Source organism: Mus musculus, chromosome 18, assembly GCF_000001635.26.
Source record: "Mus musculus strain C57BL/6J chromosome 18, GRCm38.p6 C57BL/6J".
In the NCBI taxonomy this organism is placed as follows: domain Eukaryota; kingdom Metazoa; phylum Chordata; class Mammalia; order Rodentia; family Muridae; genus Mus; species Mus musculus.
The window spans coordinates 35,884,623-35,954,512 of NC_000084.6; the positions used below are offsets into that span (position 1 = coordinate 35,884,623).

The window sequence follows — 69,890 nt, forward strand, 5'->3', positions numbered from 1 at the left end:
GTTTTACCCTCATGTATATCCATGCACCAAGTAAACGGTTGATGCCTAAGGCCCGAAGAGGATATTAGGTCCCTTGGAAATAGAATTATAGATGGTTGTGAGCTGCCAGGTGGGTGCTGGGAATCAAGCCTGGGTCTTCTGGAAAAATAGTGCTTTCAACTGCTGACCCATCATCCCTCCCGCCATCTCTCCAGTCCTAAGAGCATCTTCTTGTCTGTAGCAGTATATTCCCCAGGCTGAAACATTCCATCTTACAAGGAAATTCATTAAGAGAGGAAGTAAGCAACTCAACATAGCCCAGGAAGTTACTGAAACTGACCAGATTCACTAGACTCCCTCCCTCTCCAAGAATATTTAAATGGTAAAACTTGCTTATTGTCACTCAGAGGAGCCCAGCCACCTAGAAGAAATAGAGACATCCATCTCCCAAGAAGAGGTCTGAACCAACTGAGCAACCAGGAAAGGACTCTCTCCAACCTGTTGAGTTGCTGCTGAGTTGAGGTTTTTTGTTATTGTTTTTTCTTTGTTTGTTTTTCGAGACAGGGTCTCTGTGTAGCCCTGAACTTATTTCTCGGACCAGGCAGGTGGGGCAGGCCTCAAACTCAAGAGATTTGCCTTCCTCTGCCTCTAGAGAGCTGGGATTCAAGGCATGTGCCACTAAATTGCCTACAGATTGTTTTTTATTCTGTTTTTGTTTTGTTTTGTTTTGTTTTTTTCGAGACAGGGTTTCTCTGTATAGCCCTGGCTGTCCTGGAGCTCACTTTGTAGACCAGGCTGGCCTCGAACTCAGAAATCTGCCTGCCTCTGCCTCCCGAGTGCTGGGATTAAAGGCGTGTGTCACCACGCCCGGCTTGCCTACAGATTGTATAATGTGCTCCAAGCCCATGCCTTCATAATGTCTTACCCATGCTGCAGAGGCCTTTGGTGATCCAGCTGTGTTTTGAGTCATTTCCAGTCCTGTCAGTAACTCCAATAAAATTAATTGTTGCGAGCTGGGCGTGGTGGCACACGCCTTTAATCCCAGCACTTGGGAGGCAGAGGCAGGTGGATCTCTGAGTTCGAGGCCAGCCTGGTCTACAGAGTGAGTTCCAGGACAGCCAGGGTTACACAGAGAAACCCTGTCTCGAAAAACAAAAACAAAACAAAAAATTAATTGTTGCACCAAATTGGATCTTTGTGGTATCCATACTTTGGTCTGTTGTCAGTTTCTTGTGAGGGGTGAGGAGGTATGTGTGTGTGTGTGTGTGTGTGTGTGAGTGAGTGTGTGAGTGTGTGTGTTGTGTTGCTAAGGCTCCTCAGGAAAAGGCTTATTAAACACCTCTCGAACGTTGCATCATATTTATTATACCCAACAGTGAAGCGCTTGATGGCCATCCATTTCTTTTTTTCTTTTTCCCCTCTGAGACAGGGTCTTATGTAGCTCTGTCGGGCTCTGTAGCTAAGGATGACCTTGAACTTGATCCTCCTGTCTTTAGCTCCTGTGTGCTGGGATTAGAGTGCTGGGTGTGTTACATCTCGTTTATACAGGTCTTTATGCATCCGAGGCTAGTGTTCTATTAACTGAACAACGTGCCAGATTTCCCTTTCTTTTTAAACCCTTGAGGAAACCGATTAAAATACTAGCTTAGTCACGTACCAGGAAGGGAACCCTAGTATAGCTGTATCCTCACCCTCCAATCTAAGAAGATTTTCCATCTTCCCCAGGGCCAGCCTACATCCTGTCCTGTCCAATTAGCCTTACCTAGAATCCAACTCACCTGTCAAATGATCACAAAGCCACCAACCTCTTTCTCCTCAGACCTCTCTACCCCATCATCTCCATTTCCTCTCTGCCAAAAATGTTTACTTTTTTTTTTCCCTGATAAATACAGGTGCCCAAAGGACCTTTTAAAAATCTAAGCCAGTGCTAGGTGTGGTGGCACAGGCCTTTAATTCCAGGATTTGGGAGGCAGAAGCAGGAGGATCTCTGAATTTGTAAAGAAGATCTGTAAAGAATCGGGCTGGAAAGAGGTTAAGAGCACCAACTGCTCTTCCAGGCATCCTGAGTTCAACTCCCAGCAACCACATGTTGGCTCACAATCATCTGTAATGGGCACCCAGTGCTGTCTTCTGCTGTGTCTGAAGACAGTGAGTATACACACATATATGAAATAAATATGGCCTTAATGAGTGGGACTGGAGCGAGCGGGGCTGGGGGGCGCTGAGGGGGCAATTTGTCAAGAAACCACTTCGGGTCTATGGCCACACTTCTTTTCCAGCCTTGGGGCCGTTGCTTTAAATGAGCCTCCATCCAGAATGCTATACCTTCTCCTTTGCTAGATGGCTTTTCCCAGGTCTTTCAGGCCTCAGGTCGGATGTCAGGTCCTCTGAGAGGCCGTCCCTGACTACAACTGCTGTGCGTACCCTCCCTGAAGTCAGTCTACAGTCATCTTGGCTCTTCAGCGATTGTGTTCAATGTTAAGTATTTGATTATGGTGTCTCCTTGAATTAGAACGGAAATTTTGTGAAGCTGTACAAGACTGTTCCCTTAGTGCCCATGGAGTTTAAACAGTGTCAAGCATTTAGTAGGTACTCAATAAACATGAGATGCTGTGTGCTTAGTGTGTGACATGGATCAAGAAATTCCAACTGCAGCGGGCAGTGGTGGTGCACACCTTTAATCCCAACCCTCCGGAAGCAGAAGCAGGCAGATCTCTGTGAGATGGAGGCCAGCCTAATCTACAGAGCGAGTTCTAAGACAGCCAAGGCTACACAAAGAAACCCTATCTCGAATAATCAACCAACCAATCAAAAAGTCCCAACCACTTCGGTAAATCTGTGCCTCAGTTTCTTTTCGTTGTTGGCCTTCGACTCCTTCGCCCAGCAACACAGAGAACCTCTGCATGAGATCAGAGATGGCAAAATGTTCCTTCCGGGGGAGAGAGGGCACAATGCCCAACTGGAGATGAGGTCAGTTGAGGAGGCAAGAGGAGCCGCAAAGATCATCTCGGCCAGAGAGCACTGACCTGGCCCGACCCAGGATCCCAGATCGGCAGGAGAGAGCGTGCAACCCTGCCTCGGGTGGGAAGCTTCTCCCAGCCGGGCCTCCTCTCCCCTCTCCTCCCCCGGGAGGCAGGTGGAGCTGCGTCCTCATCTTTGTTCCCATCTGGAGCGCGTTTGGCGCGGCGTGGCGGGGGCGGGGCTGCGCCCCCGCGGTGCCCAGAGAGACGGGCCCGCCTGCTTATCTGATCTGCAGCTAATTGAAACTCCCTGCTCGCGAAGGTCAGCTCGGTCCCCTGACAGCTGCCGAGCCGAGCCAGGCCGGATGGAAAACCCGGGCTGTGCAGGGCCGACGGGGCGCAGGGGGAGGGGTTGTGGGGGGGCTGCCTCTGCGGCAAAGTAGACAAAGGCGGCCCCTCCCTCCTCGTGCGCGCTGCTGGGGGTCGCCAGAGGTAGCGGCCTTCGTCCTCACCCTGCTGGGCGCTCCAGCCAGAGTCACATGGCCTAGGGCTTCAGAGGAGGGGGCGCCCTTAATCCTTACGCGCCCGCCCAACCCGCTCCCACGCCGGGGCCCGTCTGGGGTCTCTGGGAGAGTCACCCCCAACTTCCTGCCCCCACCCCGCCTCCACGCCCCGGCTCTGAGACTTCCTGCCTCCCCGGCTGCGGGCAGCTTAAACTGTGGGAAGCTGGTGGGACCGGGGTGACCCGGTCCCCTCCCCCAGTGCGCTCGACCGGGCGCAGGGGTCCGGGAGGAAGTGTGCGCGGTGGGGGGCACCGCCCGGCTCCCGGCCGTCATCCGGTGGGGCAGGTGCGGCCCCAGTGCTGCAACGGAGGGCAGGCCGGCCTGTTGAAATTGGTGCTGGAGCGAGTGGGCGGGAAGAGACGCCACGGGGGGCGCGTTTCCAGGGTTCCGGGTGCGGATGTGGTGAGCGTCCACGGCTCGGCCTGGCTTGCGACGCCCAAGGCAGGCCTGGGCTCTATGCTGCCGGCACGAGTCCTCTCACCTGCCGCCTTTGCGCCTAGGAAAGGGGTGTAGGAGAACTCTCAGAATTCCCTCTGAGCCTTCAAAGCTGAGTGCGCTGTCCTAATCAGGACCTTTGCCTTAGCTTTTCCGAACTGGAAAACGAAAACCAAAACAAACAAAAAAAAAACGACCCCAAGGACACATTTTTCGGGACCACTTGGCAAACACTGTGTTAAGCAATTAAACGTACTTCGAAAGTACTTAAACCTTACAGGACCATTTTGCTGATGAGCAAGCAGAGGCACAGAAAGGCTGGGACCCTAAGTCAGATAGGCAGGCCTAGGCTCTGACTCCAGAACTGGCCTTTTTAGTTACAGGAGGTCTCTTCTTGGCAGGGCCTGTGGAGTTGTGGACCAAATATAGGTCGATTCCCCAGGGCATCCGTTAAGTGCGGAGAGCCCCTCGGCAAGAGCGGCACATGTTCCCTAGCTTGGTTATAGGCACGTGTTACATGGCGCAGTCCCGCGTGCCAAAGCGGGGAGTGGGCGGCGGGGGGGTGGGAGGGGACAGCATAGCTGAGCGCACTGGCGCCCAGGTGCGACATTCCCGGTTGGGACGCGGCAGAGCCCTGTGGAGGGGCCTGAGCTGTAGGCAGGGCGGAGCGGGGGCGGAGAGCTCGGAGCTGAGTCCACGCGGGCCACGGCGCCTGGGAGGCCGCAATCCCGGCGCCTGCAGCCGGCGAGGCGCGGGGTGACGCGCGGGGGCCCAGCTACCGTGACCTCCTCCGCGGTTGCCATGGTGACCGTGCACTATAAATAAAAAAAAAAAAAAAAAGAGGAGGAATTTCAAACCCGTTTTCTACGGAGCTTGGCGGGAGGGGTGGGGGAGGTCTCTTTGAATCGAGTTTCCCATTTCACCTTCCCAGGCGGCAGGAGCGCTTCCCCCGCAGCCCAGCCGGGAAATTGCCGCCCCTCACGCCGCGTGGCGCCCCCGGAGGAAGCTAATTAGCGCAGCCCGGGGAGCTGGAGACAGGGGACCTAGCCCCTTGGGGGGGGAGCAGGGCCCGCCTTTTGTGGGGAGGGGAAAGCGCCTACAAATTGCCCCCCTTCCATCTCTCTAAGGCGCGCGCTCAGCCCAGCGCGGACCGGGGCACAGGGCGCAGGCGGGAGGTCGCATCTGCAGCTTTGGCGCAATGAATCAGGCACGGCCGCCGCCGCCGAGCGCGTCTGGCATCCGGAGTCTCCCGGGATCGAAAATAATTTGGGCAAAGCGGTGGGAGGTGTGTGCGCGCGCGTTCCGAGGGGAGGGCGGGGAAGCAGGCCGGGCGGGGTGTGCGGGGCGGGGGGAGGTGCCATCCGACAGCCCCGCTGTGGTGAGAACGGAGTTGACACTTCTTTCCTTTCCACTTACTGCGGCAAGTACCGTGAGGAAGCTTAACCCTGTCGCTGCTTGGAGCACGAGACGCACTGTAAGCGCCCTCCTGAGAGCGGTGAGGGCTAGGGTCAGGTGTGCAGAGCCCTTTGGCATGGGTCACTGTGGCCTGCTAGGTCTCAGCCTCTCCCCGCTGGCGCTCCCACCTGGACATTCCTCAACGCTTAATTATTCCTTTCCCAGATCCGGCTAGTGTCAACACCCGCGACCTCAGTTTCCCCACTTTTCCAAGTCAGTGGTTTGGAGGGGGCAGCTTTCTTGTCAGGAACCTTCATTTGAGGACACTCTGCCTTGGGCTTTTGGTAGTTTAGAAACTGCAATCAGAACCAACTTTGCCAGTCTCCCTCCAGCACTCTGGTGTCCCTCATCAAAATGGCCGGGTTCCTGTTTTTACCTCTGATGGCTGTAATGTCACGGCTGCCGCATTAAGCACGCTCGGTGGGATCTTGGTTTGGAGCAAAGAGCTGGCACCCAGCCCTGGCAAGCTGCTGGCTGCAGGCCTGGCCCAGGTCAGCCTTTGTCTTCACACCTTCCTACCTGTCAGCCTGCCCCTGTCCACTCTCCAGAAACCCTTCAGGTTGCTTCCACTCAAGTTTAGCTCAAGGGAGTGAGTCTTTTCATACCCCTGTGCCTTTGTCTCAGGGAAGTGGGAGTGGAGGTGAGAAACGCTTGTCCTTTCCGTTCCATCCCTATCCTAATTGGTAATGTGTCTGGAACTCAGATCTTTTTTCCCTTTAGGACTACCTATTTAATGGTAGCTAAATCTCAGAGCACCTTCTGCTCTAAGACTCCCAAATCCCAGGTGCAGGGTGTCTTTAATCTCAAAATTCAGGAGGCAGAGGCAGGTGAATCTCTGAGTTCGAAGCCAGCCAGGTCTACAGCGTGAGTTCCAGGACAACCAGGGTTACACAGAGAAACCCTGACTCCGATCCCCCCCACCCCACCCCCAAGCCCCTGCAAGAGTCTCAGGCCCACCACACACCAGGAGGGCTCCTGGGACTGTTTCCACATTCCCTGAGCTTCCACCCAGAGTTCTCAGACCACTAGGCTTGCCAGCCTACAGCTATGGGTCGGCTCTCTGGTGGCCCTAGCACCAACTTGAGAGGCATGCAGAGAGTACTCAGGAGATCAAAGTTTCCTGGACCAAGCACACCCTGCACAACAACTGAGCAAACAGACTGTCCATGATGTCTCCTTACGCTAGGGACTCAATGACTAAAAGTATGGGCTCAGGAGACACTGAAGAAGATGGCTAAGCAGTATGGAACCTTTTTGGCCTCTGAGGCTCTAATCAAGCTGATCCCATGAAAACCGAGCTGGGGCCTAACTATAATTCCCTTCTCTGTTGACACACAACAAAAACAGGGAGGCCAAAGTTGATGAAGTCCACACTCAAGCTTCAGGTGGGCCAAATGCAGTTGTTGCCTTTCATCGTGTGAGGCAAACATGATGAGTTAGTCTCCACCATCCACCTGGCTGTTGCCTACTTGGTGTCCTTGCTCAGGAACTGGCAGGATGTCTGGGCTTTGTACATCAAGAGCCCCCGGGCCAAGCCTTAGCACCTGTGGTAAGATATATTAATAAATCCTAGTGTTACCAAAAGGGAAAAAAAGGTGTATGTGTGCTCTCAGGGTCAGTGATAGATGGCTTAGTATGAAAAATGCTTATTGGACAAGAATGAGGGCTTTAGGTTGGATCCTAGCACTCATATAAAAAGCCAGGCTTAGGACAAGTAGTGGCTCACATGAACCTTTCCCAAACTTGGAAGTCTGGGGCATATTTCTGTAAACTCAAGGCCAGTCTGGTCTATATAGTGAGTTCTAAGCCAGCTAGGGCAACACAGTATGACTGTGTCTCAAGGAAAGGGGGGGGGGGAAGCAAGGCTTGGTTGAGAGCTGTAGTGGAAGACAATGAGATGGACCTCTGGCTTCCACAGGCATGTGTGTGTGTGTGTGTGTGTGTGTGTGTATGTTTGCGCACACACAAGCAAGTATGCATGCACACACCACAATAAATGGGGTTTGGTGGCATGTGACCTAAACTATCTCTGCCTTGAATTTTTTCTGTTGAAAAAATATAATGGCACCAGTGTTCACTAACCTCATGGGAAAATATTTCATGGTTTCAGTGGGGGCAGAACATGGAGGGTCAGGAAACTTCATTGCTGCCCACAGAACTAGAACTCGAGTTCGTGTTTCAGACACTCGGCAGGGTAGAGTGGCGTGGAAAAGGGGTAAGCCAGTCCTCTGGGGGCAGCTTTATTCCTGGTGTCCATACCCCAAATCCTAGTTCCCAGGTATCTCTCACGCTTGAGTTGGTTATTACCCTTCCTAACTCCAGCGTGGAGCTGCAGGGCCCCTGGACTGCTGACCTGGTTAGTTCTTCGGGGCTTTCCTTCCTACATCCTTGCTGTCTTTGCTGCTTTGTTGAGCGTAAGGCTCGATGCTAGTAGGAATGAAGTCCTCTTCTAATTCCTTTGCTCCCCGATCAATGATCAAGAAAGACCGTGTTGATGGTGAGCATGTGGGGCAAGGACACCCAAATTAGACCGTCTGCTGGAAATGTGGTTTCTGCTGTCCTCCCTTGGAAGAGCGGCTTGAACTTTGCTGGGTGGGGACTTAGGACCAATGTGTGGCTAGAAAACCGACCTGAGTACAGGGGACCCCTGGTTTCTGAAAGGTCACTCAGGGAATATTGTCAGAATGCAGGAGGGTCTTCCCTAAAACGGTGGCTTTTACTGGTGAGGTACATGGAGGCAGAGCTTTGGGCACAAGGATGTTCAAGTTGCATTTGGAAAAGGTGGCAGTCTATTTGAGTCTGATGGTTGTCTGACATGACCTCTCAGCTCCTCCTTGGGCAGTAAGCAGCAGAGGGCACCGGCTAAGCTCTGGCTCCTACACAATTACCCACACTTCGTCACATTCATCTAGGTTCATGTGGGCCCATACATTCCCATGCTCCAACATGCAAGTCATGTTAAAACTTGCTATAACATAATGTGTGTATACCTCTACATACATTCTTGTGTATATTACACACAAGTACGCATGTAAGCACTCAGATGCACACATCCAATCTATCCAGGTACATCAAAGATGACTCATGCAGACAAATGCATGTTAGCACTGTGTACATACTCAGTAACACATAAGCACACACACGTGTGTATAGATAAGCAGCCGTAGGCATTCACCCCTTTATACACAGCTGATAATACGTGTAGGCTGTCTCCTATGAGATAGAGTTATCCTTATTTATTGTCAGAACAGAGGTTTGAGCTGGGTATGGTGGTACTCTTCTGTAATCCTCAAAGTTGGAAGGTGGAGGCAGTGACAATTCCTGTTTAGGCCTGTGTGAACTGAGGGTGGGAGAGACAACTTTTGGGTGATGATGATGGTCATGGTGATGGCGACATTTACTAAGTGTTTTCTGGGTCTGTTGTACAGTAAGGAATGCAAACTTTTTTTTACTTTTTTTTCTTTTTTTGGTTCTTGAGACAGGGTTTCTCTGTATAGCCCTGGCTGTCCTGGAACTCACTCTGTAGACCAGGCTGGCCTCGAACTCAGAAATCCACCTGCCTCTGCCTCCCAAGTGCTGGGATTAAAGGCAGGGTGCCACCACTGCCTGGCAGGAATGCAAACTTTTCTGTGGAGTATGTGTTGGTCTGGGTGTGGGGCATACTAACTATCTGTACCCTTTGGCTTTTTGAGAAAGGTCTTATCATGTATCCCAAGTTGGCCCGAAGTTAGACGGCATCCTCCTGCATCAGCCACCTAAGTGCTAATATTACAGATAGGCATGCACTATTAGGTAAGTTGTCCCATTATCCGTTTTCTTTGGGGGAGGGGCGGGGATTTTCCAGACAGGGTTTCTCTGTGTAGCTCTGGCTGTCCTGGAACTCACTCTGTAGACCAGGCTGGCCTCGAACTCAGAAATCCACCTGCCTCTGCCTCCCAAGTGCTGGGATGAGAATCATGTGCCTGATTCTTAGGTGTATTTCCAGCCTTTAAGTCTAACCCAGTTCAACACTGGGAGTTCCAGGCTAAGTAGTAAGACCTTGTTTAAAATATATTAATTAGTTGATTAAGACAATTTTAATTGTATGCATATGGGGTGTGTGTGGCATGTATGTGTATGTGCATGTGCATGTATATGTGCTTGTGCCCTTGGAGGCCAGAAGAGAATGCTGAATCCCCTGACCTGGAGTTACAGGCGGTTGTAAGCTGCCTGACATAAGGTCTGGGAACTGAACTCAGGTTCTCTGCAACAGCAGTACATGCTCTCCATCACTGAGCCATCTTCTAGGGTCCCTAAAAATAGAGCGCCGGGCATGGTAGTGCACGCCTTTAATCCCAGAACTTGGGAAGCAGAGGCAGGCGGATTTCTGAGTTCAAGGCCAGCCTGGTCTACAAAGTGAGTTCTCTCCATGAGGGGGGAGAGCAGCCACCCTAGGGATCCTAAAGGCACTGGATGTGGCAGAGTGGAGCTATGGCTGAAGTGCTATCTTTAAGGCATTGCAGCCTCAAACTAAGACTGAGCTCAACCCTGGGATATGGGGCCAGATGACCAGCATTCCAGGCCTGGCACTTTCCAAAACTGTGTCACATCTGTCAAGTTCACCCAGTACCAGGGGAGCAAGGGCTACAATTTTTCAGGTAGAGAAACTGAGTCAATGTTTATGTGGCTGGTGTCTTTTGCCTGGCTGTTTTGAGGGGCCTTGGGGACAGGATCTCAAAACGCTGGGGACAGTGTTGTGCCAAAAGGCAGTCTATGTGAATTTTTTGGATGCTGCTGCAGAGTAGAGGCTTAGTCTGGACTGGGGAAGCCCTAGGGGTGCAGGGAGAGAGTGATGAGCCCCCGAAGGTCTGTGCTGGAGAAGACTGCTGGCGCCTCCCCTTGAGGTCCCCCTGCAGTCGCTCTGATGAGTCAGCCAGGATGAAGTCACCCGCTTCCTCGCAGCCTGTGCCCCCTGACCTGGAAGGCGCCTGCCAGGGGCACCAGTGGAGCCTGAGGAAGGCTGGGCAGCTGTCCAGGTCACTCTGTCACAGTTGATTTAGGGGGACTGGAGGTGTCCAGGACCATCAGAAGCAGCTGTATGTGTGGGATCTTAAAGTCTGTGAGTCATGCTGTTCTCTGCACCACTCCTCAAGAGGCTGCCGTAATTACCTGGGGAGGGGGCTATCAAAATCTGTTCATGCTAAAGGAAATTAATTTCCATCTCTCTGTGATGGGTGTCAGGAAGGGAGAGTATCTCCAGAGGCAGGGGGGTGACAGTCCTGTGGGGAGATCTTGGGGTGGAGATCCTGTGTACCACAGTGTCACTGGTCCTTGGAGCCTAAAGTTAGAGGCTCTGCTCATTCTGGTGAAGGGGTAACTTGTAATTCAGAGACATGGGTTAAATGTGGTGGTACACACCTATATCCCAGCATTATAATCCCCAGGGTGAATCATGGCAACTTGAGTTAGACATTAGCCTGGGCTGAAAGAATACATTCTAGGCCAGAGAGACTTGTTTCAAAACATATCAAAACCCAAACAAAAGTTGCTTCCTAGTATTGGGGACAGAAGCCCAGATCTTGCTGTTTGTTAATTTTTTCTCGTAATTCCCTTCTTTCTCTTTCTACAAGTGTGTGTGCATGCGCGTGTGTGTGTGATGCACAGTGGTGGATGAGTAATGGAGGAATAGGAAATATCCAATCTGGAAGAGACCCAGAAGAGAAATAAACTAGAGTGACACACCCAGCTTCTCCAGTGAGGGCTGCAAGGATCCCCTGAGGAGGAGCAGGGCAAGATGACAGGAATTTCTGGAAGATAGCTCTTCAGTTATGAAACATTATTTAAAAAAAAAAAATCTAGCCACAATAGGGTGCAGTGGCCTGGGAAAGAGGAGGGTGTCTATTTTGGATAGCAACCCACAGATGTGAAGGTTAGGGACTTTGGGCAGGACCCTTAAGGAGGCTGGCTGCCACCTGCAACTAACTACCTGTGTCTCTCAGCCTGGGGCTTGGATAGATGGCCTGATGAGGTTGCAGGCTGCCATAAACGCCTTGACCTCTGTGTTATCAGAAGGAGACCAGTAACTCCACACACATTGTTAGAGACAATTGTGTGTTATCCACAAGACAAAATATACAACAGGAGAAACACTCATAAAATTCTTGGGTGGGACCACCCTGGGATCTATTTTCTTTTTCTTTTTCTTTTTCTTTTTTTTTAACGTGCGAGGTCTTATGTAGCCTAGGGTGGCTAGCCCCAAGCTCACTCTATAGAGGATCTAAGCCATGGCATTGGTTTTTTCTGGTTTTTTTTTTTTTTTTGGGGGGGGGAGGTTCTTTTGTTGTTGTTGTTGTTGGTTGGTTTTTTCAGCATAACCCTGGCCATCCTGGAACTTGCTCTGTGGACCAGGCTGGCCATTCACCTGCCTCTGCCTTCCAAGTGCTGAGATTAAAGGCATGCATCACCATTGTCCGGTGTAAGCCAGGTAAGAAATCACTCCATCAAATGAACTACTTATATTTTGACTTTTTTTTTTTCTAGGATATTCTGTCCTAGAACTAAAGGTCATTCTGCCTCAGCCTGGAATTACAGACAAGCACCTCCAAGCTCAGTTTAGTAAAATACAAGCAGAAGGAGTAGTTGTACACAGAGCTTCAATCCAAACAGGGTCCCTGAGTTCCCTTCCAGACAGAAGCTGCCTGAATAAAACCCTCAGTGATGTCCCTGACAGCTACATGTGCACACACCCAACTACATGTGCACACACCCAACTACATGTGCACACACGTAGTTACATGTGCACACACAGCTACACGTGCACACACCCAGCTATGTGTGCACACATATAGTTACATGTGCACACACCCAGCTACATGTGCACACACAGCTACACGTGCACACACCCAGCTATGTGTGCACACATATAGTTACATGTGCACACACCCAGCTATGTATGCACACACCCAGCTACATGTGTACACACAGCTACACATGCACACACCCAGCTATGTGTGCACACATATAGTTACATGTGCACACACCCAGCTATGTATGCACACACCCAGCTACATGTGCACGCACATACCTACCTCCCTACCATGGGGTGAGAGCCCCTGCTTCTTCCGAGGAGGATTTCCTTTTGTTCTCCTTCACAAGGACACAGTTCTGAGTGCATCAGTGTAAAGATAAACTGGTTCTGGAGAGACAGAGTCCTCAGAAGGTCCTGGGGACCTTTGATCTATACTCTTAACCATCCTTTTGGATGTTGTTTTGTTTGTTTTTCCTTTCTTAATTTTCTTATGCATTTGGTTGTTATTGGTGGGGTTGGGGGAGGGGCACACCGTGGAGGGCAGATGAGTTGCTTTGCTCTTTCTACCCCGTGAATCCCAGGGATCCGGCCCGGGTGGTCAGGCTTGGATCCATCCGGTGATCTTTTTCTTTCTTTGAGGGCTTGGTCTTGTGTATGTAGTGCTGTTACATATGCTCATGCCTTTCCCTCCCAAGGGCTGAGATTACAGGTCCGTGGTGACACCACATGCAGATCACTGAACCTTTGATAGTCTCTCCTAGCCATGTGGGAGGGCCCCTGAGGCCAGAGTGTGCCACACCAGAACTATTAGCTCCCAGCGGTTCTGTGGGACTGACTTCTTAAGACAACCAGTAAAAGGCAGGGGCATGGTTATGTTTTCTTTTTGGACCACAGATAATGGGCATGGAATTTGTAGTGGAAGGGGTCTGTCCAAAAGCCTGTTTTAAGCATAAGGACAGTCTGGTCTCCTAGCTGAAGATGCCAGCAAATCCATCAAATCTGTTTCTACTGGTTGGGATCTGATCTGTGGTTTGGAAGCAGTAGGCAGAAGCCAGAGAAACTAACCAATAGGTCAGAAAATTGGCTGTAAGTAGAAAAAAAGGGGGGTCTTAGAAAGCCCCATTAATTTTGGTTCATGGTTCCTGAGGATTCTGAGACTTTTTACCAGGAATAACACAGTTGCTGGGCTTCCTGGCACCCACAGCCCCTCCCTCCAAGCTTCCCAGAGCCACAGGTACACAGAGGCAATAGAAACTCTGCAACAGGGGGCTGGAGAGATGGCTCAGCAGTTAAGAGCACTGACTGCTCTTCTGAAGGTCCTGAGTACAAATCGCAGCAACCACATGGTGGTTCACAACCATCTGTAATGAGATCTGATGCCCTCTTCTGGAGTGTCTGAAGAAAACTAAAGTGTACTTGCATATAATAAATAAATAAATCTTAAAAACAAACAAAAAACTCTGCGACAAGTGTAGAGAAGCAGGAACTCCCTACCTCTCCCCAGGGAAGAGATGACTGGTGGTGACTGTCTTGTTCTGTGTGTAACTTGTGCTGGCAGCCTTGGTGACTCCCATCCAATCCTGTGGTATTATGATCCTATCCACCCCTTGACTTGAGATGTGCCTAAATCCTTACCCACATCTCCTGGGGGTGTCTGGAGCTCCCAGTTGACAGGCAAGCAGACATATACAGAAGCCATTTCCTTGCTGAGGGCCAGGAAGGCTTTCCAAGGGAGATGTCTTTAGATGAGGGCAAGAGGACTTCCAGGCAAAAGGAACTTCCTAAGCAGCTGGAAAGAAGGGAAGTGAGCCTGTCTTAGAGAAAGCAGGGTATAGGGCGCTTCTGTGCCTTCGAGCCCTCCTTTAACAGGTTTTATTAACAGGTTAGGATGTCCCCCACCAAGCCTTCTAACACATCTGGCACTGGCCTAACAGGTTAAAGTTCAGTCTTGCTCCAGGTCCAGCCTCAGAGCTAGGGATAGGGGAGCTAGTTGCCCCCCCCCCCCCAAGAGATGGAAGTGTTTGGCAAAGCAACAAGGCAGCCTTTGTGTCCTTCTGTGGGTCCAGGCTCGTCTGGCCCAGCCTAGGCGGCTGCTGGTTTCAGTGCCCTGTGATCCCAGCCAGGAGGGGCCGGGTGGGGCATGCAGGGTGTTTGCCCCCTGTGTTCCCAATATGGCTGTCTTTTGTCCTTTGCTCTCCATCAGGGCTCTGCAGGTGGTAAAGCCTGTGCCAGGGACCCAACCAGTAAGAGAGGGTGAATATTGACCCAGGGTGAAGGTGGAAACTTGGTATTTGTTGGACTCCTATGTGCTAAGTAACACAACCAGTGCTCAAGGCCTATTCCAGGGTGAGCCTGTGTGTGCATTTGGGTGAATGCATGATTCTGGGTGTGAGGGGTCTGGCCTGAGGCACATGAACAGCCCCTGGCCTGCTCAGAACAGAGCACCGCTGTCTTGATTATGCCAACAACAAGGCCTCTTTCTCAGTGCATAATGTCCCCTCTGTATTGTCTGCTGCATGGCCTTGGTGATAATTTTAAGGCCCAAGTCCTTTTCATGGGTGGGGGTGGGAAGTTTTCAGTTCCATGTGTGGGGAAATCTGGCTTGCACTTAGGGCCACCCCCATATATTTGCATCCTCATGGGGGCAGCAGAGGGAAGCAGGGACTCCTAGGATCCTTTCGCCAGATCTGAAAGTCTGTGACCCTCTCTGGCTTCACTTCCTCCTTTTGGATCCTACCCACCCGGACTTCAGGGCTTTGGTACCCTCTTTAAAGAAAAATTCTAGTAGCCCCCCTTTTGGCCACTGTTAACCTCTATGGATTCACACATTCTCTGTGTCTACTCCAGGGTTGTCCTTCATGGATTCGCAGAAGCATTGGTGTCAACTTCTTAATTATTACTATTACTATTATTAATTATTATTATTATTATTATTATTATTATTATTATTATTATTTGGTTATTTGAGACAGTTTCTCTGTATAGCCCTGCATTCCCTGGAACTCACTCTGTAGACTAGGCTGGCCTCAGAGATCTACCTGCCTCTGCCTCCTGAGTGATGGGACTAAAGATGTGTATCACCCAGCAACTTCTTCATTCATAATATTCTTTTAAGTGCTTAAGAATGCTGAGAACCGGGGCTGGTGAGATGGCTCAGTGGGTAAGAGCACCCGACTGCTCTTCCAAAGGTCTGAAGTTCAAATCCCAGCAACCACATGGTGGCTCACAACCATCTGTAACAAGATCTGACGCCCTCTTCTGGAGTGTCTGAAGACAGCTACAGTGTACTTACATATAATAAATAAATAAAATGCTTAAAAAAATGCTGAGAACCCCCGAAGAGTCTTTGTTTGGTGGGACCCTATCCATCAGCATCTGCCATGTTAGACTGGTGGTACAGCTTATTTAGTGATATAGGTTATGCTGCGATTGCGCAAGGCTCTGGATTTGACTCCCAGAGAAGAACATGTGTTTGTGCTCATATATACTTGAACACTTGCACACACACACACAATTTACATTAGATACTAAAAGACAAATTTAAAGATATTTGTTTATTTAATAATAGTAATAGGGCTGGGTGTGGTGGAACATGCTTTTAACCCCAGCACTTGATAGGCAGAGGTGATGGATGAATCTCTGTGAATTTAAGACCAGCCTTTACTGGTTTACACAGTGAGTCAAGGTAATCAGGGCTATGTAGAGAGATCCTGTCACAAAAACAGCAACAACACAATAGGATGTGGAGTGTGGCAGTCCACACTTATAAAAACAGCACTCAGGAGTCTAAGACTAGAGGATCACAAGCAATTCAAGGGTAACTTGGGCTACAGACAGAGTTCAAAGCTGACCTGGGGCTACTTAGAAAACCCTGACTCAACCCAAATTTAATTTAAACTTCATTATAGCTGGGGACATGGCTCAGTACAACACTTGCCTAGCTTTCCTGAAAGTCTGCATTTGATCCCTGCCACTGTAAAAACAAAACAAAGCAAAAAAACAAAAACAACAACAACAAAAAAAACCAGCCAATCAAAAAAACCACCAACCTAATAAATACAAAGAACAGTTCCATCATATGCTGTCATAGATAACACCTTGTTTTATCTTTTGTTTTGTTGAAAGGGTTTTTTTTGTATGTGTGTGTGTATAGCTCTGACTGTACTGGAACTACTTCTGTAGACCAGGCTGTCCTTGAACTTAAAAATCTGCCTCCCTTTGCCTTCTGAGTGTTGGAATTAAATGGGTGTACCACCACTGCCCAGCTGATAATATCATTTTTTTAAAATTAGATAGAATTAAGGCTGGGCAGTGGTGGTACAAACCTTTAATCCTAGCACTCGGGAGGCAGAGGCAGGCAGATTTCTGAGTTCAAGGCCAGCCTGGTCTACAGAGTGAGTTCCAGGACAGCCAGGGCCACACAGAGAAACCCTGTCTCGAACAACAACAAAGCAAAACAACAACAACAACAAAACATGGAAATATCTTAAGAATGTGCTTTTATTTTAATCCCAGGATGTGGGGCTGCTTCTGACTGTCCACAGCAACTGACCATGATTTGTCTCATTCTCAAACAGAAGCATGATTTCCTACCTACAGATAATTTCTGTAATTTGTGATGTTTGGATTTCAGATTGTATATAAATGCCAAGGCCCTGGGAGTCTGCTGATGGTTATTGGTTGTTTAGGGAGGTTGGTTGTGGTTTGTTAGTAGCAGAGGTCAAAGAAGAAAACAGAAGGAAAGACATTAGATTCAGATATTTTCCAGATTCCTCTCTCCCTTCTAACCTTGTTTCTTTCCTATCTAGTGTTAGGGGGTGAAGCCAGAGGGGATAAAGGGTGGGAAAAGAAGAGCCCACAAAGTAGCAAGGAGAGACTAGGAGTGGTATCAAATGTGAATCACAATAAAGAAAAAAATAGGAAATTTGATTTTAAATGTCATGGAGGAAATGTTAGGTGACAAAGGAATGGACACCATGCTACCCCTGGGATATTCCCTCCTTTACTCCCAGAGGGGATTTTATGTTTTTCCTTTTTCTTCTTCATATATTCTGCTTCAAGAATGGCTGAGCAGTTGGTAAAATTGAAGATGGAAATGGAGGGGTCTGAGCAAAACAAAATGCCTGAAATGGGAAAGAGAAAGGGTTGCTCTGCTCATTCTTTTCTGAAAGGGTTGCAGAGTTGGCTGTGCAACTGGAAATGTGGGTAAAGGTGGAAACATTTGGGAAGCAAGGAGCACTGGAAAAGAGAGAATAAAAAAAGCTCATTCCCAGTGACTGAACAAGAGAGTGTGAGTTTCTCACAGGAGGGAAGAGGGAGTTAAACTGTGCTGCAGGGCAGTCATGCCAGAGAAAAACTGAAAAACCAGGAGGGCAATCTAGTGAAAACGGTTCATAAAGAAAGAAAGGGTTAATCTGGAACCAACCACACCACCAGGTAGAGGAGTGGCGGCTTAGGGTTGCAAGATCACCATCAGCTTTCCTAGTAGTCATAGAGAATATGCCTGCTAATGGTGTGGAACAAGGTTATGATGAGATAGGATGGCATCCTATAGAAATAATAGATCGAAGGCATTTTAAAGTTCTATGATTTCATATGTGATGCACTCGCCTTAAGTGAAACAAATTTTAAATAACTGGGCTACTCAAGCCAGGATTATTCTCCAAGATGAGAAGGGATTGGTTAACGGCTATACTAGAGGCTGGTCCATAGTTGTAATGGTTAACATGGTGGATGGAAGAAGCCATGAAAATTGAACAGCAAAATAGAGCAAGAGAAATGAATATAGTAAAAGATAAGTTGCTGGATGAAGGGCAGTAGAACAGATTTGATTTGATGATACTACTATAGAACAATGTAGCTTAGTGGCTTTAAGAGCTTGGGACAAAGTTGAGGATCCTGGGAAAAGGTCTACTTCATTAAAGTCTTCACTATTTTTTTTCAAAGGTTAGTCATAGCAGTGAACAAAGTTGTATCAGACCTTCATGAAAGGCAGGTGTTGATAGAGATCTTGGCATTTGAAAATGGTTATTAATCATTAAAGATGCTAGCAGCACCTATGGATAAATGGATAAGGGATGCTACCAATATTGGTTCTAACATGTATCAAGCTAATAGAACAGGTCATGCTACAGCTAGAGGTCTTTGATATCAAAATGCCTGGTGTTTCAGTTGTGAAAATATGGTCATTTGCAAAGAGACTATGATCAAGCTGCTAAAGGCCTTAGATCTCAAATGCCCATAGCTTTAATTGTGGGGAATATGGTCATTTGCAACAAAATTGTGAACAAGATATCTGTACAGGCAATGGTTGTTCTAAATATAAACCAGAAAGAAGGTCTAGGCTTTCAGGGAGTGTGCAGGCGATGTGGAATATGCCAACGGTTGACATTGGACTAAAAAGTGTAGGTCTAAAAGAGATATTCAAGGTAATTTAGTACTGTTGGGAAAAGCCTTGGTGACCTGACTCAGGTCCCCACAGCAAAAATTATAAGCCAATTCTGCCAAGGAGAAACATGCAGACTGAAAAACCTCCACTTGGAGATTTAATGCACACTACTACAGGCACTGTGGCTCTAGACATGGCCACAGGTAAACATCTTACTCTATCCCCCAACATTCAATGCTATAACATAACTACTAGAGTTTATGGTCCTTTGTCCTCAGGGACAGTAGTGATGGTCTTGGGAAGTAATGGATTGACTTCACAAGGATTCATCGTGCATCCAGGAATTAGAAACAAAGATTTCAAATGAGAAATTAAAGTTATGGGCTATGTAAAAACAGAGATGCAATTTAATGGAGCTGATGGGATTGCTCATCCCTACTGTTTCCCTACATCAAAGGCAAAGCCTCTCCCATGGAAAGAGCAGGAGGGTTTGGAAGTACTGGGAAACAGTTGTCAACAACCAGAGACCAAAATTAAAATCAAAAGTAAGTGGTATTGAAATATATGACCAGGTGGATACAGGAGCTGATGTAACTATCATTTCACAAAAATTCTGGAATTTGGAATGACCGTTTCAAAAGGTTTATGCTCAGTTTCTAGGAATTGGAAAGTTATCTCAGATAAAACAAAGTATGAATGGGTAAACCATGTGGGACTAGAAGGTATAATAGGAAAGTTAAGTCCTTTTGTGACTGACATACCCATAAATTCATGGGGAAGGGAACTTTTTACAGCAGTGGGGGTACTCAGATTAATATTCCTGCAATCCTAGCCCATGATGCAGTAAGGGTGAAGTGGTAGGTGCTCCCGGGACAAGTGTTGATATGTGTCATCAAATACAATTCCAGGCTGTGCCAATTGCCCAAACACAGGACAAGCAGTTGTAGAAATATCCAGTCATGTCTTAAAGGAAAGGCTTATAAAACAAAGAGAAAACAAAACAAAAAAAAGCAGATAGAATCCACAGTGCTCTGACGTCAGAACAGAAGCCAGAGGAAGTTTTGTGTTGGAGACATGGATCTGTTTATATTTCCACAGGAAATGAAAAGCAGTAGAGACCATCAAAACTGATAAAGATTAGAATTGAGGAGAAAGCCGGGCGTGGTGGTGCATGCCTTTAGTCCTAGCACTTGGAAGGCAGAGGCAGGCAGATTTCTGAGTTCAAGGCCAGCCTGGTCTACAAAGTGAGTTCCAGGACAGCCAGGGCTATACAGAGAAACCCTGTCTTGAAAAACCAAAAAAGAAAAAGAAAAAAGAATTGAGGAGAAGAGGTCTACGGAAAACCCTCGCCACTGACCCAAAAAGCACTTATTTCATTAAAAATGTCACTGTTTATAATTCCCTGCTTCACACAGCACAATTAATGGCTTAAAACAGAAGTGGAGGGGCTGGAGAGATGGCTCAGTGATTAAGAGCACCGACTGCTCTTCCCGAAGGTCCTGAGTTCAAATCCCAGCAACCACATGGTGGCTCACAACCATCCGTAATGAGATCTGACGCCCTCTTCTGGTGCATCTGAAGACAGCTACAGTGTACTTAGATATAATAATAAATAAATCTTAAGAAGAAAAACAGAAGTGGAGAAATGTAGTGACATTTTTGAAAATTCTGGGATTTGCTTTCTTTAAAAAAAAAAACACAAATATTTTAAGAATGTGGTTTTATTTTCATTCCAGGTGTGGGAATACGGGGGCTGCTTCAGATTTTCTGCAGCAGCTGACTGTGATTTGTCTCATGCTCTAGCAGAAGCATGGCTTTGCTAGCTTCAGACAGTTTCTGCAATTGCATGATGGTTGGAATTCTGGGAACTTTTCAGAGGGTATATAAGTTCAAGGACTCTGAGAGTCGGTTGATTATTGTTGGTTGTTTAGGGAGGTTGGTTGCAGTTTGTTAGTAGTTGGTTGAGGTCAAAGAAGAAACAAAAGGAAAGGAATTAGATTTTTCCTAATTTCTCTTTCCCCTCTAACCTAGTTTTTTCCTATCTAGTTTTAGGGGTAGGGGTGAGATAAAGGGTCAGAAAAAGAAGAATGGGGCTGGAGAGATGGCTCAGTGGTTAAGAGCAATGACTCCTCTTCCAGAGGTTCTGAGTTCAATTCCCAGCTACCACATGGTGGCTCACAACCATCTGTAATGGGATCTGACACCCTCTTCTGGTGTCTCTGGAAATAGCTACAGTGTAATCACATACATAAAATAAATAAAATTTTTCAAAAAGAAGAAGAAGAAAAAGAAGAAGGAGAAGAAGAGAAGAAGGAGAAGAAGAATAACCCACAAATAGCAGACTGGCTATATAAGATATTCTAAAAGCTTTTCAAATCTCCTATAGTGTAACTGTCATCTAGACTTTGAAGCCCCATCAATGAATTTTATTTTTATTTATTTATCTTTTTTTTGGGGGGGGGATATGGGATTCACTACATAGCCCTGGCTGTCCTGGACCTCACTCTGTAGACCAGGCTGAACTTGAGATCATGGAGACCCTCCCGCTTCTGCCTCTCAAGTGGCATGCACCACCATGCCATGCCCAGCTATGAATTTCATTTTTAATGAAAAACTTTTTAGGTAAAGCTTTTTTTGTCTGCATGAATACATGGGTTCAATGTGTGTGTTCAGTGTTCTCAGAGGTCAGAAGAGAGTGAACGAGAAATTTTGCTTGTTTTTTTTTTTTTAAGACAGTCTCATGCAGTCCAGGCTGGCCTTGAATTCTCTTTGTAGCTAATCCCTGAGAAACTGCCTCTGACTCCCAGATCATAAGATGGTAGTAGAAAATATTTAATATCCCAGCCCAGGATTTCTACCCCGTCTTTGGTTATTGAGTTCCCAGATAAAAAACACACTCACAGCCTTTATATTTACAATTCGCCTTAAGCAGCACAATAGCTGGGCAGCTGACCACCCTCCATGCCGTCAGAATCTACTTTCCTATTGATAACCCCGAGTTATTACTTCCTATTTTATATGTTCCATCTGGGCTGCTCTTAACTCCTATTGGGCAGCTCTCAGGACCACGTTTTTATGGCTCAGCTAACCTTTGGTGATTTCTCTTTTCTCCTCTGCTGTAAGGATCATCGCCTATGCCACCACACCTTAGGCAGTTGGCTTGCTTATTTGTTTTGGTTTTGGAGATGGGGCCTCACATAGCCCAGGATACCTTGAAACTCTCTAGGTGGCCAAAAATGACCTTGAACTCCTGGTCCTCCTACCTCTCTCTACCTCTCAAGTGCTGAGATTACAGCCATGCGCCATGGTGCCCGGATCTTTAAGGTGCTGAAGACAGAATCCAACATGCTAGACTCCAGCATCTGAGCTACACACACCCAACTAGCTCTATTTAAATTGTTTGCTATTCTTAAAGAGTTATTTCTGCCTTGATATGTATGTATGAGTGTTTGTCTGTGTGTATGTATGTGCACTGCATGTATGTGTGAGTACCACGTGTGTGCAATGCACTGCATGCCCAGGAGGCCAGAAGAGGTTGTTGGATCTTTTGGAACTGGAGTTATGAGATGGTTGTGAGCTGTTGGGAATTGAACATGGGTCCTCTAGAAGAGCAGCCAGTGCTCTTAAATAGCAAATCTATCTCACTAGCCCATCAACGAATTTCTAAGTTTCTAGTTGGTAAGTTCTAGCCTATTTGTTCATCCACCTTTTTAAAAAATTATTTATTTATTATATGTAAGTACACTGTAGCTGTTTTCAGACTGACACCCTAGAAGAAGGCATCAGATCTCATTACAGGTGATTGTGAGCCACTATGTGGTTGCTGGGAATTAAACTTAGGACCGTCGGAAGAGCAGTCAGTGCTCTTAACCGCTGAACCATCTCTCCAGCTCCCAACTACCATTTTTTCCTTACTGAGTGGGAACTTAGTTTACAGATTAGGTTGGCTTTGAACGCTCAGAGATCCACTTGCCTCTGCCTCCTAGCTGCTAGGATTAAAGTGGTGTGCCACCATACCCGTTTATGCCTGCCTTATAACCATGGCATAAGTCTGTTCACTGTGAATTATGCAGATCTTTCTAGTGTCAACACATTTTGTTGTACTGTATTAAATAAATATATTCATTGAAAACACTACATTCTATCAGAAATGTTTAAGAAGCTGTCAAATGCTGGACAGTGGTGGCTCATACCTTTAATCCCAGCACTTGGGAGGCAGAGGCAGGCAGATTTCTGAGTTCGAGGCCAGCCTGGTCTACAGAGTGAGTTCCAGGACAGCAAGGGCTACACAGAGAAACCCTGTCTCGAAAAAAAAAAAAAAAACAAAGAAGAAGAAGGAGGAGGAGGAGGAGGAGGAGGAGGAGGAGGAGGAGGAGGAGGAGGAGGAGGAGGAGAAGAAGAAGAAGAAGAAGAAGAAGAAGAAGAAGAAGAAGAAGAAGAAGAAGAAGAAGAAGAAGAAGAAGAAGAAGAAGAAGAAGAAGAAGCTGCCAAGCCTATGTGATGTGTATAAGTACATTCCAGGATTTGAATTTCAACAGAAAGAACAGAGCGTTATCATCACCAACAAATACTGTCCGTTATTTCCTTCAAATGATTGGCTCATTTCATTGTTGTTGAGAGAACAGCTGTCAGATGTCAAAATCTAAGGTTTGGGGCTTAAATATGTTTTCATGCGTGCTCTTCTGAAGTGGGGTCTCACTGTGTGGCTCAGGTTGGCTTCTAACACCTGGCTTTAGGGCAGGCTTCTTCCTCAGCTTTTTCTTGCTGGGGTGGCAGAGGAAACCCACCACAGCCTGCCTGTGAGCCTTTCTTATCGAGTTAAAATGAAGTTCCAGTTTTTAAATCAGGAGCGCACCAGAGGCTAGGGAGATAGCCCAGGGGTAAAATCACTTGCCATGCAAGCAAGAGGACCAGGGTTTGGGTCCCCAGAACCCAGGTAAATGCCAGGCACCCTCCTGACAAGAATACCAGTCTCACTGGGGATCCCAGAGCAAGCTGACTGCCCAGATTAACCATATTACAGAGCTGTGAGTTTGCCTGAAAGACTCTCCCTCAGTGAATAAGGTGGAAGAGAGAGGGAGGAGGATTTACACATCAATCTGGGGCCTGCACTCTCGTACAAGCAAGCACACACATATGCATATGCCCATATAGTGTGCACGCACACATACAAATGTAAAACAAACAAATAAAAATCTGGCTGAGGGGCAGTGAGATGGCTCTGTAGGTGATGTCACTGGCTAAGTAAACCTGGAGACCTGAGTTTGATGGCTGGAAGTCACACATAGGTGGAAAGTGAGAACCAAATAAATGACATTGTTCTCTGACCTTGATACACTGTGGTGCCAGAGCCCACCCTCACTTGTGTGCACATAATAACGGTAATAATTTGGGGGATGGAGAGATGGTCAGCAGGTAAGAACCCTGGCTGTTCTTCCAGAGGACCCATATCCAATTCCCAGCACCCACATAGCAGCTCACAACCACCTCATAACTCCAGTTCCAAAAGATCCAACAACCTCTTCTGGCCTCCTGGGCATGCAGTGCATTGCACACACGTGATGCTCACACATACATGCAGTGCACATACATACACACAGACAAACACTCATACATATCAAGGCAGGAATAACTCTTTAAGAATAACAGACAATTCAAATAGAGCTAGTTGGGTGTGTGTAGCTCAAATGGTGGAGTCCTGTATGTTGGATTCTGTCTTCAGCACCTTAAAGATCCGGGCACCATGGCACATGGCTGTAATCTCAGCACTTGAGAGGTAGAGAGAGGTAGGAGGACCAGGAGTTCAAGGTCATTTTTGGCCACCTAGAGAGTTTCAAGGTATCCTGGGCTATGTGAGGCCCCATCTCCAAAACCAAAACAAATAAGCAAGCCAACTGCCTAAGGTGTGGTGGCATAGGTGATGACCCTATGAGCTGGGAGTCAGAGACAGTTTCTGAGAGGTTAGCTACAAAGAGAATACAAGGCCAGCCCAGACTGCATGAGTCTGTCTTTAACAAAACCAAGCAAAGCAGTTGATTCAACTCCTACCTCAAACAATGACTCAAGGGCGTTTCCTTGGGACAGGCATGGTACCTGTGTAGGTGTGAATTTTCCATACCATCTCATCAGGCCTTAAATAGATATCCCTGATCCCTGGCAGACTCAGTTGTTAGCGCCTTGATCTGTATAAGGCGGAATTTAACTCACTGTTGCTAGCACCAGCAGTGCCAGTGTCAGCAAATGAAGAGATTGGATATTGCCTTGGTAATATCAGTATATAATTTTGACCTCACCTACTCCTAGGATGCTTCCGGAAGTCCATGACCCCGCCCGCAGAATCTTTGCCCTGCTTACTGCATCTCCTGTGCTCTGAGTGACAAGGTGCTGGGCCTTCCGTATCTCACCTGGGACCTCGTTTCTCATTCCTGCACTCAACTGAGATTTGGGTTTTCTTGGTAGAGGCTTCTCTGGGGGATGACAGTGATTTTGATGGATGGGCAGGATGTCAGAAGACAGAGACTGGGAACATATTCTTGGTGGAGGGAAGACCATTGGCAAAGTCCTAGAGAAAGCACAGTTCGGTATAGCGGCTCCTGTCTGTAATTCCATTACTCAGGAGGCTGAGACATGAAGAGGGTACAAGTTAAAGAGGAGTTGAGGCTGGAGAGATGGCTCAGTGGTTAAGAGCACTGACTGCTTTTTCAGAGGTCCTGAGTTCAAATCCCAACAGCCACATGGTGGCTCACACCCATCCCTAATGAGAAGCAAATAAAAAATCTATGGGGTAAGGGTGGGGGTTTGTGGGGGGAGGGCAGGGGGGGGGTAGAGGAAGAGGGAGAAGGGAAGGGGGAAAATGTTTAAAAAAAAAGAGGAGTGATTTCTACAAACAAAGGAAGGTAAAAATAAGAACAGGACGGTGTCAGGGAACAGAGGGTCTCAGATGCTAGCCTGGTCTAGAGAGAGCCAGGGCTAGAAGGCCCTCAAATGCCGTTCAACTCCCCAGCACTGTGTCCTTGAGGCCTGCTCAGGCACACAGAGGGACTTTTGCTTCTTACCTGTGATTGGCAGAGTGAGGTTTCCTGCTCAGAGCTCAGTCAAGCGTGTCTCCACAGGTTTCTAAGCTGATACACAGTGTCTCTCTTCCTGTGGCTTTGTGGTGACAGTGAGAGGCCCCATCCAGTTTGCTGTGCACCCGTGTGAGGGTGACCTTGGCAGGTGGCTACTGAGGAGGAGAGATTGGTAGTGGCTACAAGTTCATGTGCACCATTAGGTGAGAGGTCTCCTTTTAAAAAAATATTAACTATTAATGTCTTTTGTTAAGCGTGTGGGTGTTTTTCCTGCATGGTGTGTTTGTACCACATGCATTCAGTGCCTAGAAGCCAGAAGAGGATGTCAGATCCTCTGGAACTTGGAATAAGCTGGCATTTGGGTGTTGAGAATCGAACCTGGGTCCTCTGAAAGAGGAGCCAGTTCTCTTAAGTGCTGAGCAGTTTCTGTAGCCCCTTTGATTGTTTCCTTGAGACTGGGTCTCACTGGTAGTCATGGAACTTTCTGTGTAGAGCAGACTCAGAATTCTACCTGCCCCTGCCTCTAGAGTACTGAAATTAAAGGTTTACACCATTTCATCGGTTATGGTTTTTTGTTTGTTTTGTTTTGTTTTTTGAGACAGGAACTGATGTAGGTCAGGGTGGCATCAAACTCAATATGTAGCTGAGGATAACCTTAAACTTCAAATCCTCTTGCTTCTGCTTCACAAATGCTGGGATTACAGGCGTGTGCCATCACACGGGTTTTTATTTTTTATTTTTTTATTTTTTGGTTTTTCGAGACAGGGTTTCTCTGTATAGCCCTGGCTGTCCTGGAACTCACTTTGTAGACCAGGCTGGCCTCGAACTCAGAAATTTGCCTGCCTCTGCCTCCCGAGTGCTGGGATTAAAGGCATGCGCCACCACTCCCGGCTCTTATTTTTTATTCTTTGTTTGCTCTAAAAAATTATTTATGCCAGGCATGGATCTGGGGCTACAGGCAGTTGTAAGCTCCCTCGTGTGGGTGCTGGGAATTGATCTCAAGTCCACAAGAAGGGAAGTTAACTACTCTTAACTACTGACCCATCACTCTAGCCCCCAGTTCCTAACTTTTTACCCACAAAAGACCTGCTGGGGGGGCCGGCGAGATGGCTCAGTGGTTAAGAGCACTGACTGCTCTTCCATGGAAGAGGTCCTGAGTTCAAATCCCAGCAACCATATGGTGGCTCACAACCACCCATAACGAGATCTGACGCCCTCTTCTGGAGCATCTGAAGATAGCTATAGTGTACTCATATAAATTAAATAAATAAATCTGGAGACAGAGAGAGAGACAGAGACACGCACACAGAGAGAGACAGAGAGAGAGAGAGAGAGACAGAGACAGAGACAGAGAGACAGAGAGAGGCAGAGAGAGAATGAACACAGGAATAGCCCAGCCCAGGTACTCAGCTTGGGGACACAGCAGGGAGCACATTAGGATGAGTGGGGCCTGACCGGAAGAGGAGCTTTCTTCATCCAAACCTGGATAGGAACTAAATAGATCCCAGCAGTTCTGAGACAGAGTCATTGAAGGAGAACTGATTGAGATAAACGCCAGGAGGTCTGACTAGGAATTAAGGTGTCCTCACCTGCCTAAGGAAGCACCCCAAACTCTCAAGGTCACCCCTGCTCAGTCAGAGTCAGTGGCTGGGGAAACAGGCCTGGGTCTAAGAACTAAAGCTGGGGCTGGAGAGATGGCTCAGTGGGGAAGAGCACTGGCTGTTCTTCCAGAGGTCCTGAGTTCAAATCCCAGAAACCACATGGTGGCTCACAACCATCTGTAATGGGATCCAATGCCCTCTTCTGGTGTGTCTGAAGACAGCAACAGTGTACTCATATAAATAAAATAAATAAACTTAAAAAAAAAGAAGCCATAAAAAAAAAAAAAGAACTAAAGCAACCTTACTCCACCTTCCACACCCTGTTGGCTTGAGCCTGTACCCTGCCCTGGCTACCTACATATGTCCACTGGTACTTTGTGTTGTGAAAGTTGGGCAGAGGCCAAGTTCAGCTTTTAGTGGGCCACCAAGGTAAAGGTGAGACTCCAAAGAGAATCAGCCCAATTGAGCCATGCCTGATGTTAATTTCAACACATCCATCATTTATTTTAGAAATATTTATTGGAGGTGGGCTGGGAATATAACACTCTCCTTACCTAATTAGGGGCAAAGGGGCAAACTACTGTGGTGAATGTAATAGATGAAAGCAAAGAACTCCAGAAGTTGAGTGATTTACCCAGAATACTTGTACAGCTGGGACCTGGCCTGCCCTCTGCCATAGCTCCCTTCCCCTGAACTTTCGCCAGCCTGCTTTTGATTCTCAGGCTCTCTGAGTCAGAACCTACCAGCAGAACCAGGAGATGGCCAGGTAGGGCTAGGCCAGCCTTGAGCACCAGTGTGATACCAGGTAGGTTCAGTAGCCCAGGTGACATCCCAGGTGCTCCGAGAGAAGTGGAATGACTAAGGTGACACCATCTTACTTTGTGTCTGCCTGGACACTCCACACCATGTCACCACCACCTCCACCACCACCTGCTCCTTCCCCCCCCACCCCACCCCCACCCCACCCCCACCCCAAGTAGCCACATCCACGTTGGCAAGACTTTTGGGACTGGCTGTGACCCTGAACAAGGATTGCCTGGGACTGGCATAGAGATGGGAATGTGGAAACGGGAGGCGAGGAAGGAATTCCTCTTCTGATGGTTGACTCATGTCCTGGGCCCCTGCCTCCTTCAGAACCCTTATTTCGCCATCTGTAAAGTGGGCACAATGGCGGCCTCTCCTGGTGCTCGATGCTCATGGTCTGGTCCAGGCCCAGAGAAGAGCGGGAGGGGAATGGGAAGGAGTGAGGTGGGCAGGGCATCCTAGGGGCTCTCAACTCGGCCCTGGAATTGGGAAGGGTGCAGGGAAGAGGAGGCGCAGATGTGCGCTTGTCTCACACGAGCAGCCACATTTAGCCACTGAGTCGGGACTGAAATATTCCTGAGGGAGAAGAACCCTGAGGCTTCAGGGCGGCAACGGCTCGGGCTCTCGTCAGTGGGGAGCTGGGAAGGGATGTTGTCACCATCTGCCTCGTGTCTGTCTGTGACTAAAATAATACTGGGGTGAGACTCGCCGCAGGCACAGGCCCAGCCGCAAGGTTCCCCAGAAAGGGGGGGGGCTTGCTGGAAACCTTGTGGGGAGCAGTTGAGGGGAGGGGTGTCTGGGGTAGCCCTAGTCTCTCGCCTCCCCAGGGACCACAAAAACCATGGGGGTATATGGGTGTAGACACATTGCGGAGGAATTAGCCTCATGGAGGGGGTGTGGATGACCCCCCCTCCTCTAAACACATACACTCCAAGACCTGCCAGGGTCAGCTCCAGGGAGAAAAGCATGTGCTGAGATCTCAGCTAAGCAGAAACAGCATTAGAACAAAGTCAGAGAGACAGACCAGTGCCTGATTCGGCTTTCACGAGCTTATCCAGAATACTGAAACCAGGAAACAGCGAGAAGCTATTTTAATTTCCGCCGACGTCTAAGCTTCGGGTCTGCGGCTTGCTGGGGCTTTTATTTTGAATCCAATATGGAGGATGTTCCGTAATCTCGGGGATAAGGCCCCTGAGGCTGAGTGGCTGCCTTTCTGGCATGCCAATCATGTACCACTTTCCTCTAACTGTTGGTACCCCTGGACTTGGGTAGATGACCCTTCAGGTCAGGGAACCTGATGTTTGGCATTTGAGCAAAGCACCCATATTCTGATTGTTTAAGTGGGCATGATCAGTTAGGCTTTTTTTTTTTTGTAGAGAGAACAGACCCATGACCTCAGTGGTTTACAGAGGCAGCCTAAACCATTCTACTAACATGGCACAGGGTGGTCAGTTCAGTGGTCAGTGCTCGAACACCTATTCTGTGCCAACTTCGGTATGTAAGGTAGGAAAGTCTATAAACTTAAGGGGTGTGTGGAGAGGTGCTGGAGTTGGGAGTAACTTGGTCAGAGACCTTGGCTGCTGTCTTGAGGAGGTGTCAGATACACAGGGCTGGGGAGGAGTGATCAGCCAAGGAAGAGTTCTCTAGGCCCAGTACCCAGGCAGCAAGGGTGTGTGGAGATTGTCTCTCTCCTGAAGAGATTATCCAGGCCACACTTGGATTTTTTTTTTATTTAAAAATCATTTTATTTTTATTTTATGTATATGGGTGTTTCACCTGAATGTGTTCATGTGTGCTTAGTACTAAGGACAGCAGAGGGCACTGAATCCCCTAAAACTGGAGTTACAAAAAGTTGTGAGCGACTATGAGGGTGACTGGGAATTGTACCGGGGTTCACTGAGAGAGCAGCCAGCGTTCTTAACTATGGAGCCATCTCTTCAGCTCCACTCTTTTAGCCATGATGGAGAGACTGCATATGTCAACCGTGTCATATATCCAGTCAGCTTTGATAACTCCCCACGGAGTCTGTGCCCTTGGTACCTGTGTTACAGACAAGGAAGATGCTCATAGAGATCTCTTATGTTACATGAGAGGAGCTGGAGAGATGGCTCAGCAGTTAAGAGCACCGACTGCTCTTCCGAAGGTCCTGAGTTCAATTCCCAGCAACCACATGGTGGCTCACGACCATCTGTAATGGGATCTGGCACCCTCTTCTGGTGTGTCTGAAGGCAGCTACAGTGTACTTATATATAAATATAAGAAATAAATATTTTTTAAAAAGTAAAAAAAGAAGTTACATGAGAGGTAGAGGCATGACTTTGGATGATGCCTGCACTCATCAGGCAGCACCTGTGGACCTACTAGGTTATACTCAGGTGAAGAGCTAGAGGGCTTCTTAGATTCTGGCCCCAGCAACACACTCCAGGTTCCCAGATGACAAGCTTCTCAGACTATGTGTGTGGAGAAAGGGGTGCTGGTAGAGTGTGGGGTTCCTACTTTGCAACCTTAAGCCTCGGTTTCCTCGCCTGTAAAGTAATGCTAGCCTGACGAAGATGAAGAGAGAAGGCTGTGCAGGTGATCCTGTGGAGTCTCATGAGCCTCCAACCTGGGCAGACATTCCTTGCAGCCCTGGGAGGGATCTTTCCATCCTAACCCAGCCACCGACTTATCCCTGCAGCTGACAGGCCCTGCCACCAGAGCAGTGACTGCCCTGAATTATTCAGGAGCCTCTAGGCCTCTTCCACATCTCTTCCTGTCTCTCTGCATGCCAGACTGTCAGTGCAGGCCTCAGAGCCTCTGCCAGGGAGTTGTTGACCTCAGGGCCCCAGAACCTCGGCCTGTTCAGCTGGGGCCATTACTGCAGGAGGATGGGGTAGTGAGAACGGAGCTGGGCGTGAGGGAGCAAGAGCATCCCTGTGAGCACGGCTGTGGGAACGTGGCTGTGCATGTGAAGTGTGACTGTGTGAATATCAGCCCATGCATGGCACTGTGAGTGACAGTGAGTGACAGTGTGTGGGCACTGGGCAGATGAGTGGATGAAGAATGTCTGTGCCAAGTCCTGGAGCCCATGGCTCTGTGGGACTCAGATCACTGCCCAAGGAGCCCAAGAGAGATGATTCTGATCCCTTTTTCTTCCTGGGGCTAGAAAGGCTGAGAGCCGAAAAGAGTAAAAGGTAGGGGCTCTTCTCCAGGATTGAGGCCACGAGGCAGCTCCCAAGGCCTTAGGGACCTGGGGAGGCTGTTTTCTATAGGCAGGAAGGAGTGAAAAGAGTCCTGTCTACTAGATGAGATGTTTCTCTACACACTTCTGTAGTAGGTGTGCACAGTAGGTGTACACAGGTGGAGTTGTTGGGACTTGTGGGTAGCATTAAAGAAGTGGGGGGCCTAAGTGTTTAGAGGTCAGGGCAGGAGTGTGTTTGGTGTGAATGTTGAGCTCTGTATGTTGGCCAAAGGCCTTGTGAGGCTGAGTTAGTGTTTGTGTCTGTGAGACTATGTTTATAAGCCTGTATATACAACAGTGAGTACCTGTTTGTATGAGTATAGGTGCAGCTTGTAGTAGTAAGAGTGTATGTGTGTGGAATTATGCTGTTTGTGTGAGAGGGGAAAGGCAGGGAGGGAGCAAATTGGGATCCACACAGCAATAATGCTTTATCTCTCCTCAGGCCCTGCTTGGCACATCCTAACTTCTCTGACTGCATTTTGGGATCACTACTGAGTCTGAACCTCAGCGCCCTTCGAGGGGCAGAGCCACAGGTTGGGAGTGGGTGCTGAGACTGGGAGAGAGACTTTTTTTTATGGGGGGCAGCTACAGAGGCCGATCTAGAGATGTGCTCCTTCAGCTCTTCTCTCACTGAGCCTGCTTCCTGATCAGAACAATGGGCCTGTACCTGCGGACCTACCCACTAAGTATCCTGTGAGCCGTCCTGCTCTGTGCTCTGAGAAACCGACATGAAGGCCCATGTACTGGTCTGCCTGGAGACTGAGGAAGAGTTAAGACTGATTCATTCTTCCTTGCCTGGACCAAGACTCTGACTTGTCTTCCTTCCTACACTCCTCCCGTTGGAGGGATGTATATACTCATAAAAGAGGGTGAGCTCACAGGTCATCCATCCATCCCACTGCATTCTGCACTGCATTCTGGGTAGGTTTCTCCTAACCTCCAGCCCACAGTCAGAAACAGGAGCAATGTCCCTCCTGACCAGCCCATCTCTGACTTTATTTTCTTCCTCTCTACAGTATGGGTATTCTGGGGTAGGAGGACCAAATATCCTTGCTGTCTGGTCCTTAGAGTTAAGTCTGTCCCTTCAGTGTTCCCCTGCACCCATCTGTAGAGCTGTGTGGCCTGGGCAGCTGTCCGGCTGAGCCGGTTAGCAACACAAGACAGATGGCAAGGGATTATCTCAGCTTCTCCCAGTGCCACCGTGGCAGAGGCAGTGGGTGAGGGGAGGACTCTCACACCCTCCCTCCCTGTGTACACAGATATTCTCTCACTTTGTCGTGCTCTCTCTCTCTCTCTCTCTTGCGAGCACACACACACACACACAGTCACACGCAGAGTCACACACACACACACACACACACACACACACACACACACACACACACACACACACACAGAGTTTCCTATTCTCTATCCACCACCATCCTTGCTTTTTATGAGGTGGGCATGGAGGCAGGAAAAGGGATGGGATTATGTGAGCTTGTGAGAACCGTGGGATTTGGTGATCTTGCTGCCCCGCTCTGCTTCCAGACTATAGGCTGAACCAGCTGGGTCTCCCAGGCTCCTCTTGGACCAATCCATTGCCTCTAGGGTTTCTTTGCAACTGACTCCACTGAGAATGGTAGGTTCAGGAGAACACAGTCTTATAGAAGGCCCAGGGCCCAGAGATGTGTTGAGATGTGTCTAGAATCACACAGCTGGTTGGGTCATGAGGAGGTTGCGCTTTGGAGGGTAAGAAGGTAATGGAATCCCTTAGGTGTTTGAACACTGGTTCACAGGACTGAAAGCAAGGTGTACTTACCACAGTAGACGAAGACCCCATATCATATGTATCACGGGGACATGCATACAGGGGCCACAGGAACAACCTTCGAAAATGCTGTCAGGCTTTGGTGAAGTGGGGTCTCACTTGAGCTTGGGTGGAATAGGGTACTACAAGAGTCAATTCATCCATCTACACCCCAGGTCAAATGGCTGAGGGTTTTTTCCTTCAGCCTTAGCCACAGACCCAAATCTCTCACAGCATTGACAACTCTCCAACCCCAGAGTTTTGAGTCATCTTAGCCCCTGGCAGAAGGTTGTGGGTCCTAAAGATGGGTGAAATTTGGGGAAGGCACCCTGCCCCCCTTTCCTCAGCATGGGTGGAAGGGCCAACTGCTGGAGTAAAGGGAGGGTGGGAAGGTCCTGATGGGAATTGATTCACCATGCTTAGCTGCCAATATCCCAGCTTCTCCCTCTCTCCACGAGTGGCTCAGGGTCGGCTGAACAGAGTCTGCACTGGATGCAGAAGGAGTACATTGATCAAGACGCCCTGTTAGAGGTTCCAAAGGTGGTCCCTGGGCCCCATGGATTTAGTCACGTCTGCCTGACTGGCTTGTAGAGGGAAATACGATCTCCAGGTCAGACTGGCCTAAGGATAAGCTATAGAGCAACCCCACCCACCTCTGAAACGGTAGTATTTGCAAGCTTGCAGTGTTCCTGTAGCAAACAAGAGGATTACTCATCGGGTCAGCCCCTTTAATGACACTGGATGGCTTTTAACAGCCTGTCAGAACCAAGCCCCGCTTCTCAACGCGTCTGTTCCTCCTCAGCCCCCATTGGGAAGAGGAAGTGAGCATATTAAAGAATGCTGGGTGCAACCTGTCTCCTGGGTTATGGCCAAAGCTGTACCTCTCTCTGTTCCCTTTGGGTCTCGAGTTAGTTATCCATGTCTGTGAATCGACCCGCCTCCCTTCAGAGCATGGCTGGAGTTCCCGGGGGAGGGGGCTACAAGAAATCTGGAGGGGTATGTCAGAGTCTCTCTCTTTCCTCATGGGTGCGACTTAAGCTTTTCTTAAGATTTCAAAGTAACATTCTAAAGAGGCACCATAAGAACCAATCCGAGAAGCCATGTAAATAACGGCCTGCTGATTGGCTGTCTCCTTCACGCCCTTTACAAAACTTCAACTTCATCAACTATCCACGAAGATTTTTTTTTTTTCCTCCCTTTTGGCCTTCCACATTCTAAAGGAGTCTGGGCCTGGAATCACCCAGGCCATGCCCTGCCTTAGACTGCCTGGCCTGCCTAGTGGGCTTGCACAGGGACCTGCAGGAGCCAGTGCTCCGCTCTGACCCTGGCCCTCCCCGGTTCATTCTAGCACCGAATCTCCGCGGAGGCGTCCTGGAAAACCAGCCCTTCCTTCTTTGTAGGACCGCCGCACAGCGGGCTGCAGGCCGCGGGTATCGAGCTTGGCTGGGAAGGATCGATATCTGCCCGCTGGACTGATGTGCGGACGAGGCAGCTCGACTGGGCGGGCTCTGTAGCAGAGCGACAGCTGCGCAGCGTACCCCCCGCACTTCCCCTCCCCCCCCCGCACTCCAGGGGAAACCGAGGCGGGGAAATGACGCGGAGATCTAGGGCGCGGCTACGGGCAATGGCAGTCCCATGCTCTGAACCACAGCCCTCAGAGTAGGGTTGGAGTAGCCCAGTGTCCTGCCCTGCTCCCCAGCCCCTGTACGTCCCCACCCTCCAGGATCACCCGCACTTCGAAGCCAGTGCAGCTTGCACCTCTGTTCGTATTTAGTCCCCTTGCTCCATCCTTCCCCTTCCTCCCACTACAAATGTGTGTTTCGTTCTAGCTCCGAGGTTCCTTCATCATCCTTTCTCTCCGTGGGTGTCTCTGTGTCTAACCTACTCCATCTCTATTTCTCTGCCTGTCTAGGTCCCTCGGTCTACGCTTTGGTCTCTCCTCGCCTCTCGCACATTTTCGCTTTCTTTGTCTGGCTTCCTCTCTCTCCCTCCTTTCAGCCCCCCTCCGCACACACACCTCACAGCCCTGTTTACGACATCCCCAGGGCTGGCAGGTGGGCGGGGCTGCAGCAAAGAGGGGGTGAGAGAGGGAGACGCAGCCCCCCCCCCCCCCCCAGCTGTTAACCTTCACGCTTCAGGCCTCTGCGGATGGCAAAGGAGGGGGAAAGCCCAGCTGCCAGCTTGGCGGAGGTGACTGGGCGGGCGCTGGGAGTGCCCCTCCCTCTGGCTCGTCTCTCAGGAGCTCTGGGGCGGGAAGGAAGGTGATGGAGGGCGCCCTCGGTCAAGGGAGGCCCCAGGAGGATGGGTGGGTGCCCCCGGGAGCCCACAGTTGGCCGGATCGGTACCCAAGGTGTGTGTGTGGGGGGGGGGGGCTATGTGCGGCGCCGGCCCCTGCCCGCAGCCGGGCCGGACGTGGGGGCCGGCGTGAGAATCCCGCCCATCTGTGAGCCGGCCTCACGCCGTCAGACCCAATTTATCTCGCCGCCAAAGTTTCACAGCCATCTGCTCGAGTGGAACGGCTTCCAGCGCTGGCCCCACCGGGCCCCCCAGCCAGCGCGGGGATGTTTTCCAATACGACGGCATCGCGACTCCCCACCACCATCCCAAAGCAAGGGGGTGGGGAAGGCGGCAGAGCGCGCTGCGCGGGGCTGGCAGGCAGCCCTCTAACGCGAGCGAGCCGACCCTGAATTTTAAGCGATTGATCAGGAAGCGCAGGCCGTTCCCATCACTTTAGAGCAGCCAAATGCGGAGGCGCAGGGATTTCAAGGGGCCTTGCGGAGGCGGTAATGAGGTCACCGTCACCGCGCCCGCCCGCAGGCAGGAGGATGCGAAGGTCTGCGGACACAAATGCACAGGGGCCTTTGAACAAGTGTGCACGCCCGTCTTTGAACACGTCCTCACCCCTGTCACGTGACCTCTGGGCCCCACTGCTGACCCAAGCTCTGAGCTAATCACCCCTGGGGCCTGCTTGTTCGAGCACAAGCAGTAGGAGAAAATAAGCTAGAACTTTGCCTTGCCTCATCCATGACTCTGTCAGACGGTTGCCATCATAGGAGCGTCAACCGTCATCTCTTGCCTTCTATGAGCATAAAATACATCCATTTGGCAACCTGTCTATCACACATTTAAACAAGCCAGCAGTGACAGCTGTGCCCAGGCCCTGGTAGGCAAACAGGTGTACACATCCCGATTGCACACCTGACAGCGGTGCTTCTACTGGTATACTCCATCGCCTTCCCCTTATACATACAAGCATGCAAACACAGCACGTGCCCCCATAGTCCCTCCCCGAGGCACACGCCTGTGTACACTTGCTCTCCAGCCCCCGAGGTCGCTGCTGTGTCCGTGCGGCTGGGCGCATCCACTGTGGGCCAGCAGCGCGGGTGCAGACCTCGAAGAGAACAAAGGCCGGGCGGGCGAGGGGGAGGGAGGGGACTGAGCCCCCGGTCTCATCCTCCTTGGCGATGTTCGTCTGTCTCGGCTCCGCGGCCACCGCATCGAGCGGCTCTGATTGCCGAGTAAATCACCAGGCTGATCTGAATAATTATCGTCTCCTGAAAAAAAAAAGGGGGGGTGTAAGGAATAAATAGAGGAGGGAACAGCCACCTGATTTCTCTGAGCTGGATAGGGGGGCTAGGTGGGAGTGGGTGCCCCTGTGGGTCTTGGGAGCATGGACTGGGATGCAGTGTGGATGGGGCTGGGAGGTCCTCAGGGCAGAGTCCTACCCTAGAAGGGGCCGTTAGGCTCCGCTGCATTCATCGCCCCAGTTAAGTCAGGTCCGCTGGAGCTGTCCCCTCCCCTGCTAGGCCTGGCGCCTTACACCAGTAGCTCCCCCCTCCCGCCCCCGCCAGCCCTGTAGGGCACCCTTCTGTCTCCAGGGCTTAGTTAAGCTTGTCTGCTCCCTGGAACACCCTCTTCCTAGCCCACACTCTTATTTTGTCAGGCTCTCTCATGGCTGAAGGGCAGCCTCCCTGCTTCCTGTGGGAATTCATCCCGACTGTCCAGCCCTCTCCCATCCTGCCCTCCCCCGTGGGCCAATGTTTGGTTCCACATTTTATGATTGACGCCGGTGTTGTCTTCTGGACTCCACAGCTGAATGGCAGCTTTGGTGTTGAAACAGGTTTTTTGTTTGTTTGGTTGGTTGGTTGTTGTTGTTTTAGAGATTTTTTTATTTATTTAATGTATATGAGTGCACTGTAGCTGTACAGGTTGTGAGCCTTCATGTGATTGTTGGGTATTGAATTTAGGACCTCTGCTCGCTCAGGCCCAAAGATTTTATTTATCATTATAAATAAATACACTGTAGCTGTCTTCAGACACACCAGAAGATGGTGTCAGATCTCATTACAGGTGGTTGTGAGCCACCATGTGGTTGTTGGGATTTGAACTCAGGACCTAGGGAAGAGCAGTCAAGTGCTCTTATCTGCTGAGCCATCTCTCCAGCCCTGTTGTTGTTGTTTTTTTTAAAGAAAATGTTGGTAGTAATGACAATAGCAGCAGTTGCTGTTTCAACCTTAGCTTTACTGGGATATACTGGCCCTGTGTGGAAACATCATCTTCAAAATGTATTTCTTTTTATGTATGCATTCATGTATTGTGGTACGTATGTGAAGGTTGCAGAAAAACTTGTAGGTGTCTCTCCTTTCACCATGTGGAGTCTGGGAATCAAACTCTTGTCAAAATCAGTGGCAAGTGCTTTTACCATTGACTATCTTACTGACTTTTTAATTTTTTAAAAACTTTTTAAAAGCACCCTATCTTGCCAAGGATAGCCTGAACTCCTTTCTGATCTCCCGCCTCTGCCTCGAAATACTGTACTCCCAAGTCATGAACTACCACACCCTGCCTGGGAGCATCCTCTTTGAGCAGGTGTGTTGGCTCATCTCTGAAATCCTAACACTCAAGAGTCTCAGACTGAAGGGTTGTCATGAGTTCGAATCTGCCCTGGACTACGTAGTGAATTCCAAGCCAGCCCGGACTACATAGCAACACGGCAAGAACATTTCTTTACAGAACAAAACAAAGCTGGGTGTGGTAGCACATGCCTTTAGTCCTAGCACTGAGGAGTCAGATGCAGGTGGATCTGAGTTCAAGGCCAGCCTAGTCTACAGTGTTCTAGGTCAGCCAGAGTTACACATCAGCCAGAGTTACACAGAGAGACCTTGTCTCAAAAACCAAACCCAACAAAAATCTCTCAATGGATCTTCCCTATTTTAGCAGCGGGGAACTGAGGATTAACAAGAGAAAACATGGATACCTTTCCTGGGGAGGGCAGTGCTGGCCACCTGCATCCTTCTGCATTAGCCTGTGTCTTCATGGACTGGAGGCCCTGCCCCCAGCTCTGTCCCAGCCTGCTCCTCCCACTCCCCTTTCCTAGTCTCAGGAGGGACACAGTTCATGTATTGTGACCTTTCTCCCCGACCCCCCAGAGGGCATGACCTTTTCCCATAGCCCCAACATCAAAGGAGAGGCAGCTCCTTCGTTCTCTGCATCTCCTGCCTGAAATGGTTCCAGATGTGAGGCTTTGCCAGAAAGCAGGGTGAGGATGGTCTTCCTTCAGGAGCTGCCCTGGAGAGAGGCCCAGGATCCCCATGCCCACTTCCCTGCAAGTGCTCCCTGTCTAGGAGCAGAACATGGTCACTGAGGGCATTGTGGTTAGCGAATAACTTCTGAAGAGTCTGAGGAAGGAGAACCCCTTTCAGGCCTAAGTGTCTGGAACAGGAGAGATGGAGGCTATAGCTCTCCCTAGGTTTGCAATTTACTCTGAATGGAGGACAGACTTCTGGATCTGGGATGTAAGAGCCACAACTAAGGTTAGCGTTTGTTCTTTCTAAAAAATATTTACAGTTTTTTCCTTTCCCTTTCCTTTCCTTTCCTTCCCTTCCCTTCCCTTCCCTTCCCTTCCCTTCCCTTCCCTTCCCTTCCCTTCCCTTCCCTTCCCTTCCCTTCCCTTCCCTTCCCTTCCCCCCTCTCTTCCTCTCTTTCTTTCTTCCTTCCTTCCTTTCTTTCTTTCTTTCTTTCTTTCTTTCTTTCTTTCTTTCTTTCTTTCTTTCTTTCTTTCTTTCTTTCTTCCTTCCTTCCTTCCTTCCTTCCTCTCTCTCTCTCTCTCTCTCTCTCTCTCTCTCTTTCTTTCTTTGAGACAGGGTTTCTCTGTGTATCCCTGACTAGCCTCACTTACTATGTAGAACAGGCTGGCCCCGAACTCACAGAGATCCCACTGCCTCTGCCTCCCGAGTACTGGGATTAAAGGTGTGAGCTGCCACTGCCTGGCCAGGCTTTATCTATTTAATTGCTATGTGTATCTGTCTGTGTGTAGAAATATGTACATGCATGTGAGTACCTTGGAGGCAAGAAGAGGGAGTCAGATCTTTTAACACAGGAATCACTGGCTGTTGTGAACCACCAAGTGTGGGTGCTAGGAATGAATCTCATGCCTTCTTTAAAAGGTCCTCTGAACAATGCTCATAACGTCTGAGCCATTTCCAGCCTCTCTCTCAATTTTTTTTTCTAAGATTCATTTTATCTACTTTTAAGATTGTATTGGGTCAGGTGTGGTGCTGAATGCCTTTATAACTTAAAGAAATGTTTTCATTGGTGTTTTGCCTGCATGTATGTCTGTGCGAGAACGTGAAAAGTCTTGAAATTGAAGTTCAGACAGTTGTAAGTGCATATATAGGTGCTGGAAATTGAACCCGAGTCCTCTGGCAGAGCAGCCATCTCTCCAACCCCTAGGGAATGCCTTTAATCCCAGCACTTCATAGGCAGAGACAGGCAGATCTCTGAGTTTGAGGCTAGCCTGGTCTACTGAGCCAGTTCCAGGTGAACCAGGAATACATAGAGAAAATGTCTCTCAAAATAAACAAACAAGCAAAATATTTTATTTATTTATTTATTTATTTATATGTCAACTGGTATTTTTAAAAAATTTTCTCTTCTCTTCTCTTCCACTTTTTAAAAAGATGTATGTATTTATTATATAAACAGCTTTGTCAACAGGTATTTTGCCTGTATATTTCTATGTGTACCATTCCAGTGCCTAATGGCCCTAGAGGCCACCGAGGGTGTCTAATCTCTTTGTATCAGAGTTATAGCTAGTTGTAAACACTCATGTAGATCCTGAGAACTGAACCTTTTCTGAGAGCAACAAGTGCTTGTGACCATTGAACAATTTCTCCAGCTCCATTCTTTTTTTTTTTTAAAGACTTATTTATTTATTTATTTATTACTTGTAAGTACACTGTAGCTTCAGACACACCAGAAGAGGGCATCAGATCTCATTACAGGTGGTTGTGAGCCACCATGTGGTTGCTGGGATTTGAACTTCGGACCTTCGGAAGAGCAGTCGGGTGCTCTTACCCACTGAGCCATCTCACCAGCCCCTCCATTCTTTTTTATATAAATGTGTGTATGAATATGCATGTGTGTATGCATGTGCCTGCAAAGGACAGAAGAGAGATTTTATCTCCTGGAACTGGAGTTTCAAATGCTTGTGAGCCATGTGATGTGGGTGCTGTGAACCAAGCTCAGATCTCCAGCAAGAACAATAAATGCTCTTAATGTCTGAGCCGTCTCTCCAGCTCAAAGTTGGGTTCTTGAGGTTGTGCAAGGAGGCCAAGGACTAAGTAGTTCGTATCCAACTCCCCCACTCCTTAAAGGAATACCATTGTAATGGGGAAACTGAGTCAGGGACCTCTAACTGGCTCCTAATGAATAACGCCTATGCAGATGTTGTCCATGTAGGGACCCTGCCTATCCAGATGTTGTCTGTGTGGGAACCCTCCTTACCCAGATGTGGCCCATGTGGGAACCCTGCCTATCCAGATGTTGTCCATGTGGGAACCCTGCTCAGAGCCTCCAGCGTTACTTAATGAATAGGAAGGTTTGAAAATCTTTTTGCCTATGGCTTGGGTAGAGGTGGGACAACTGGGACACATTGTAGGCCCAAGAGGGACATTCATGAGTCTGAGTTGTGGGAAATCTAGGCAGGGACCTTCCTGGATTTAAGAAAACATCATCCTCGGTCTTCTCTGGGGCCCAGGGCAGGACCTCCTTCCTGGGAGAGGAGCAGAGGCTGTTATCCTTGGGGTGGTTCACAGCCCCCAGTGCCTCTGCTGGCAGATTCTTCCAACAACTGAATAATTCTTTGATAACTACAATGTGTTAGGTGACCGCAGGAACTTGGGGAGCATACTCACTCACATATCATACTCCAACAGTGTCCCCCAGGAATCTGAGAGAGTGGTAACGAGTGTGACAAAGTCTTTGGGATTAGACAGATCCATGTTCAGACCCTGTCCCTACTAATTATTAGCTGAGAACAAGCAAGTGGGTCTCAGTCTCCATATCTACAAAAGGGGAATTGGAATGGCGCCTACTTCCTAGTGGGCCTGAGAGCAGTCAAAGGCCTATCTTGGAGATGGAGTTGCTCAGATCCATTATGATTAGGGATGAACTCCAAGAATGCTTCCTTTTTTTAAAAAAAATATTTATTTATTTATTTATTTGATGTAAGTACCCTGTAGCTGTCTTCAGACACTCCAGAAGAGAGCATCAGATTTCGTTATAGATGGTTGTGAGCCACCATGTGGTTGCTGGGATTTGAACTCAAGACCTTTGGAAGAGCAGTCGGTGCTCTTAACCACTGTGCCATCTCACCAGCTTCCCCAAGGATGCTTCTTGATCATGGCCCACCAAGGCAAGGCTGCTGTCCAGCCTCCCTACCCAGAGGACAGAGGTATTTAGTCTCAGAATGGCCTATAAACTGCCCCAACTCCCACTTGGGAAGGAGTAGTTCCTCCATCTGTCATAGTCTTTCCCTGGTAGCCTTTTTTTGGGTATTATTATTATTGTTGGTGGTGGTGTTGTCATTATTTTGCTCAGATTTTCACCTATCTGTGTCTCTTTCCATTCCTGCCTCCCTCTAAATTCAGAGCTTCTCTCTCAAGAACAGCCCATTTCTCCATCCCATACATTCAGTATAACTTACTACCCAGGTGTGGTGGCCCATACCTTTAATTCTAGAACTCTGGAGGCAGAAGCAGGCACATTGCCAAGAATTTGAGGCCAACTTGATCTACATAGTGAGATCCAAGATAGTTAGGGCTAACTAGAGAGACCCTGTCTCAAACAAACAAACAAACAACCCCCCCCCCAAATCAACGTACTACCTGGCACAAATGCAGGTCCATGCATGTAAGTCTCAAACACACATACTTATATTTGAGTGCCCACAGACAGGAGTCATGTATAGAGGCAAACTGGAAGAAATGACCACCTACATGCTCAGACTCAGGTGTACACAGGTACAACAGGTAACTATCCCATAGATAATATGAACACACAGTACAGTGAAGTGCAAAGCAGTACAATAAAGACCCACCCCATGACAATCACATAGGACATGTAAGCATATAGCACATGCAGGAACCCACATGCACATGCATTGAACAGAAGGATACAAGCCAGTAAGCATACATGCCAATACTTAGACAAGGACACACAAGCTTATTTGCACAGTAGGGACACACACTCATGCACACACACAGTCACACACTAGCACTGCCCCCACCCCCCTCAGGGATCTGGCTGCCCGCCAAGCATCGCTTTCTGCTGGGTGTGCACAACCTTTCACAGGCTCTAATTGAGTCCAGGGTGATTTATAACTCAGCAGTGGCCCTGCCTGCGTGGGCTGCCCCCTCCCTCTACAGCCTTGGCCAGAGACTTGGGCCACTCCCTACTAACAGGGTCACAGACACAAGTCCCTTGGAGGGAGCTTTTTCCTTTTTTTCCCCACCAGACCCTTTTTTTCATTCTCGACTTCCTCCAGAAGTTATGGCTCAATCTGCCCACACCACTACCACCATCAAACCCAGTGTCACACAGTCCAGCCATTTGAAGACCAATCACATAGCCTTTCTAACCTGCCTGGCTAGGAATAAACACAATTCTGACTGCAGAACCCCTGTGCTGCCTCAGCTGCCTCAGCTGCCGCAGAGAAATTGGATTTAGACATGAGAAGGGGCTTCACCATCGAGCTGGGAATGGACTGTGGGCTTTGGTTAGCAGGGAATAAAAAAGCATGAGTTTGAAGGGGAAAGTCTCTGAGAACCTCATTTCCTGCCCTCCATCCTTTTGGGGAACTGAGAGCAGATTGTGACCTCTTCTCTCAGCTGTCCCCATGGCTAGTGTGACTGGGCTTGTGATTAACTGAATTAATTAGGTCCTAAGTTTAGGCTCATAAAGTCTCTTTATCCACCTGAAGAACTGCAAGGAGACTGATGTTCTCTCTCTCTCTCTCTCTCTCTCTCTCCCTCCCTCTCTCTCTCTCTCTCTCTCTCCTTCCCTCCCCTCCCCTTCCTCTTCCCTTCCTCTCTCTCTCCCTTTCTCTCTCTCTCTCTCTCCCCTCCCCTCCCCTTCTTCCTCCCTCCCCCCCCTCTCTCTCCCTCCCTCTCTCTCCCTTTCTTTCTCTCTCTCTCTCTCTCTGTGTGTGTGTGTGTGCGCGCACACACACACACACACATACATCTCCTGATATTTCACCTCTGATCCCAACATGGGCAAATATTCTTAGCCCTGGCTCCAGAGCTTCAGCACAGAGCACTTGAATCTTCTCAGCTGCACCCTCTCCTGTTGGGTGCTACTGTTGTTATTCCTCTTGCCAGTGATGGTAACCAATGCTCAGAGAGGCAAATCCTTGCCAAAGGGCAAACATCTGGTTCAAGGCAGTGCTGGGAGCTTAGTATGGTATATGGGCTTGTCATCACAGTACTCAAGCGTGGGGTGGGAGGGCCTTGAGGTAGATGCTAACCTGGGGTGTTACACAATGAGACATTGGGGGAAATAGACTTTTATAAGTGTAGGCAGGAGGAGCAGAGGAAGTTCAAGGTCATTCTTGATTACATATCAGATTTTAGACCAGCTTGAGCTATGTGAAACTGTCTCAAACAACAACAACCACCACCACCACCACTGCCCCCCCATCCCGCTGCACCCTCCCCACCCCATCCCCCTTGAAGAGATGACTCACCTGCTCTTCCAGAAGACCCAGGTTCAATTTTTAACACCCACAGGTCAGCTCACATCTGTTTGTAACTCCAGTCCTAGGGTATCTGATACTCTCTTCTGGTCTCCAAGGGCACTGCATGGATGAGGGGCTGGAGAGATGGCTTATCTATTAAAAGTGCATGCTGCTCTTGAAGAGGACCAGAGTTCAGTTCCCAGCAGACACAGTGCTTTGAACAGTTCAGCCTGTTGGGCCAGCTCTAGGAGATTCAATGCCCTCTTCTGGCCTCCGTGGTTACTCAAAACACACACACACACACACACACACACACACACACACACACACACACACGTTCACGGACACTGACATGGACACATGGACACAAATAAAAAGAAATAAGTAAATAAATAAGTTTATTTATTTATTGAGACAGGGTCTTACTATGTAGCCTTGGCTGTACTGGAACTCACTATGAAGAGCAAGCTGGCCTCTAACTCAGAGTCTGATTCCACAACGGAGCTCAACCTGCTTTCTCGGGGACCAAGCTGCATTTGAAGCCAGGGAGAGTTCTCATCTCAGAAGAGGAACATCTAGAACACAGCAATGAGGGACTCAGAGATTGTTTATGAGGGACCTCTCTGTCAGTAGAGATGTTGGAAGACAAGATCAATATGCGTATGACCATGAATGTGTTTATATGCACACATTCAGTGAGGGAGAGGGAGCATATGTGTGTATGGCTGAACTGAGCCTGGCAGAGTTAATCCATGTGATGATATTAATCAATGTTTCCTATCTGCTGGTGAGTCTCAGACAATACCCATGGAGAGGAAATGGAATCCCATTTTATAGATGAATAAAACTGAGATTCTGACCATTCTGGTCACCCGCGCAGTCTCACAGAGTAAAGACAGCTCTTCTCGTTGTCAAATGCAAAAGGTAGAGACACTTGTCTGTGTTCTGCGGCCCAGGGACACTGCTTCATCTGTAGTGTTGTGGGCCACACTTGGACTTCTGTGAAGTTGTGAAATGGGTGACCTTGAGGGTTGTCTCAGACACCCAGAGAGTGTGTCACTTCGATATGTGTGTCCCAGACAGAATGTTTGTATGTGGATAACTCTGTGCATTTATGCTTGTCTCTATACATGGCTCTACATTTGTGCTCATTTGCAGATTTCAGTGTGTCCCTCCCTGAATGACTTGTGACATGTCTGTTTGCCCTGCTTCTGGGAGTGTGTCCACATTAGCTTCTATGCCTGGTTGGGGTTGCATACACTTTGGAAGTGTTTTTAGGTGTGTGACATGTGGCCTCTGTATCTATGACAGTGTAACTTCCCTATATCTGTAACTATTTAGTCACAGTGACTAAATACATGGGGTAAGGCTGTATGAGAACCTGAATTGGGTTGGCATAAAAATTAAGGGGATTAAAAAATACCAAACAAGCAACATTCAAAACAAAAACTCTCAGTGATAAGGGGGAAAAATCATATTTTAGTTTCCTATTAATTCTAAACAAAACACAGAGCAGGGCATGGTGACAAATGCCGGTAATTCCCGAATTTGGGAAGTGGAGGTTGGAGGAACGAGTTCGAAGCCAACCTCCGGATGCTTGAGATCTTGTATCAAAAAGAACAGAAAAGAAACATGGTGTGTGTAGGATTTATAATCAGTGAGAAAAACCCATAAGGCAAAACCAGTTGCAGGGCGCGGGCTCCCTGTGCGCCTGGGCTGCCGCAGGCTCCCACCCCGCCAGGTGAGCCTCCCCCGCTCTGGTCACGCTGCGCTACGCTGAGCCGCGGTAATTTCCGAGTCGGCGACCGCTTTGTGTGCACCGGTTGCGGTCCTGGGGGCGGGGATGGAGGGCGGGCTCTCTCTCCCCCCTCTTGCTTTTTATTGGGTCATTAACAACGGCCCGGACTGCCGCTGCGTACCCCCCTCTTTCATGTCTGCCGCGCCTCCCGCCTTTATCTCCCTCTGCCGCGCGCCGTAATTCGATGCCAATCAGGTTTGCGGCTCGGAGGCCGCGGGATCAAAGCCGGGCCGCGGCGGGCGCTGGCGAGAGTGCGGCTGGGGGAGGAGGTGGGGGCGGGCAATGCTTCCCAGCTCTGGGCACCAGCGGTGCGTTTCCCTCCAGCCCCGGGAGGGGCTCAGACAGCCTCGAGGGGTGGCAGGACCGCGTGGTCCTTCAGGCCTGGGGAGCATAGGGACGGCATCAGGGAGTGACATGGAGGGTGTTGCCTTGCAAGGTTTTGATAACAAACGTGAAGATAGCCCAGCATTGTAGGCCAAGGCGCCAGCTTGGTCAAAAGGCTGGGAGGCAGAATCTGGCGGACTGTAGTTCAGAAACCGGGAAGAACTGGCTGGTTAGGTGTTTGGGCTGTGTTGGACTGGCAGGAAGCCATGGAGGGTTCTGGAAAGGGGTGGGGCTTAGAATCTCAGTTGGTTTTCAGGATATTATTCATCTGGTGAGCTCTCTTGACTCAGTTTCCTCTGGAAGAGAGTGAAGCCGTGGAATTCTGGAATCTCAGAGGTCAGCCAGATTCATAAATATGATTTTTAAAAAGAAGAAGAAGAAGAAGAAGAAGAAGAAGAAGAAGAAGAAGAAGAAGAAGAAGAAGAAGAAGAAGAAGAAGGAGAAGAAGAAGAAGAAGAAGAAGAAGAAGAAGAAAAGAAAGCAAAACAACAAAACGCTCCACAGTGGGAATGGTGGCCCATGTCTATGGTCATAACACACCTATGACTAAGGCTGAGATGTGAGAGTCCACCAGTTTTAAACAGAGTGCAGCGGGCTTTCAGCTCGATGGTAGTGAGGGTGGGTATCGTTTACCAAGGTTCTACCCACAGCTCCACATCAGATGAGAAAACAGAGGCAAAGAGACAAAGTTGACCTGCCCCGGGGATTCAGAGCCAGGATGGGACTAGAACCAGACCACTTCCCTCTCACTCTCCTCTGGGTTTAGGGATGGATGGATGGATAGGGGGAGGTGTGAAGGTTTTGGAGCCACTTGTGTGGAGAACCCAGGTCCTTCATTGATTAGGCTTAGTGGGAGACAAGTCTGCAATCATCTCCCCAGGTTCTCTGCCACCTGCACCGTTTCTAAACTTTGTCTTTGGACCCTGTCACCAGCTCAGTGTGCTGCTCATCTGTAAAATGGGGAGACAGGGTTTCAGCTGGCCCCAGATGCAGCACAGGGTGCCTTAAATGTTAAATGCAATCTTTAGAGTCTAGATGGAAGTGTTTGCCACTGCCAGTCAGACTCCGAGGGCAGTGTTATCAGAGGCAGTCCCCAGAAAGGATGGAGATAGCCCTTTCCCCTCGGGGAGGAGAATTCCAACATTGAGTCCCAATTATATGGAAAGAGGGATGTTCCCCACTCCCATCTTTGAAAATATATTTTCTCTCTCAAATAATGCTGGAACTTCAGGTCTAAACATCTCAGACCTAAGAATTTCTGAGCAGCAACAGTATACATAATGCATGCTTTCTGTTCTTACCTAAAGAGCCTCTAGGCTTTGAGGACTGGGCTGCCCGCTAGGGGTCCCACCTCTCCTCTGCTCTCCCTTCAGTTCAGAGCTCTGGCAAGTGTGGTGGTGGACTGGGGAATGGAGATGAGGCCCCAGCATCTGCTGTCCCCTTCGTAGTTCCCAGAGTACCCACTGACCATTGGCTGCGTGAGATTCCAAGGGATGGAATAAGTTGAATGTTGGAGGCTTGCCTGGAGCGCTGCATGTGGTAGGGGAGGCCTGGAGAGGAAGCATGGTTGCTGGACAGGGTGATCTATGAGCTCAGAGCACCTTCTCTTCTGTGGGATTAACTGAGCTGGACGGAGAAGCATGAATAGAAGTTGGCTGCTGGGGTAGGAAACACATTTCAGGATGTTTGCTAGAGGCCTAAAGAAGAAGTGCACAGCTAGCGTTTCTAGAGAAGGATAAGCAGGGGGCAGGGCAGCTGTACCTCCTATACCACAAAAGGACATTTTCGGTAACCCTGAATGTGCTGGGAAGCCAGGACAGGAGATCACCCTGCTTCAGCCTCATTTGCAGGAGAGCAGGCAGGACTCTGTCTCTAGGTATCAGGGAACAAGGGTGGGCAGAGGCTGGAGTGAGGGGAAGGTTGGAGTCATATTCTTTATGCAGAAGGAAGAGGGCAATGGCCAAGCTGAGTTAGGCTGCCTAACAGAGGTATCAGATGAGAAGGAGCCCCAGGAGACATGGTTCTGGGTTTTGTCAGCATCTCTTGAGAGGCATTCTTGTTCTTGGGGCGCAGGTGAAGTGTTCTTCCTCCAAAGATCCCTTCTGACCGCTGGGGGGCTCTGCAGTGCCCGAGCCTCAGGCTTGCCAGTTTTTGCCTGCCCACGCAAGGGCCTCCTCAGTCCAGCCTGAGCCTGCTCTGCTCGCATTTCATGCTCCAGGTGACACAGTCTACAGAGAGGAGGGAGGACAGGCAAATTCTCTGCCCTGCTCAGGACTGGCTCTGTGTCGCCAATCTTTATGGAGGTCCGATGCCCCCAATTCTCCATCCCTCCTAGGGAGTCTCTGCCTACTGAAGCTGGGTGCCTGTGTGTTGGAAGAGGGGGGGGGGAGGGTGGTGCAGGGGGGGGCGCGACTGACTGCATTGCACACCGCAGATCGCAGCTGCCTCTGGACGCTGAAAAATCCAATTTTCTTCCTAATTGCCACCGCCCGCGCGCTCTCCCCTCACAGCCTACTTGTGCTTGCCGAAGCTTCCCCCCACCTTTCCCCCACTCCTGCCTCCCGCTGCCTACCCCACGGCGGACGCCGCCCCCCCTCGCGGTCACCCGTGTCGGGACGCACCATATATCATGTCTGCAGCCAGGAGGGGCTGGGGAGCGGGTCGGCCCCCGCCCCGGGCTCCCTGACGAAATCGTCCTTTTCCAAGGCGGATGACAGGTTGTGGGAACAACAGCTTGAATTACGGAAAGAAGTTTCCCCACTGAGTTAATCTGCAGTGGCTGGAGGTGACCTTCTGGAGACGGCGATTAATCACGGGCCGTGGCGGGCGCCGCGCCACGTCGGGCCCTTTGGGGGAATACTAATTCCACTACAAGATAAATCATAATTTGACAATAATCATCTGCCCTAATCACTCCAATTCTTCCGTTTAATTATTTGTATACACCGTGTTTCTTCAGCGAGGACCCTGTGTGCCTATGGCTGGGCAGAGAACGGCAGTGTGGCACAGACCCCTCTTGGGTCCCTCAGCTTGTCTCTTCTGTTGGTGTCCCCAAGGCTGCCCTACTCAGATCTGATAGGGAGATGGTGGAGGTCAGAGTTTCCATATGCAAGTCTTGGTAAACTGAGGCTCAGAAAGAGGCTTAGTCCGAGGTCACACAGCCAAACTCTGGGGAGCCAGGCTAAAGATCAAGACTTCTGCTCCTCAGCTGTGCCCCGGGACCATTGCCCATGGCTCCCTTCTGCTGTTCTGCTCTCTGGTGTCCTGTCTATCATATCCTGCCATGCTGGCTTTCCTCCCAGCCAGCCAGTGTGGACAGGCCTGTCGACTGTTTCCGTGCCCACTACTTCAACCTGGATCTGGCTATTCAATCAGTATGAGAACCAGGAACTAGGGGCATCTAAGTAGGCATTGCCTGTACCTGCCTACTGGGCGTTGTGAGACCTCTGCCAACCGGTGAGACCTCTCCCAGCTCATAGCCTTTACCTGTACTAGGATGGATTTCCTATTTTACAGGGGAGTGAGGGAGGACTGGCCAGATCACCTCAGCCTGCTTTCTCCCTGTTTAGTCACCTCAGTGGCCAGCCTACCTGCACTGGCTGCCGCCCCACCCCCACCCAGTCTCCTGGTGAGTCTCCTGGTGCTGTTGTCAGCCCATGGTCAGCCTGGCGGATGAATCCTGGAACTGCTGTGTACCTTGGCCCTAGGAAAGCCTGGCTCAGCAGCCCCAGGATCTGACTCCCAGGAGCAGACATCAGAATAACTTGGGAACTTTGTAACAGGCTACCTCGTGGTGAGAGGTAGCCCGAGGGTGTACAAAGGCTCTGCTGGATTCAATGTGGCACCCTTGGTAGGGCTCATAACCAACCGTCCTCTGCAGCACTGTGTAGCGGTGCCTCCCTCAAATGGGAGCTCAGAGCTTAGCTGGGTGTGCAATGGAGGTGCTACAGTTACAGAGGACAAGGTGGGAGTGTGGAGATTAGGATCTAGGCAGCGGCTGCTCATTCCCCACAGCAGAGGCCTGGGCTCAGCCCTGAAAGAGAAGACAGAGCCGCAAAACCAGTTGGATGTGATGGTGCACACCCGAAATGCCAGCTCTCCTTAAGTTTGAGGGCTCTCTGTAAGTTTGAGGCCAGCATGGGCTGCACAGTGAAACCTATCTCACAAAACAAATCAGGATGGCCCAGTGGTTAAGAGCACTGACTATTCTTCCAGAGAACCCAAGTTTTATTCCCAGTACCCACAGGGTGACTCTCAACAATGTGTAACTCTAGGTCTATCCTCCTGAAGTCTTGGAGGATAGATTGCCCTCTTTTGGTCTTTTTGGGTACTGCATGTCTGCGGAACATTGGGGAACGCATATATATACATATATATATATATTACTTAAAAAAATTAAAATCTAAAAGGAAAAAATTGAGCCAGGCACGGTGACCCATGCATTTAACCCCAGAACTCTGGAGGCGGAGGCAGGAAGATCTCTGAGTTTGAAGCCAGCCTAGTCTACAGAACTATGTACAGAGAAACTCTGTCTCAAACCCCTCCCCCATTTTTTTCTTTAAAAAAAAAAGCAAACAAGCAAGAGGGTAGGATGTAGCTCAGTTGGGAGAGTGTTTGTCTAACATACACAAACACCAGGATTTGATCTCTAGCACGACATAAACCTGGTGTAGTGACAAACCCCCAAGATCCTGAGATCTCACACCTCTTAAGAGTGTGTGAGATGGGCTGGTGAGATGGCTCAGTGGGTTAGAGCACCCGACTGCTCTTCCGATGGTCCAGAGTTCAAATCCCAGCAACCACATGGTGGCTCACAACCATCCGTAACAAGATCTGACTCCCTCTTCTGGAGTGTCTGAAGACAGCTACAGTGTACTTACATATAATAAATAAATAAATCTTTAAAAAAAAAAAAAAAAAAAAAAAAAAAGAGTGTGTGAGAGATGGCTCAGTGGTTAAAAGCACTGACTGCTCTTCCAGAGGTCCTGAGTTCAATTCCCAGCAACCACATGGCGGCTCACAACCATCTGTAATGGGATCCAACACCCTCATCTGGTGTGTCTGAAGATAGCAACTCATACATAAAATAAAACTTTTTTTAAAAAAGAGATGTGATGTCTGCCCCATTTACAGATGGGAAAACTGAGTCACGTTAATTACAAAGTGGGGATTTGTACTTGACTCTCTGCTCTATTTCATCCTCCTGGTAATCACTTTACCAACATTGTCAAGTTTCTGTCAAAGACTCTGGACATGGTTGAGCAGGTCTGTCTACCTCTCAGGCTTTTCATCTTCCTGGTGAAGGGTCTTGGGCAGTGGTGCAGTTATAAAAAGGAAATTGCCTGTAAGTCCTTCTTGTGGTCTAATTTCCATCTTTTCTGCTGTGTCCCCCCCCCCCCCCCCGACTACCAATGGACATATCTCTGTCCTTGACTAAGATCAGTGCCTCCATCTCTGCTCCTCATAGCTTGCCTGGAGCAGGGCCATGGCGTGGCAGTGTCTGGGAACTCAGTGGCCTCTCTCTGATGCTGTTTCCTGACAATCCGAGGGCAGATGAAGTGGCAGGTGGCCAAGGGACAGTGTGAGTTGGGTTTTGGTCAGGCACCCTGGTTGAACCTCAGCCGTCACTCCTCAGAGCCTGCTTTCAGGCCAGTTTCCCCACATACCAGGCAGGGTTCTGAGAGGTGACTCTGCAAGTGTCACCTAGAGCTGACGATCTGAGCAAAGCCAGCTGACCTTTTCCAGACTGGCTTCCATCTCTACAAAGCAAGGCTAGTAATAGAAGTAATGGCTGGAAGTAAACACTCCGACATTGTTACTTGTTATTAGTATCAGTATCAGACTGCATGTTGAGGTTACAGAGAAGCAACAGTCACCCTTCTCTGGCCTCAGGGTTTCTGGGGTGCTTAAGAAGGGAGGGCCATATGTCTGGCAGATAGCCTTCCTCTGTTCCAAAAGGTCCTGGCCCCTCCCAGTCAGTCCCCACTCTGTTCTGTCAGGGGGATTTGCAAGGTGGGAGGCTGGGTAAGAGGTGACAGACCTGAGAAGGGAGGCAAAGATGGCCGAGTGGGGAGAGTTAGCCTGGGGGAGTTGCAGCTGAGTCGCAGGAGAGGGAGACAGGCTGCAGAGCTATAAATACCTCCCAGGTAACAGGACCCGTAAATGAAGGGAGGGAATTAGTCACATTCCGAGGCGCCTGGGAGAGAGGACGAGGACGGGGAGCAATGACCTGAATCCACGGAAGGGAAAAAAATTAGGCTAACCTTGTGAGGAGGGATGCTGGGGGCCCTGAGTGCTGTCTCTCTCAGAGGGGTGCGCTGGGTAGGGTCTGCTGGACAGAGGCAGACAGGACCCGTCACGGCAGGAAAGGGGTTGCGAGGAACTCTGTTCTGCTCTCTGGAGGGGATGAGAGACACTGTCCCTGTCTCTGATTCCCCAGATCCATTCTCTTTGGAAGTCTTTATAGCGGTCTAACCTAGTTATTTCCACATGTCCTTCTAGAGGATGTTTCTGGGTGTTGCCCTCACCTTCTCCGAGACCTGGCACTCCCTGGGATCCCTCTACCTTGTACTTGAAGCTCTGGGGTGATTCCCTAAGTTCCCGAGTCAGACAGAAGGGTGTTTGGTTGGGAGAGTAAGAAGGCCGTCTATTTCCTTCCTTTCTCATTGAAATTGGCTGGGGAGGATAGGCCACAGCGTGCTCTCTAGTCCCCTTCCTGCTTTGCCCCTTCCAGGTGGTTGCCAGAGCAACAGCCAGCGCATGCCCTCCCGTGCTCACACACTCCCAGCTCTGCTAGCAATGGCGTCTAGTTTCCTTGGCCTGGGTAACAGGGGCCCGCCCCACCCCACTACGGGGGGCCCCCCCGCAGCACGGAGATCTAACCCGAAGCCTTGCAAATGCTAGGTCAACGCCCTACCACTGAACTACACTCCCAGCCCTTCAGGCTTGGTTTCCTAACTACATCTGTCCTTGCTCTCTCCCTAACCTGCAGCCTGTTAGCCTTCATAGCTTTGCAAGAACTGTGCTTACAGACTGCTTGTCTCTTGCTCGGCCTGGTAGGTTTCCATTTTCTCTAAAGCCCAAGGCTGAGTCGGGTCCTTTTCAGTTATGCTCTGGAGAGAGAGCCGTGGTAGTGCCCGGAAGTGGTTAAGGTTCAAATTAGAAGGCCTGTTCAGTTTCTGCTGTGTGGCCTCAGGAGAATAAGCATGCCCTCTTGGGCCTTAGTTTCCTCATCTGTTTAAAAAAAAAGTGTGTGTGTGTGTGTGTGTGTGTGTGTGTGTGTGTGTGCGCGCGCGCGCTGGTGGTGGTGGGGTTCTCACCGAGCTTCTCAATGGTCACGGAAAAAAAAAAAAAAAAACCCAAAACTCTCCTGCTCGACCCTTGCCCGAGATGGGTTTAGCATACAGTCGACTGTGGCTGCTGTTGGGGTCACAGTATTGATCGCAGTGTTTCTGTGTCTGCCTCCCCTGCGGGCTGTGAGATGGAGGCGGGGGCGGCGCGGCGTCCCGGCGTGACTCGTCGCTGCAGCCGCAGTGGCCAGATCGCGCCTGGCACTGAGACGGTCGGCAAATGTTTGCTGAATTAATGAGTGGGGGCTACAGAGAGGGTTTGGGCTGCAGTTCCGCCTGGGCTGTTGCAGCTGGGGCGCGCACGTAAATGTGTGTGCTCCTGAGAGCGGGAGTGAGGGGTGTTTGGGGGTGGGGGGAGCCGGATTCGCGTCCCGGGGGTCTGGCGGCGCCGTGGGCAGCCTGGCGCGCCCGCTCCCTGGGGTCCCCGCCGAGCGCCTGCCTGGCTGCGGGACCCCGTTGCCAGGAGCAGTCAGGATGCGGCAGCGTCTCCATGGCAACGCGGCATCTCGAGCCTCGCGCCGCCCTCCCCCGGCGCCCCGCAGTGGGCAGGAGGCCGAGCCTGGCAGCCCCTCCCGGCCCAGCAGCCAGCAAGCTGGGCCAGGAGGCCAAAGCCTCGTGGGAGGGGCTGAGGAGTGGGCTCCTTATTTTTCTGGGAATGAAAGGCTGACCTGCCTTTACTTCCCTCTATGTCCGGGGGAAGCAGAAAAAGGAGGCTCTGTCCTCTGTTCATATGCAGCGCCCTACCCCTTTTGCTATCCCCCCCCCCCCAAACATGCTAGGAAATCATGGACAGGCTCTGGTCAGGGCCAGAACCTCTTGAGGGCTAGATCGGATCTAAATTCTGACTGAAAATGGTACAGTGATATAGGCTGGAGGCCGTGGAGAGGAAGTACCATCCTGCACCAGTATTTGAGAGCAAGTTTAGTGCCTGCACTAACCATCCAGTGTCAAGCACGATCCCCGCTGCTCACAGATGCTGCCCATGTCCCCAGCAGATGTTATGACCCTCTTTAGCTCTTAGCCATATCCCTAAACCCATTTAGTGCTTCCTGCTGTGAGTTTGGACCCCAGCTCTTGCGCAGTATCTCTACAAGGTGTTACTCAGTATGCTCCCCGGGTAACTACTCGGTGCCCCCTTGCTTTTTGGCTTAGTGCCTCTTAATGGTCTGCAGAGATCATGCACTACTCCCAGTACCTATTCCCCAGGGTTTTCTTATTAAGTTGTCCAGTAACCTGAACATTCCGTGTGGTTCCCAGACCCTTCCCGTGCTCAAGTCAAGTACTTAGCGATGACCGCTACAACCTCTTCAGTATATTTCCCATTAGGCACTTCCTGGCCCACACCAGGTAAATTCTCCTTTGATTGTCCTCACTTCCACCCTCTAGGCCTGAGCACCGACAGGCCGTAGAGCTAGCGAAGGCCAGGAGGGGGCGCACGAACAGTCGCCCGGAGGTCACAGAGCAGGGTGCGGCCAGAGTGGAAGGCCAAGGGGTGAAGTGCCGTTGTACCGACGCTGAATCCACGCCTAAGGGTGGGGCTGCATCCTAGGGGTATTCTTTCCGAAGTTGCTGCACCTTCTACGCCGCCTCCTTTGCGGGGCCCAGAAACACCGTCGTGGTTTGAGCTCTGAGAGGGAACGCGCGCCCTCTGGTGGCCGCGACGCAGAACGGCTCCCAGGTTGCTGGAGAAGGGGCACTGTTGAGAGTACCTACCTCTTCACCTGTTTGAGATTGTTTTCCAACCCCTAGCAGTCTTTGAAGGGTCAAATGCATCCACCCTTCCTCTCACAAAATGAGATTTCCTTCCAAAAAATGGGAGGAATGGACTCCTATCTGTGCACGTGGCCAGGCTACAGTAGGAGGGACCAGGTTAGGTGTCTGCAGAGTCTTGTGCTTGGGTGACTCATTAAGATTGAGCTGGGACCTTGTACCCATCTCTGGTCTGGCATCATGGATAGTAGCTGAGTCCCTTGAAATGTCTCTCTTCATCTGCTTTGCATGACAGGGTGGTAGACAGCCAAACCTGAGAACCTATGACATGTTCTTGGATCAGCAATAAAGATGGGGAGGGGGCTGGAGAGATGGCTCAGCGGTTAAGAGCAGTGACTGTTCTTCCAGAGGTCCTGAGTTCAAATCCCAGTAACCACATGGTGACTCACAACCATCTGTAATGGGATCCGATGCCCTCTTCTGATGTGTGTCTGAAGACAGCGACAGTGTATTCATATAAATAAAAAATAAAAATAAAAAAATAAAGATGGGGAAGCAGTAATGAAGGACACTGGTCTAGGTTTGAGCCTGAGCAATCTAGTCTTCTTCTTCTTCTTCTTCTTCTTCTTCTTCTTCTTCTTCTTCTTCTTCTTCTTCTTCTTCTTCTTCTTCTTCTTCTTCTTCTTCTAATTCTTCTTCTTCTTCTTCTTCTTCTTCTTCTTCTTCTTCTTCTTCTTCTTCTTCTTCCTCCTCCTCCTCCTCCTCCTCCTCCTCCTCCTCCTCCTCCTCCTCCTCCTCCTCCTCCTCCTCCTCCTCCTCCTCCTCCTCCTCCTCCTCTCTCTCTCTCTCTCTCTCTCAGACTGGGTTTCTACATGTAGACCTACATGTAGACTAGGCTGGCCTCCAACTCAAAGATCCAACTGCCTCTGCCTCTCAAGCACTAGGATTAAAGGTGTGTGCCACCATCGCCCTCCTCCTCCTCCTCTTCCTCGATATCTTTGTCTCTCTGTCTCTGTCTCTCTCTCTTTCCCTCTGTGTGTGTGCCATGTGTGTGGGTGCCTGTAGAGGCCAGAAGGGAGCACCCAATCCCTTGCAACGATTCTCCCAGGAAGTCTTGGCACCTGACATGATGTTTTGGGATTAATGATCTCTGGTCCTCTGGAAAAGCACCAAGGGCTTTTTTTCTCCTTCTTTTTGTTTGTTCCTTTGTTTTTGAGACTCCCACTGTGTAACCCTGGCTGGCCAGAAATTCACTTTGTAGACCAGGCTGGCCTTAAACTCACAGAGATCCCATCCTCCAGCCTCTGGCTTCCGAGTAGCTCCGTTGGTAGAGCGATTGCTGGCACGTCCGGGGCCTTGGGTTCTATCCTCAGCACCACGAAAACACGGCAGGGTGTTCAGAAGCTCAAGGCTGTCCATGTAATGAGTTCAAGGCCATTCTGGGCCATGCAAGGCCTTAGGTCAACAATAAAATCAACAAAATAAAATGAATTAAATAAGGACAAAACTCCCCCTGTTCCCCAGGTTCATTGCAAAGGTTCAATCAGAGGAAGAAGAGGAGGAGCCGAAGAAGCACGAGGAGAAGGAGGAAGAGGGAAAGGAAGGGAGGGGGCTGGCAGGGGGCTGGCAGGGGGAGGAGCTTGGGGATAGTAGCGGCAGTGATGGTAGTTAATCACGTGATAGCTGCCGTGAAGGGTGGTTGAGCATTTACGATCCAAGGAGTGGCATTGCCCCCTCCAAACCCTTCCAATTTGGGGGATTTCCCTCGAATTTTATTTAATAAATCTGTGTTCTCTCTGTACCCATGAAAGAGATATAATTATACCAGGTGCATTTGGCAGAAAGCGTGACTCAGAGGGTCTTCTGAAGAGGCTCTCAGCAAGGGTGTGCTGCCAGGCCTTCAGGGTGAGCTCTAGGGGCGCTCCAGCCCTACTAGGGTTGGGGGCAGAGGGAGAGGCTCGCGAGTGCTGTCCACTGCTTTGTGTTTCCACGGTGCCTTCGGCCTGGATCAGTTCCACCTCCCGTCCCCAAGCAGGTCCAGGGGGCTGGTTGACAGAGAAAGTGTGTGTCCTAGTGTGGACAGTTGGACCTGGGGGCCTTGCCTAAGAGCTAGGATGGTTCCCGCAGGAGCAGGAAGGAAGTAAGAAGGAGCAGGGACAGGGGAGGAAGGAAGGACGGGGCAGGCTCCAGCTGGGAGCTAGTTCTTGATTAGCCAAGAAAAGAGGCCATCTGGACTGGACTGGCTCAAAGGGCAATGGGGTGGTCACCCTGGCTGAGGTTTGCCTGTCAGTGTGTGTGTGTGTGTGTGTGTGTGTGTGTTGGCAGGGAGGGAAAAAGAAAAGAGAAAAGAGGATATGCATTTTTTCCTTTTGGGGCTCTCTGACAGTGCAGTCCAGAAGAGGAAGTGACACTTGGGCCCGGAACAGGGCGTGGCCTGCTCCTCTTTAATCTCTGTTTCCCAATCTGCCTGACTGCAGCTGAGGCCCTCACAGAGTCCAGACTCCGCGCTACCTGTGGCCCCCCACATATGCTCAGCAGCCCTTACTGTGCCTTAGGCTTGGGAACCTGAAAGAGCCCATCCTCGTACACACACGCGTCCGTAGTGAGGGGAGGAGATGAATCACGAGGCTGTGAATCTGGAGAGGCATCGGGCCTGTAGCAGCCCGGGGCAGATGCCTGACCCAGTCTAGAAGGCGGAGGAATGCTCCCTGGGAGAGGTAATACTCAGGCCAAGATTCGAAAGGACAGATAAACATTTGGCAGGACAAAGGATGGGGTAGGATGGAGGTTCTAGGGAAGGGTGGTTTCAAAGTACAAGACTAAGGGACTGCAGGCTTATGGTGTCTGCTGCACCCGTGTGTAGCAACAAGAGGAGGAGCGTGGGGAGGCTGGGCCTGGGGCTGTGTGTTTCCTCCAGAGAGCAAGGAGAAACAGAGAAGATTTTAGGCAGGTTGCCACCTCAGAGTGGCCTGAAGCCATTAGGATAATATTCAGAGCTTCTGTGATGTGGTCTCACTGAGTCCCTCAGTACCTCTGCAGGGGATGACCAGAGTGGAGCACTTAGAGACTCCAGGTAGCAATAAAGTCATCCTACCCATGGCTCTGGAAAGGCTACTAAGCTACAAGGCTTGATCTTACCTCCCCCAAACCTCACTGGCAGCGGAGGACTGTAGTAGCTTCTCATCTGTATCTTCATCCACCATGTCCCCAGCCCTTTGGTGATATGCTGTCACTCTGGAGTCCCCACCTCTTCCCTGGACCTGGATGGGCTCACAAGCCAACCAGCCTGTACATTTTGGATTTAAAACCCTGGTGGTGAAGAGAGGGCTTGTGACTTGATTTGGGTCAGTCAGAATACTGGCTTGGAGTGATGGATGCAGGTCACCCAGACCCCAGCTAAGAAGGGTTGGCGTGACTCATTGCTTTCCTGTCTTCTCTATTTTATTTTATTTTATTTTATTTTATTTTATTTTATTTTATGGCAGGTTCTCCTGTATCCCAGGTTAGCCTCAAACTTGATATGAAGTTGAGGATGGTTTTGAACTTCTGATCGTCCTGCCTCTACCTCTTGGGTATTGGAATTACTGATTCGAGCCGCAGCCTCTCCCCGTTTATGTGGTACCAGCAGTGACACTCTGGGCTTTGTGCATGTGAGGCAAACTCCCTACCCACTGAGCCACATCCCCAGCTTATTTAATCTTATGTTCTGTAGAACTGGAAACTGAACTTAGGGCCTTGCACGCGCTAGGCAAGTGCTATACCATTGAGTGGTATCCCAGCCTTCTTGAAAAAAAATTTGTGCTTGTTTTTGAGACAGGTTTTTTTGTGTAGCTCTGGCTGTCCTGGAACTCACTATGTAGACCAGCCTGGTCTCAAACTGTCCCTCTGCCTATGCCTCCTAAGTGCTGGGATTAAAGACATATGCCACTATTACCCTGCAAGTTTACTTATTTGTATCGTGTGTGCATGCACATATGTATGCAGGTATGCTCACTGCTAAGGGCATGTGCTATGTTTATTTTCTGTGTATGGTGTTTTGTCTGCATGCATGTATATGTGCCTTTTGTGCCTGGGGCCTGTGGAAGTCAGAAGGTCACCTAGAGCTGGAGTTATAGGTGACTATGAGCCACCATGTGGGTGCTGAGAATTTACCTGGGTCTTCTGGAAAAATAGCAAGTGCTCTTAAGATCAGAGCTTCTGATGTCTGTGGGTACCAGGTCCACATACATGAGTGCAGTCAGAACACTCACACAAAAGAAAACAAAACAAACTAATGTAAAATGTGTGTGTGTGTGCACATGTGTGTGTGCATATGTGCGTGTGTAGGCTTATGGGCACCTTGTGAAGGGCAGTTCTCTCCACTCTCATGAGGGTCCTGGGGACTGAACTCAGGTCAGCAGGCTTGCAGTGTAGGATGGCAAGGGCCTTTACCTACAGAGCCATCTTGCCAGACTCAGAGGATGATCCTCCCGTCTGAAGCTTCACCATGTTGGGATTATAGGCAGCGTTTGCCAGTGCTTATGTTTTGTTGTGGTGCATTGAGGATGGAGCCCAGGACCTCGTGAGTGCTAGGCAAGCACTGTAGCTAACTTTGGAAATGACATTCTCAGGCACCTGCATCTTTCCCTCTCTCTCTTTCCCTCTCTCTCTCTCTCTCCCTCTCTCTCTCTCTCCCTCTCCCTCTCCCTCTCTTTCTCTCTCTCAAGACTTATTTATTTATTTTATATATGTGAGTACACTGTCACTGTCTTCAGATATACCAGAAGAGGGCGTCAGATTCCCATTACAGATGGTTGTGAGCCACCATGTGGTTGCTGGGATTTGAACTCAGGACCTCTGGAAGAGCAGACAGTGCTCTTAACTGCCGAGCCATCTCACCAGCGCTCTCTCTCTCTCTCTTCCTCCCTCCCTCTCTCTGTGTCTTTTTCTCTGTGTGTGTCTTTCTCTGTCTGTCTGTCTGTCTGTCTTTCTCTCTATTCCCCCTCTCTGTCTCTGTCTCTGTCCCAGTGAGCTGAGCCCTGTATCTTCATCTAGTGCTAGGTCCTTCTATGTAATTGGCCCAGAGGAAGGACCATCCTCATCTCTACTTGAGGATAGGGAGCTGTGATGTGGGTACAGGGACCTATGGCTTCCCCTCTCTTTCAGTTGCCTAACTTGTGGTCAGTGGCTTCTCAGTCCCCAGAGCCCAGGACAGGGGCAGACCTGCCTTTCCTCTGCAACCATCTCCCCCCCCCCCCCCAGCCTCTCCAGGGGTTGCTTGTCTCCAGCTGGACCACAGTTCAGGGCTGTGGCTGGGTAGGAAAGGGCAGCCCGACTCATCAGACTTGAAGATGCTGCTGCTTCTGATGTCGGGGCATCTTCATGGACCACCAGGCTGCTACTCAAGGGATTTCTGCTTGTCTCTTTTTGAGACCAGTCATCACAGAGCAAGGGCTGATGGGGAGCCTGAGAAATGGTAGGGATAGAGCTAAGGAGGATGGCTCTCTTCCCTCCCTGAACCCAACTGCAGGCAGGTGGGTTTAGAAATGTGTTTCCATCTTGGCTTACATCTGGGGACAGTGAGGAGAGGGACGAGAGTCATTGGTAGCCACCGGCCAACAGAGGCTAGGCCCTGGACTTTAGGCAGTGAGGGACAGGGCAGCTAGGCCTGAGAGAAAAGCCACTTCAGATGGGGTCTTTGAGGGCAACACGGCCGGGGGTGGGGGGGTGGCTAAAGTTATTCTCCCTCACTCTCGGATAGATTCAAACCTGTAGAAAATTAAGTCCGGGTACTAGATTTTCAGCTAGGGGTGGGGTCTCAGGAGCCCTCCCCGACCCCTGCTGGAACGATGCCGGGCAGGCTCCATCTTGTGCAGATGCTGTGCAAAATATTCTCATTTGTTTATTGGCTCAGGGTTTTTTTTTCTCCCTTGGCCCAGACTATGGGGCTTCTTGCGTCTACCTTGGTCCCCACGTTTTCAGTGACTGATCCCATAGGGTGAGATCCTCAGAGCACCCTGGCTCTGCTCTCCTGGAGTTCCCAGTGGAGCCAGGCGGATGGAACATTTGTTCTCCTTGTTGCTCCTTGCCTTGACGCTCAGGCAGGCCTTGAACCCACGAACCTCTTGCCTACTAAGCCTCCCCGAGTGATGGCTTGATGGGCGTGGAGTGCCATGCCTGGCCACCAGACTAAGTGTGTATGATACACACTTAGAGTCTGTTGTGTCATTGTGGCACATGCCTCTAATCCAGCACTTGGGAGGGAGGCAGAGGTGGGTGGATCTCTGAGTCCCGCCTGGTTTACAGATCCGGTTCTAGAACAGCCAGGGTTCCGCAGAGGAGCCCCTCTCCCTAACACGCTTTTGCATTCATTTCTCTTTATTAATCTAATGTTTTTCAGTAACCACTAGGTACAGTTAGTGCTGCCCATATGTGCATGGTTGTGGGTCATCTACGGCGACACGGGCGGCCTCTCAGGGGTCACACCTCCCAAGGACAATGATTTCCCTTCTAGCAGCCAAAAACAAAACAAAACAAAACAAAACAAAAAAAAACCCCTTAGCTCCTCAGTTAGTGGGGCTTTGAGAACTCCTCCCCCTCCCTCTCTGGGGTTTTGGTTGGCTGGACCTTGTTAGGGGCTTGTGCTTGTAACTATAGCTGCTGTGTGCTCTAAGTGGTCCGGAAGACATTCCCTCACACCCTCCCCCTTCTGTCCCTCACATCCTCCCCCCTCTGTCCCTCACACCCTCCCCCCTCTGTCCCTCACACCCTCCCTCCTCTGTCCCTCACACCCTTCCTCCTCTGTCCCTCACACCCTCCCCCCTCTGTCCCTCACATTCTCCCCCTCTGCCCCTCCCCCCTCTGTCCCTCACACCCTCCCCCTCTGCTCCTCCCCCTCCCCCCTCTGACCCTCACGCCCTCTCTGCTCTGTCCCTCACACCCTCCCTCCTCTGGTCCTTCACCCTCCCCCTTCTGGCCCTCACATCCTCCCCCCTCTGGCCCTCACATCCTCCATTTGTCTCCTCTTTCTTTGTTCCTTGAGCCTTAGTGTAATGAACTGTCCCACTTATCTGGTTGTGGTGTACACACCTAGCTCTTGGGAGGCAGAGGCAGGTGGATTTTTTTGAGTTTGAGACTAACCTGGTCTACATAAAGTTCCAGGACAGATAAGGCTAAATAGTGAGACCGGACCTTTTTGGGTTTTTTTTTTGTTTTTTTTTTTTGAGACAGGGTTTCTCTGTGTATCCCTGGCTGTCCTGGAACTCACTCTGTAGACCAGGCTGGCCTCGAACTCAGAAATCCGCCTGCCTCTGCCTCCCAAGTGCTGTGAGACTGTATCTTAAAAAAAGGCCCCACTCATGACTGAGCAATCACGGTTTGACAGTTGAGTCTCTGCATTTTCTGCTGACATGGCAGAAAGAAGCGTTGCAAGGCTGAGAATAGCCCAGATCTATAACTGCAATTTCAGGAGATCAGATGCTCTCTTCTGGACTCCTTGGGTACCAGGACACACAAGTGGTGCATATACATATATATACACAGACAAATGTCACACACACACACACACACACACACACACACACACACACACACACACTGCCTTTTTAGAAAACAGAAGCTTTTGACATGATCTATCTATCTATCTATTTATCTATCTATCTATCTATCTATCTATCTATCTATCTATCTATCATCTATCTTTCTATCTATCTTTATCTATTTTTGGCTTTTTGAGACATAGTTTCTCCTGTAGCCCTGGCTGTCCTGGAATTCACTCTGTAGACCAGGCTGGCCTGGAACTCAGAGATTTGCCTGCCTCTGCTTCCAGAGTGCTGGGATTAAAGGTGAAAGATGTGTGCCACCACTACCTGGCCTGAAACATGATGATTTAGCAAAATCACATTATGTGTTCTACCCTAGTCTATGACGTCCTCAGTCTCTGGCTGATCACCAAGTTTACAGCACCAGATGTGAACTCCCTCCTGTGGAGCAAGTGTCAAATCCAATCTGACAGCAGTTGGTTACCTTGTAATAGTCATGTCACTGTCACATCACTGGGCACATCTTGTGTGGCAAATCTGCATTATAGAGGATAGGGTGCTTATCATTGATGCCCCCCCCCCCAGCCTGCGCAGCCTTCACCTCACCATCTGGTACATGAAAGCTGACCATAGGGAGGCAGCTTCCTAGTGTGCGTGTGTGTGTGAGTGTGTGTGTATGTGTGTGTGTGTATGTATATGTGTGTGTGTGTGTAAGTGTGTATGTATGTATATGTGTGTGTGAGTGTGTGTAAGTGTTGTTGAAGACTAAGCTCAGAGCTTTGTTCATGTTAAACAAATGCTCTACCATAGAGGTACATCCTCATCACTTTCTTTTAGACAGAGTCTCAAGTAGCCCAGGTTGGCCCCCACCTCTAATGTAAATGATGCTGAAGTTGAAGCTTTGGGATTACAGACAGACGATACCCACACCTTACTGCTTCCAGCTTTAAGTGAGTTATAGGAATATGAGTTCAAAACCTCACACTCGCACGCGTGCTTTACCCACTGAGCCAGCCCTCCAGCCCTCAGACGTGGACCTCTTCTGCTGGAGACAATGTCTCCTCATCTCTCTTCTGGGCTCACTTTGTATTCTCATGGCACGGCCCACTCCTGCCAGCCTTTCCACAGGGAGCCCTGTGAGGGAGGCTGGGACTTGAGACCCTTTGCCGAAGCTTCCTTAATACTGCAGTGAGCTCAGGTGCATCCATCACCATGGTAACCACACTGAGTGATAACATCCAGGTTTCTTCCTGGCCATCTTGCTGTATCTAGGCTGCCTGCTTGAGCCCTGCCATCTTTGCTGAATCTCTTTGAGCATCGGGCCTGAGTCCCAGGGACTGAGTCAGGTTCCCCTAAAGTGTGGCAACCTCCCTTCCCCAAGCACGCGACTGACGCTTTGGCTAGCCTTGGAACAAAAGCTTCAGTGGAGATCAGTGTCCACAGGGTCCAACGTGGAGAGGATGGGTGTTGTCTAGGACAAGGCAGTGAGGCCCTGTCCATTTCTATCTAGAGAGAGTTAGATGACCCTAGAAAAGGAAGGTAGAGGGACCAAGGGCCTAATGTGCTACCTGGAGCAAGTCCTCTGCCACCAAGGTTACAATGCCATCAGCGTACCCTTGCTACTTTCTGTCTGATCAGGGAGGCTCACATTTCACCTTGAGCTGCTATGGTTTGTGTGTGTGTGTGTGTGTGTGTGTGTGTGTGTGTGTGTGTGTGTGTTTCTAGCGCTATATACACCTATGGTGGTCAGAGGACAACTTTATGGAATGGGTTCTTGCTTAACTTTAAATGGGTCCAAGGACTGAGTCCAGGTCAGCAGGCTCAGTGGTCAGCCCCTTTACCTTCCCAGCCATCTTGCTGCCCACTCCAGCCCCATCTTTTAATTTACTGAGCAGATCAGGTTAGCTCATGGGCATACCTTGAAGGGTTTTTCCTTTCCTTTTTCTTTCTTCCTTTTTCTTTCTTCTTTCTTTCTTCCTTTTTCTTTCTTCTTTCTTTCTTTCTTTCTTTCTTTCTTTCTTTCTCTCCTCCTCCTCCTCCTCCTCCTCCTCCTCCTCCTCCTCCTCCTCCATTTTTGAAGACAGGGTTTCTTTGTGTATCCTTGGCTGTCCTGGAACTAGCTTCAAGATCTGAACTCACAGAGATTCTTCTGCCTTTGACTCCCAAGTGCTGGGATCAAAGGTGTGCGCCACCACTGTCTGACCCAGCCCCATCTTTTTAGATTTTTTTATCTTTTAAAAGATTTATTTATTTATTATATATAAATACACTGTAGCTGTCTTCAGACACTCCAGAAGAGGGAATCAGATCTCGGTACTGATGGTTGTGAGCCACCATGTGGTTGCTGGGATTTGAACTCCGGACCTTCAGAAGAGCAGTCGGGTGCTCTTACCCACTGAGCCATCTCACCAGCCCTTTAGATTTTTAAAATTTTATTTTATTATATGTAAGTACACTGTAGCTGTCTTCAGACACCCCAGAAGAGGGCATCAGATCTCATTATGGATGGTTGTGAGCCACCATGTGGTTGCTGAGATTTGAACTCAGGACCTCTGGAAGAGCAGTCAGTGCTCCTAACCTTTGAGCCATCTCTCCATCTTTTAAAAAGGTTTTTTTTTTTTTTATTGTTTGTTTGTTTGTTTTCTCCAAGCCTCTTTCTGGGACCTCAGATGCTCTTGGTCCTTTCTTCTGAACAACTTAGAGATCTCTCTGTAAGCCCCCCCCCCCGCCCCCCCGTGGTTCAGTGAGGCTTGTTTACCCTCCTGGAATGGGGAGCTCACTCCCTTGAAAATCAGCTCGTTCCATCTTTTTATTTACTGAGTAGTGGGGCAGCTTTGAGGGAGACTGTGGTGGTTTCAGTTGTCAACTCGATGGGATTTAGGATCGCCTGAGAGCAGCCTGCAGGCAAGCCCGCGTAGGATTATCTAGAGTAGGTTAAGTGAGGTGTATTCATTGAGGTAATTGAGGGGGTGTGCAGCTCCCTTCTTTGTGTTGGTCCTGGACTGGGTGTAAAGGAGAAATCGGCGGTACAGCCATCTGTATGCCCTGACTGCAGATGTAGTGTGACTGGCTGTCCTAGGCTCTCACTGCCACACACTTATTGCCATAACAGACTGTCCCATTCATTAGAGTAAACCCTTTCTCTTTAGATGACTTGGGCAGGTATGTATCAAAGCAATGGGAAAAGTAGCCAGTGCAGACCGAACGAGCTTTCTTGTGCTGCCCAGTGACATGCGTGGCTCACTCATTCTGTGGAGCACAGAACAAGTGGCCTCTCTCTGTCCCTCGTGGGTCCTCGATGGCGCCCCAGTGTTCTTTGTCCCCTGTCCTTGTCCCAGCTTCCTTTCCAGCTCTGACTGTTTCTGCTCCTCAAGAGCAATCTTTCCAGGCCCGCATCTCCTGAGCAGCTGTCCCCTGGGTGTGCTGTGGCTACCATAGGCCCTTTCTGCAAGTGACTATTTTTCCAACACATAAGGAAATATGTGTTGGTTACAGTAAAATTATAAATACACGAAAGGAAAAAAGGTCTCCAATCCCACTACCCAAAGAGCTCCTTGGGGCCTCTTTCCCCAAACTGATGCCAATGTATTCATGCGAGAGGCCAGGCTGAGATTACAGCACGGAGGGAGGGAAGGGCTCAGTTCTGGTCCTTCAGAGGCCCCACAAGGAAGAGTGAGCTTAGGCACCTGGCCTTTCTTCTCCACTCTCCTGTCCTGTTTCAGCCATTTTAGCTCCTCCCCCCACTTAAAAAAAAAAAAAAAAAAGAAAGAAAGAAAGAAAAGGATCTTATTTGTTACAATGTAGCCCTGGCTTTGTATTCACAGCAATTCTCCTGTCTCGGCTTCTGAGTGTTGGCAAGCATTACCATGCTCAGCTTTTCCCATTGTTGTTTTATGTGAGACAAGATAGTCCAGGCTGGCCTCTAAATCATTCCATAGCCTGGGATGACCTTGCACTTTCTAGCGATCTCCCAGCTTCCACTTATTGTGTTTTGTTTTGTTTTGTTTGAGGCAGGGTTTCTTTGTGTAGTCCTGGCAGTTCTGGAACTCCATCTGTAACCCTGGCTGAGCTTGAACTCACAGAGATCTTCCTGCCTGTGTCCTCTGAGTGCTAGGATCAAAGCTGTGCAGAGTCAAGCCTTTTTTTAAAAGATTTATTTATTATTTATTATATGTAAGTACACTGTAGCTGTCTTCAGACACTCCAGAAGAGGGCGTCAGATCTTGTTACAGATGGTTGTGAGCCACCATGTGGTTGCCGGGATTTGAACTCCGGACCTTCCGAAGAGCAGTCGGGTGCTCTTACCTGCTGAGCCATCTCGCCAGCCCTGCTTTTAGTTTCTGCGTGTATGTGTGCTCACATTTGTGTGTGTGAGCTAGTGTGTGCGCTGACACGTGAGTATGCATTCATGTGTCTGTGTGTACACGCTGGAGGACAGTATCGGCTCTTGTCCCTCAGGTACTATCTTACTACCCGTTTTTCCCCCCCTTTTTTCCTTTCTCTAAGACAGAGACTCTTACTGGCCAGAAACTCGCCAAAAAGGATAGGCTGGCTGGCTATTGAGTCTAGGAGCCTCCTATATCTAAGTGCTGTGTGGATCACTGTGTCTCAGCATTTAAACAATTTATTATTTATTTAATGTGTATGAGTACACTGCAGCTGTCTTCAGACACACCAGAAGAGGGCATTGGATCCCATTACAGATGGTTGTGAGCCACCATGTGGTTGCTGGGATTTGAACTCAGGACCTCTGGAAGAGCAGTCAGTGCTCTTAACCACTGAGCCATCTCTCCAGCTTCAGCATTTTTTTTAAAAAAAGGCTTACTTATTATTTAAATTTTATTCTGTTTATTTACCGTGTATGCATGTGTACGTGTGTTGCAGTGCGTGGGAATTGAATTTAGGTCCTCAGGCTCGACAGCAAGTGCCCCCATCTCCTAAGCCATCTCATTGGCCTTTTGGAAACAAAGAGATTTCCTCTGTGTGTGCGTGCGTGTGTGGGTGACATTTGTTTGCAGGCACTCGTGGAAGTCAGAAGAAGGTGGCCAATATCCCAGAGTGGAGTTTTCGGTGGTTGTGAGGCACCTAACACGGCCCCTGGAAGAGCAGGGATCATTTCTGACTGCTGCTGAGCCGTCTTTCTGGCCTTCATAGCCAAGCTTTTTTTTTTGCTTGTTTTTTGTTTTTTTTTTGTTTTTGCTTTGCTTTTTGAGAGTCTTTGTCTCACGGTGTAGCTCTGGCTGTCCTTGAACTCATTCTGTAGACCTGGCTGGCTTTAAACTCACAGAGATCTCCCTCCTTATTGCTGGGATTAAAGGCATGCACCACTATACCTGGCTATAGCCCAGGTTTTTAATTCATTATTTTATTTTTAGAGGTGTGTGTGCATGTGCATGTGTGTGTGCGCGCACGTGCACACACACACACACACACACACACACACACACACACACACACACATGCATGTGTACTCTGTGCACATGAATGAGAGAGCCAGGGGAGGCCAGAGGTACTGGGTCCCCCTGCTGCTGGAGTTACAGGTAATCTCGAGCTGACTGACATGACTCCTGAACCAAACACTCGTCCTCTTGAAGAGCAGCACACTCTAACTGCTAAGCCACCTCTCCAACCCCACCTTTCCGTTTTTTTCTTTTTAAAAAAGATTTATTTATTTAATGTATGGGGGCTCTGTCTGTATGTACACCTCTATGTCACAAGAGGGCGCCAGATCACATTATCGATGTTTGTGAGCCACCATGTGGTTGCTGGGAATTGAACTTAGGACCTCTGGAAGAGCAGCCAGTGCTTTTAACCTCTGAGTCATCTCTTCACCTTCCAGCTTCTTATGTGGATCTTACTTGCTAAACCATCTTACTGGCTTTTGGACAATGCTTTGTGGACAATGTGTGTGTGTGTGTGTGTGTGTGTGTGTGTGTGTGTGTGTGTGTTTTATGAGTGCTTGCAAATGGAGTTGCTAAGTCACAGGTCAGCATATGCTTGATTTTATAAGACACAACTTCTTCATGACGTGCTTGCACATTTTGTCCTGTTTTATTTTTAAACTTTTATTATTACTGTGCCTGTGTGCATGATGCGCTGTGTGGGTGTGCTTGTCATGGTGAGCACCTGGAGGTCAGAGGATAATGCCATGGAATTAATTGGCTCTCTCCTTCCACCTTCCTGTGGACTCTGCGGATCAAATACAGATGTCAGGCCTGCCCCGTTGGGTAGCAGGCCCTTGCGCCTGTTGAGTCATCTCTCAGGCCCTGATTGTACAGTTTATATTCCCACCAACAGAAGATGGCCCCCACTGTGGTGATCCCGGCTCAAAGCACCTTGGGGTCATCTACCTCAATTCCCAGAGCCACTCTTGGTGGACACCCGGGTGTGGCCAGAAGGTCACAGTAACTGGTTTGTCTGCAGCTGCCCTGGCCATCGACTAGACCCTCAGGCTGCTTCTCAAAGACAGGTACCCAGCTGGCTTTCCTGACCCCAAACTTGTAGAATTGCTTTGTAGGGACAACTTTCCTACTTGCCATTAAATCCCACTTCGTGGGATTAACCCTTCAACTGCCATGGCAGCCAGAAGAGCTGCATATCCCAATCTCATCCCACTCACTTTGTTCTGCAGTTGCCGACACTGTGCCCATCTCAGAGAAGAGAGCATGAAAGCACAGAGAGGTTAAGTAACTTGCCCAGGTCAACCAGGAAATAGAGAGCTAGAATTAAAATCTAGGAAGCTTGGGACTGGGAAGAGAGTTCAGTTATAAAAGTGCTTGTTTGGTGCCCAGAACCAGCGTCAACATAAGACAACGTGGGGCTGAAGGCCTGTAGCTCCAGTTTGCAATCCCAGCATTGGGAGGTAGAGGCAGGTGTGTCCCTCCAGCCAGCTTAGCCTAACCTACTTACAGTTTCAGGCCAATGAGACACCTGTCTCAAACAAGAAGGTGAAAGTGTCCTTGAGAAATGATGCTGGACACTGTCGTCTGCCCTCCACACACACCTGCATGCATGTACGTATACACCACACACACATGAAGAATGCGGAGAGTTTGACCCAAACA

At 49.5% G+C, this 69,890-nt stretch overlaps 3 long non-coding RNA genes across 4 annotated transcripts; 1 reads left to right on the top strand and 2 right to left on the bottom strand.

The window, feature by feature from the left end:
- Window positions 1-4,146: 4,146 nt before the first annotated feature.
- Window positions 4,147-5,246, bottom strand: Gm36315. Its single transcript, XR_386163.2, has 2 exons — window positions 4,861-5,246; window positions 4,147-4,752 (listed from the first exon to the last, which is right to left on the bottom strand). It is a non-coding gene; the product is annotated as a predicted gene, 36315 (long non-coding RNA).
- A 20,464-nt stretch (window positions 5,247-25,710) lies between these two features.
- On the top strand, window positions 25,711-33,898 carry C330008A17Rik (RIKEN cDNA C330008A17 gene). 2 transcript variants are annotated; one of them, NR_165175.1, is made up of 2 exons: window positions 25,711-25,837; window positions 31,702-33,898. It is a non-coding gene; the product is annotated as an RIKEN cDNA C330008A17 gene (long non-coding RNA). The 2 variants fall into 2 exon arrangements; NR_165176.1 differs by lacking the exon at window positions 25,711-25,837 and adding an exon at window positions 28,510-28,737.
- Window positions 33,899-36,155: 2,257 nt separating this feature from the next.
- Gm36416 lies at window positions 36,156-37,027 on the bottom strand. Its single transcript, XR_386166.4, has 2 exons — window positions 36,774-37,027; window positions 36,156-36,602 (listed from the first exon to the last, which is right to left on the bottom strand). It is a non-coding gene; the product is annotated as a predicted gene, 36416 (long non-coding RNA).
- Window positions 37,028-69,890: the final 32,863 nt, after the last annotated feature.